The following is a 72,089-nucleotide window of genomic DNA, read 5'->3' on the forward strand; positions in this document are numbered from 1 at the left end:
CACAAATGTTAGTACCACCAAGTAAAAATGAAACTTCTGAAACCGAAGCAAGAGGAAGCAATACTTTTAGTCCGATAGCTGGCAGGACTAGAACCCAGCAAGGGTCTGTATTGTTAGCACCCCTTCGCCAGGCAGTGGGCCCAAGGGGGGAGCCAGTATTTGTGAAAGTACCATTTACAACTTCTGATTTAATGAATTGGAAAGAGTTAGCAGGATCATACAGAGAGAATCCAGAAAAGGTGTATAGATCCTTTCGAACAATTATTGAAAATCATAATCCAGATTGGAAAGATATTCAAATTCTTTTGAATAATTTGTTTACTCCTGAAGAAAAGAGGGTAGTATTAGAAAAAGCAAATATGGAAAATGAAAGAATAAATGCAAGAGAAGGTCCCGCTCATTTTATGCCAACTCAAGACCCAAATTGGAATCCTAATAGTAATGATGGGAAATTGATGATTAAACGGTATCAACAATTAATTTTGTATGGAGTAAAGAATGGAATATCCCGCCCAAAGAATTTGGCGAAATTGACTCAAATAATTCAGGGAAAAACAGAGGACCCATCCACCTTTTATGAACGATTATGTGAGGCAGCTAGGAAATGGACAGACTTAGATCATCCTGAGAGTGATGAGAACAGAGCAATATTTACTACTTTGTTTGTAGGGCAAGCTGCTCCAGATATTCGAAAGAAATTGCAGAAAGTGGATGGGATTACAGGAATGACTATATCACAGCTAATTGAAATTGCTTATAAGGTGTATAACAATAGGGAAGAGGAGGAAAAGAAAAATCAGGAAAAAGAAAAAAAAAAAGATAGGAAACAAAAAGCTGCTATTTTAGCAGCTGCTTTTGTAAATGCCCAAGGATCAGCTGGAGGAAGAGGCAGAAGATATTTGAGAGGTAGAGGTAGAGGGTATTTGAGAGGAAAAGGCAGAGGAGGTAGAGATATGTTTAAACAATATACCCCATTAGGATTTAATCAATGTGCTGTATGCAAGAAACAGGGACACTGGAAGAGTGAGTGTCCAGAGAACAAAGGAGCAGTCGTGACTCAGTCACAGCAGATACCACCTGAAGCTGATTTACTTATGATGGGAGGAGATTCTGAATGATGGGGACCGGGGGTAGAAAATGATATTTTCCCAGCTGAGCCCCTGGTTCCAGTAAAGCTGGGAGATGAAGTAGTCGATTTTTTAGTAGATACTGGAGCAAAATATTCTGTTATAAATACATGTAAAGGACCAATGAGTAAATTTAATGTATCTATTGTTGGGGTCACGGGAAAGAAGGAGATAAGGCCTTTTTTGAAACCTTTAAAATGTAAAATTGGAGGAAAAACACTGATGCATGAATTTTTATATATACCGGAATGCACCATGCCTCTCTTAGGACGGGATTTATTGAATAAATTGGGAGCACAAATCAACTTTAAAAAAGGAAGAATCCAAGTTCATTTTCCTGAAGCTAATGCCTGGCAAGCCCAAGTTTATTTATTACAGACAAACACAGATGAATCTGAAGAAATTCCAGAAGAGCTTAAAGATGCAGTTTACCCTTTTGTTTGGGCAACAGAGAAACCAGGAAGAGCGAAAAATGTGGAACCGGTAAAAGTTGAATTGAAAACAGGAGCTCGACCGGTAAGAAAGAAACAGTATCCTATTAGTATAGAAGCCAGAAAAGGTTTGGAACCAATAATAAATAATTTTCTTAAATACGGACTTTTAAGAGAATGTCAATCTGATTATAATACTCCTGTCCTTCCAGTGAAAAAGCCGCATAACCAAGGATATAGGCTGGTCCAAGATTTAAGAGCAATAAACCAGTTAGTGGTGGACATTCATCCAATAGTCCCTAATCCATATACGCTGTTAACAACTATCAATGAATCAAATGCATATTTCTCTGTTATAGATTTGAAAGACGCTTTCTTTTGTATACCTCTGGAAGAAAACAGCCAAAAGATTTTTGCTTTTGAATGGGAAGATCCGTCGACTGGGAGGAGGACTCAGCTCTGCTGGACCGTGCTGCCACAAGGGTTTAAAAATAGCCCAACCATCTTTGGAGCAGCTCTGAATAAGGAACTGGAACAGTGGTCCGGTAAGGAAGATCAAATCACCCTCCTTCAATATGTTGATGACATCCTATTGGGAGCAGATACTATTGAAATCTGCAAAGAAAAGACTGTCAGCCTCCTAAACTTTTTGGGAATGGCCGGGTATAGGGTGTCAGAGAAGAAAGCACAAATTGCAAAACAAACTGTAATTTATTTGGGGTTTGAGATTTCCCAAGGACAGCGAAGATTGGGAAATGGTGGAAAAGAAGCCATTTGCAGGATGGCACCCCCTCAATCTAAAAGAGAGCTGAGAGGATTTTTAGGAATGGCTGGATGGTGTCGCCTTTGGATTCCAAATTATGGTTTGATGGCAAAACCACTGTATGAGGCAACCAAAGGCCCTGAAGAATTGTTAGAATGGACTCCAGAGTGCCGAAAAAGTTTTGATGACATTAAACAGACTTTAATGAAAACTCCAGCTTTAGGACTTCCAAATCTGACCAAACCCTTTGAGCTATTTGTGCATGAGAAGAGACATGTAGCTATGGGGGTTTTGACTCAACTTTTGGGAGACTGGAAAAGACCAGTGGCTTACTTTCCCAAACAATTAGATAAAGTAAGCTCAGGATGGCCTAGCTGCTTGCGGGCAGTTGCGGCAACAGTTCTCATCATTCAAGAAGCTAGAAAATTGACATTGGGACAGAAAATAACGGTTCACGTCCCGCATGCGGTACTTGCAGTACTGGAACAAAAAGGACATCATTGGCTAACCCCTAGTCGTTTGTTACAATATCAGGCTTTGTTAGTGGAACAAGACGACATCATTTTGAAAGTGAGTACAATTTTAAATCCTGCCTCTTTAATGCCAAGTGAAAAAGAGAGTGATCTTAACCATGATTGTTTACAAGTTATCGAACAGGTGTATGCCAGCAGGCCAGATCTGAAAGATGTCCCTCTCCAAACTCCGGATGAAGAATTATTTACTGATGGAAGCAGCTTTGTTGTAAAAGGAGAAAGGAGGGCTGGTTATGCCGTGGTAACTTTAACTGAAGATCGAGAAGTAAAAGCATTACCTCCAAATACATCCGCCCAGAAAGCAGAAATTATAGCCCTCACAAAAGCCTTAAATTTGGCTAAAGGTAAAAGAGTTAACATCTATACAGATTCTAAATATGCTTTTGGAGTTGTGCATGCTCATGGAGCAATATGGAAGGAGCGAGGACTTTTATCTGCTAGCGGTACCCCTATAAAATACGGAACCGAGATTTTGAATTTGTTGGAAGCAGTACAGAAACCTAAAGAAGTTGCGGTGATTCATTGTAAAGCTCATCAAAAAGGGGACTCAAAAGTAATACAAGGAAATCGAAAAGCAGACGAGGCTGCTAAACGTGTAGCATTAAATACTATGATTTATGTTTTAATTCCATCAAAAGAAATTCAGGTGGAATCCCCAAATTATAATGAGAAAGAAAATAAATTAGCTATGTTATTACATTGTAAGAAGAATGATCGAGGATGGTGGATAACTTCACATGGACAATGTATAGTAACCCCTGAAATTATGAAGAAATTAATGGTCAAAACCCGTGCTGAAACACACATGGGAGCAGAGGCAATGGTGGAATCAGTAAGACGATAGGCGATAGGAACCAAAATGTTATTGATTGCTAAAAGTGTGAGTAATAAATGTGAGATTTGTCTTAGGAACAATCCGAAAATAGAAATCCGACCCCCTCCTGGAGAGGTAAAAAGAGGCATAACTTCCGGTGAGTATTGGCAAATAGATTTTTCAGAGTTACCACGATGTAACCAATACCGATATCTATTGATATTGGTAGATACCTTCTCTGGATGGCCGGAAGCTTTCCCGTGTCGAACCAACAAGGCAAAAGGGGTTGTAAAACATTTGTTGAAAGAAATAATTCCAAGGTTTGGAGTCCCTTTAGGAATATCCTCAGACAGAGGTCCACATTTTGTAGCAGAGGTTGTTAAAAACATGAGTAAGACATTAGGGATTAAGTGGGATCTCCATACCCCTTGGAGACCTCAATCTAGTGGGCAGGTGGAAAGGATGAATCAAACATTGAAAAGACAAATTTCTAAAATATGTCAGGAAGCTCAATTGAAGTGGATCGAAGCCTTACCACTTGCCTTGTTGAGAATTAGGGTGACCCCTAGAGCTAAAGAAAAAGTGAGTCCATTTGAAATTTTATATGGAAAACCTTATAGTGTTAATTTGACAGGAGGATCAGAACAAATGCATGTAATAGGAGAAAAAGTATTAACTGAATATCTTTTATCTTTGAGTAAGGTGTTGAATTCTTTGCATAAGTATGTCCTTTTGAAGACACCTTTACCTCTTGAATTTCCAGTACACTCATTTAATCCAGGGGATCAAGTTTATTTGCGAACGTGGAAGGACGACCCTCTTGGAGAAAAGTGGAAAGGACCTTTCCAGGTGCTGTTAACAACAAACACTGCTGTGAAACTGGAAGGAATAGATTCTTGGATTCATTATACGAGGATTAAGAAAATTCCACCTGGACTGTGGACATCTGTATTTAAGGAACCATTGAAGTTAACTTTGCGGCGTGTTCAATGAGATACTGGAGATGCTGCTAAATTAGTGTAACAGTTTGATTATTGAACAGAATTAAATCAGAGAGAGAGGGAAGATGTGGAATGTGTTGTTGTTAATAATAACGATCAGTCAGATTGATTCTCAATTTTTGTTACCAAAATGGGATAGAAATCGAAATATCTGGGAACTTTTAGCCCGAGAAGTAACCAACATGTCTTCCTTTTGTATTTCAGCCGAGAATTCTGTGGGAGGGATGTATAGTTCTTGTTTGGTAGGAGTACCAACCCCATTGGAATTGATGAAGAATTATACAATGTTTCAAAGTTTTGATATTAAATTAACTTATCGTAGCATTTATAGTTTAGGAAAAACAACTAGATTTAAGGAGAGAGGGATGCTAAGAGTCAAGGTGCGAGGAATGCTTCCAGCTGGGCATTGTGTTAAATTTATAAATTGCACTTCTAAATGTGAAAATTTAACGCGTTTACAACCTCCTTTGAGATGTAACTCCACTCAACTTCAGAGTTATGCATGGGCTCATACTAAATTACCCCTTGGATGGTTTTTGTTGTGTGGACGAATAGCATATTCCTATATTCCAGCGAATGTGACCGGAAGTCCGTGTTCAATAGGGAGGATAGCTCCGCTGCTGATAGACAAAAAGGACTTAGAACATGGTGCACGAACTAAAAGGAGCGTACATCAGATACCAGAGAATTGTGACTCGCGAGTCACTTTATACAGTTCAAGTGAGATGTCAGCTGCAGCTATCCTAGCACCCGGAGTTGGAGTAGCTATGAATTATCACACCATAAAACGGATTACTTGTGCTTTAGTAAAAGACATAAATTATACCTCCCAAGCACTTTCGGCTATTGGTACCGAAATGACACAAATAAGAGAAGCTACCCTTGAAAACAGGGCTGCAATTGACTATTTACTTTTAAGACACAATCATGGTTGTGAAGAATTTAAAGGAATGTGTTGTTTTAATTTGAGTGATAATTCACAGTTAGTAGAGAAGAAAATTCAACAATTAAAAGATTTGGCATATGGGTTTAAAGAACGGGAAGGATTAGATTTTTCTTGGTTGTTCTCGTGGCTTCCAAATTTAAATTGGCTTAGACAATTATTTTTGTTTGTGGTACGGATCGTTATTTTAATTATGATTACATGTTGTATGATTCAATTTGTATCTTTTTGTAGAAAATAAGTATTATGAGACTCATGATGCTTAACATCGTAAGTCTCAAAGGGGGGAATTGTTAATGTTAATCTTAATCAACATTAATTTTTAAAGTGGTATCATCCTGTGTATAGCCCTCACCCAGAACTGGGTTAAAAGACCAGTTAATAAGAAACCAGAATGATGAAGCTAGTGAGTGGGTGTTTGATTGGAGGAGATCAAGATGTATGTGTTTTAATTTAAGAACACTATGGTGATAGATAGTTTGTTGTGGATTCTATATTGCTCGCTTCTGTAATTTTAAACAATGCAGATTTGTTGCTTAGAAGTTAGATAACTAACAGGTGTGTGTTTGTAATTGCGTGGAGTAGTAATTAATTATAAGCTGTGTGTCTTAGAGGTAGTGAGCTATGGAAACTATAAACAAACGTGGTCCAAGCATGGCTTAGGGACAAATTGCGACCCTATAAGGTAAAAGAGGAAATAAGCTCATGAAGAGTTCACTACCCTGCCGACCACCAGAGACCACCCGAGACCCCCAAGAAGACCCTAAAGGCTTTAGTGCGCATGTGTTTAAGATGATGTAATATTATAATTAGTTCTCGGAAATGTAATGAATATGTAACAAGGAAATTTAAATTATGTATGAGAAGCATGGATATAAACAGAAAGGTGACTAGACCAGGTGTGCTTGATTTGTGGCAAGTCCACCGAGCACCCAGGCCTGAATAAAACAATATCTCTCCTGAGCGTGTGGAATTGGTTACTTGCACGCCGGGCACGAATCCGCTTTTCGGACAACAGTTTTTGGCGACCCAGGTGGGACTGCTGTGAAGCCTTGCCCGGATCGACTCGCCGGCTCTCGGTGGGGAGACTCTGCTCTCCGGACTCCAGCGCGCACCGACCTTTTGATCGGGGACTCCGTGAGTATTCTCCCCGACCAGAGCAGGTGAGCGACTCAACGGTGCAACGCTAAGGTAAATGAGATATTGTTCTGGAGTATAAAACTGTGCATGCATTTGGTAAGGAATTGTGGCCACAGGTAAAGAGGTATATTCATATGCGTTTGACAGTGACGACTGGAGTATATGAAGTTGTGGTTAAGAACGTTCTTTTTTGGTAAAGATATGGGAGCTCAACCATCAAAAGTAACACCTTGTTCCCCCTTAGGATGCATCGTTAAACACTGGGGAAAATTTGGGGGTGATCCTTTGAGAAAGGATAAATTAATTGACTAGATGGTGGCCAATGTACAAATTGGAAGATGAGGAAAAATGGCCAGAATTGGGAACCTTGCAATATAATACTATTTTACAGTTAATGTTATTTTGTAGAAGACAAGGAAAATGGGATGAGGTACCTTATGTAGATTTGTTTTTTTCTTTGAGAAATGATCATGAAATTCGGAAAAAATGTAAGCTTTTAGATTCGGATTCTAATGTGGTGATGATGATGATGATGGAAAATAAGGAACCAAAAGCGCATTGTTGTTCTGCATGTAGCATAGGAAAACGGTGTTTAAAACTAGGAGAAGAAGAGGAGGATACACAAATGTTAGTACCACCAAGTAAAAATGAAACTTCTGAAACCGAAGCAAGAGGAAGCAATACTTTTAGTCCGATAGCTGGCAGGACTAGAACCCAGCAAGGGTCTGTATTGTTAGCACCCCTTCGCCAGGCAGTGGGCCCAAGGGGGGAGCCAGTATTTGTGAAAGTACCATTTACAACTTCTGATTTAATGAATTGGAAAGAGTTAGCAGGATCATACAGAGAGAATCCAGAAAAGGTGTATAGATCCTTTCGAACAATTATTGAAAATCATAATCCAGATTGGAAAGATATTCAAATTCTTTTGAATAATTTGTTTACTCCTGAAGAAAAGAGGGTAGTATTAGAAAAAGCAAATATGGAAAATGAAAGAATAAATGCAAGAGAAGGTCCCGCTCATTTTATGCCAACTCAAGACCCAAATTGGAATCCTAATAGTAATGATGGGAAATTGATGATTAAACGGTATCAACAATTAATTTTGTATGGAGTAAAGAATGGAATATCCCGCCCAAAGAATTTGGCGAAATTGACTCAAATAATTCAGGGAAAAACAGAGGACCCATCCACCTTTTATGAACGATTATGTGAGGCAGCTAGGAAATGGACAGACTTAGATCATCCTGAGAGTGATGAGAACAGAGCAATATTTACTACTTTGTTTGTAGGGCAAGCTGCTCCAGATATTCGAAAGAAATTGCAGAAAGTGGATGGGATTACAGGAATGACTATATCACAGCTAATTGAAATTGCTTATAAGGTGTATAACAATAGGGAAGAGGAGGAAAAGAAAAATCAGGAAAAAGAAAAAATAAAAGATAGGAAACAAAAAGCTGCTATTTTAGCAGCTGCTTTTGTAAATGCCCAAGGATCAGCTGGAGGAAGAGGCAGAAGATATTTGAGAGGTAGAGGTAGAGGGTATTTGAGAGGAAAAGGCAGAGGAGGTAGAGATATGTTTAAACAATATACCCCATTAGGATTTAATCAATGTGCTGTATGCAAGAAACAGGGACACTGGAAGAGTGAGTGTCCAGAGAACAAAGGAGCAGTCGTGACTCAGTCACAGCAGATACCACCTGAAGCTGATTTACTTATGATGGGAGGAGATTCTGAATGATGGGGACCGGGGGTAGAAAATGATATTTTCCCAGCTGAGCCCCTGGTTCCAGTAAAGCTGGGAGATGAAGTAGTCGATTTTTTAGTAGATACTGGAGCAAAATATTCTGTTATAAATACATGTAAAGGACCAATGAGTAAATTTAATGTATCTATTGTTGGGGTCACGGGAAAGAAGGAGATAAGGCCTTTTTTGAAACCTTTAAAATGTAAAATTGGAGGAAAAACACTGATGCATGAATTTTTATATATACCGGAATGCACCATGCCTCTCTTAGGACGGGATTTATTGAATAAATTGGGAGCACAAATCAACTTTAAAAAAGGAAGAATCCAAGTTCATTTTCCTGAAGCTAATGCCTGGCAAGCCCAAGTTTATTTATTACAGACAAACACAGATGAATCTGAAGAAATTCCAGAAGAGCTTAAAGATGCAGTTTACCCTTTTGTTTGGGCAACAGAGAAACCAGGAAGAGCGAAAAATGTGGAACCGGTAAAAGTTGAATTGAAAACAGGAGCTCGACCGGTAAGAAAGAAACAGTATCCTATTAGTATAGAAGCCAGAAAAGGTTTGGAACCAATAATAAATAATTTTCTTAAATACGGACTTTTAAGAGAATGTCAATCTGATTATAATACTCCTGTCCTTCCAGTGAAAAAGCCGCATAACCAAGGATATAGGCTGGTCCAAGATTTAAGAGCAATAAACCAGTTAGTGGTGGACATTCATCCAATAGTCCCTAATCCATATACGCTGTTAACAACTATCAATGAATCAAATGCATATTTCTCTGTTATAGATTTGAAAGACGCTTTCTTTTGTATACCTCTGGAAGAAAACAGCCAAAAGATTTTTGCTTTTGAATGGGAAGATCCGTCGACTGGGAGGAGGACTCAGCTCTGCTGGACCGTGCTGCCACAAGGGTTTAAAAATAGCCCAACCATCTTTGGAGCAGCTCTGAATAAGGAACTGGAACAGTGGTCCGGTAAGGAAGATCAAATCACCCTCCTTCAATATGTTGATGACATCCTATTGGGAGCAGATACTATTGAAATCTGCAAAGAAAAGACTGTCAGCCTCCTAAACTTTTTGGGAATGGCCGGGTATAGGGTGTCAGAGAAGAAAGCACAAATTGCAAAACAAACTGTAATTTATTTGGGGTTTGAGATTTCCCAAGGACAGCGAAGATTGGGAAATGGTGGAAAAGAAGCCATTTGCAGGATGGCACCCCCTCAATCTAAAAGAGAGCTGAGAGGATTTTTAGGAATGGCTGGATGGTGTCGCCTTTGGATTCCAAATTATGGTTTGATGGCAAAACCACTGTATGAGGCAACCAAAGGCCCTGAAGAATTGTTAGAATGGACTCCAGAGTGCCGAAAAAGTTTTGATGACATTAAACAGACTTTAATGAAAACTCCAGCTTTAGGACTTCCAAATCTGACCAAACCCTTTGAGCTATTTGTGCATGAGAAGAGACATGTAGCTATGGGGGTTTTGACTCAACTTTTGGGAGACTGGAAAAGACCAGTGGCTTACTTTCCCAAACAATTAGATAAAGTAAGCTCAGGATGGCCTAGCTGCTTGCGGGCAGTTGCGGCAACAGTTCTCATCATTCAAGAAGCTAGAAAATTGACATTGGGACAGAAAATAACGGTTCACGTCCCGCATGCGGTACTTGCAGTACTGGAACAAAAAGGACATCATTGGCTAACCCCTAGTCGTTTGTTACAATATCAGGCTTTGTTAGTGGAACAAGACGACATCATTTTGAAAGTGAGTACAATTTTAAATCCTGCCTCTTTAATGCCAAGTGAAAAAGAGAGTGATCTTAACCATGATTGTTTACAAGTTATCGAACAGGTGTATGCCAGCAGGCCAGATCTGAAAGATGTCCCTCTCCAAACTCCGGATGAAGAATTATTTACTGATGGAAGCAGCTTTGTTGTAAAAGGAGAAAGGAGGGCTGGTTATGCCGTGGTAACTTTAACTGAAGATCGAGAAGTAAAAGCATTACCTCCAAATGCATCCGCCCAGAAAGCAGAAATTATAGCCCTCACAAAAGCCTTAAATTTGGCTAAAGGTAAAAGAGTTAACATCTATACAGATTCTAAATATGCTTTTGGAGTTGTGCATGCTCATGGAGCAATATGGAAGGAGCGAGGACTTTTATCTGCTAGCGGTACCCCTATAAAATACGGAACCGAGATTTTGAATTTGTTGGAAGCAGTACAGAAACCTAAAGAAGTTGCGGTGATTCATTGTAAAGCTCATCAAAAAGGGGACTCAAAAGTAATACAAGGAAATCGAAAAGCAGACGAGGCTGCTAAACGTGTAGCATTAAATACTATGATTTATGTTTTAATTCCATCAAAAGAAATTCAGGTGGAATCCCCAAATTATAATGAGAAAGAAAATAAATTAGCTATGTTATTACATTGTAAGAAGAATGATCGAGGATGGTGGATAACTTCACATGGACAATGTATAGTAACCCCTGAAATTATGAAGAAATTAATGGTCAAAACCCGTGCTGAAACACACATGGGAGCAGAGGCAATGGTGGAATCAGTAAGACGATAGGCGATAGGAACCAAAATGTTATTGATTGCTAAAAGTGTGAGTAATAAATGTGAGATTTGTCTTAGGAACAATCCGAAAATAGAAATCCGACCCCCTCCTGGAGAGGTAAAAAGAGGCATAACTTCCGGTGAGTATTGGCAAATAGATTTTTCAGAGTTACCGCGATGTAACCAATACCGATATCTATTGATATTGGTAGATACCTTCTCTGGATGGCCGGAAGCTTTCCCGTGTCGAACCAACAAGGCAAAAGGGGTTGTAAAACATTTGTTGAAAGAAATAATTCCAAGGTTTGGAGTCCCTTTAGGAATATCCTCAGACAGAGGTCCACATTTTGTAGCAGAGGTTGTTAAAAACATGAGTAAGACATTAGGGATTAAGTGGGATCTCCATACCCCTTGGAGACCTCAATCTAGTGGGCAGGTGGAAAGGATGAATCAAACATTGAAAAGACAAATTTCTAAAATATGTCAGGAAGCTCAATTGAAGTGGATCGAAGCCTTACCACTTGCCTTGTTGAGAATTAGGGTGACCCCTAGAGCTAAAGAAAAAGTGAGTCCATTTGAAATTTTATATGGAAAACCTTATAGTGTTAATTTGACAGGAGGATCAGAACAAATGCATGTAATAGGAGAAAAAGTATTAACTGAATATCTTTTATCTTTGAGTAAGGTGTTGAATTCTTTGCATAAGTATGTCCTTTTGAAGACACCTTTACCTCTTGAATTTCTAGTACACTCATTTAATCCAGGGGATCAAGTTTATTTGCGAACGTGGAAGGACGACCCTCTTGGAGAAAAGTGGAAAGGACCTTTCCAGGTGCTGTTAACAACAAACACTGCTGTGAAACTGGAAGGAATAGATTCTTGGATTCATTATACGAGGATTAAGAAAATTCCACCTGGACTGTGGACATCTGTATTTAAGGAACCATTGAAGTTAACTTTGCGGCGTGTTCAATGAGATACTGGAGATGCTGCTAAATTAGTGTAACAATTTGATTATTGAACAGAATTAAATCAGAGAGAGAGGGAAGATGTGGAATGTGTTGTTGTTAATAATAACGATCAGTCAGATTGATTCTCAATTTTTGTTACCAAAATGGGATAGAAATCGAAATATCTGGGAACTTTTAGCCCGAGAAGTAACCAACATGTCTTCCTTTTGTATTTCAGCCGAGAATTCTGTGGGAGGGATGTATAGTTCTTGTTTGGTAGGAGTACCAACCCCATTGGAATTGATGAAGAATTATACAATGTTTCAAAGTTTTGATATTAAATTAACTTATCGTAGCATTTATAGTTTAGGAAAAACAACTAGATTTAAGGAGAGAGGGATGTTAAGAGTCAAGGTGCGAGGAATGCTTCCAGCTGGGCATTGTGTTAAATTTATAAATTGCACTTCTAAATGTGAAAATTTAACGCGTTTACAACCTCCTTTGAGATGTAACTCCACTCAACTTCAGAGTTATGCATGGGCTCATACTAAATTACCCCTTGGATGGTTTTTGTTGTGTGGACGAATAGCATATTCCTATATTCCAGCGAATGTGACCGGAGGTCCGTGTTCAATAGGGAGGATAGCTCCGCTGCTGGTAGACAAAAAGGACTTAGAACATGGTGCACGAACTAAAAGGAGCGTACATCAGATACCAGAGAATTGTGACTCGCGAGTCACTTTATACAGTTCAAGTGAGATGTCAGCTGCAGCTATCCTAGCACCCGGAGTTGGAGTAGCTATGAATTATCACACCATAAAACGGATTACTTGTGCTTTAGTAAAAGACATAAATTATACCTCCCAAGCACTTTCGGCTATTGGTACCGAAATGACACAAATAAGAGAAGCTACCCTTGAAAACAGGGCTGCAATTGACTATTTACTTCTAAGACACAATCATGGTTGTGAAGAATTTAAAGGAATGTGTTGTTTTAATTTGAGTGATAATTCACAGTTAGTAGAGAAGAAAATTCAACAATTAAAAGATTTGGCATATGGGTTTAAAGAACGGGAAGGATTAGATTTTTCTTGGTTGTTCTCGTGGCTTCCAAATTTAAATTGGCTTAGACAATTATTTTTGTTTGTGGTACGGATCGTTATTTTAATTATGATTACATGTTGTATGATTCAATTTGTATCTTTTTGTAGAAAATAAGTATTATGAGACTCATGATGCTTAACATCGTAAGTCTCAAAGGGGGGAATTGTTAATGTTAATCTTAATCAACATTAATTTTTAAAGTGGTATCATCCTGTGTATAGCCCTCACCCAGAACTGGGTTAAAAGACCAGTTAATAAGAAACCAGAATGATGAAGCTAGTGAGTGGGTGTTTGATTGGAGGAGATCAAGATGTATGTGTTTTAATTTAAGAACACTATGGTGATAGATAGTTTGTTGTGGATTCTATATTGCTCGCTTCTGTAATTTTAAACAATGCAGATTTGTTGCTTAGAAGTTAGATAACTAACAGGTGTGTGTTTGTAATTGCGTGGAGTAGTAATTAATTATAAGCTGTGTGTCTTAGAGGTAGTGAGCTATGGAAACTATAAACAAACGTGGTCCAAGCATGGCTTAGGGACAAATTGCGACCCTATAAGGTAAAAGAGGAAATAAGCTCATGAAGAGTTCACTACCCTGCCGACCACCAGAGACCACCCGAGACCCCCAAGAAGACCCTAAAGGCTTTAGTGCGCATGTGTTTAAGATGATGTAATATTATAATTAGTTCTCGGAAATGTAATGAATATGTAACAAGGAAATTTAAATTATGTATGAGAAGCATGGATATAAACAGAAAGGTGACTAGACCAGGTGTGCTTGATTTGTGGCAAGTCCACCGAGCACCCAGGCCTGAATAAAACAATATCTCTCCTGAGCGTGTGGAATTGGTTACTTGCACGCCGGGCACGAATCCGCTTTTCGGACAACAGTTTTTGGCGACCCAGGTGGGACTGCTGTGAAGCCTTGCCCGGATCGACTCGCCGGCTCTCGGTGGGGAGACTCTGCTCTCCGGACTCCAGCGCGCACCGACCTTTTGATCGGGGACTCCGTGAGTATTCTCCCCGACCAGAGCAGGTGAGCGACTCAACGGTGCAACGCTAAGGTAAATGAGATATTGTTCTGGAGTATAAAACTGTGCATGCATTTGGTAAGGAATTGTGGCCACAGGTAAAGAGGTATATTCATATGCGTTTGACAGTGACGACTGGAGTATATGAAGTTGTGGTTAAGAACGTTCTTTTTTGGTAAAGATATGGGAGCTCAACCATCAAAAGTAACACCTTGTTCCCCCTTAGGATGCATCGTTAAACACTGGGGAAAATTTGGGGGTGATCCTTTGAGAAAGGATAAATTAATTGACTAGATGGTGGCCAATGTACAAATTGGAAGATGAGGAAAAATGGCCAGAATTGGGAACCTTGCAATATAATACTATTTTACAGTTAATGTTATTTTGTAGAAGACAAGGAAAATGGGATGAGGTACCTTATGTAGATTTGTTTTTTTCTTTGAGAAATGATCATGAAATTCGGAAAAAATGTAAGCTTTTAGATTCGGATTCTAATGTGGTGATGATGATGATGATGGAAAATAAGGAACCAAAAGCGCATTGTTGTTCTGCATGTAGCATAGGAAAACGGTGTTTAAAACTAGGAGAAGAAGAGGAGGATACACAAATGTTAGTACCACCAAGTAAAAATGAAACTTCTGAAACCGAAGCAAGAGGAAGCAATACTTTTAGTCCGATAGCTGGCAGGACTAGAACCCAGCAAGGGTCTGTATTGTTAGCACCCCTTCGCCAGGCAGTGGGCCCAAGGGGGGAGCCAGTATTTGTGAAAGTACCATTTACAACTTCTGATTTAATGAATTGGAAAGAGTTAGCAGGATCATACAGAGAGAATCCAGAAAAGGTGTATAGATCCTTTCGAACAATTATTGAAAATCATAATCCAGATTGGAAAGATATTCAAATTCTTTTGAATAATTTGTTTACTCCTGAAGAAAAGAGGGTAGTATTAGAAAAAGCAAATATGGAAAATGAAAGAATAAATGCAAGAGAAGGTCCTGCTCATTTTATGCCAACTCAAGACCCAAATTGGAATCCTAATAGTAATGATGGGAAATTGATGATTAAACGGTATCAACAATTAATTTTGTATGGAGTAAAGAATGGAATATCCCGCCCAAAGAATTTGGCGAAATTGACTCAAATAATTCAGGGAAAAACAGAGGACCCATCCACCTTTTATGAACGATTATGTGAGGCAGCTAGGAAATGGACAGACTTAGATCATCCTGAGAGTGATGAGAACAGAGCAATATTTACTACTTTGTTTGTAGGGCAAGCTGCTCCAGATATTCGAAAGAAATTGCAGAAAGTGGATGGGATTACAGGAATGACTATATCACAGCTAATTGAAATTGCTTATAAGGTGTATAACAATAGGGAAGAGGAGGAAAAGAAAAATCAGGAAAAAGAAAAAATAAAAGATAGGAAACAAAAAGCTGCTATTTTAGCAGCTGCTTTTGTAAATGCCCAAGGATCAGCTGGAGGAAGAGGCAGAAGATATTTGAGAGGTAGAGGTAGAGGGTATTTGAGAGGAAAAGGCAGAGGAGGTAGAGATATGTTTAAACAATATACCCCATTAGGATTTAATCAATGTGCTGTATGCAAGAAACAGGGACACTGGAAGAGTGAGTGTCCAGAGAACAAAGGAGCAGTCGTGACTCAGTCACAGCAGATACCACCTGAAGCTGATTTACTTATGATGGGAGGAGATTCTGAATGATGGGGACCGGGGGTAGAAAATGATATTTTCCCAGCTGAGCCCCTGGTTCCAGTAAAGCTGGGAGATGAAGTAGTCGATTTTTTAGTAGATACTGGAGCAAAATATTCTGTTATAAATACATGTAAAGGACCAATGAGTAAATTTAATGTATCTATTGTTGGGGTCACGGGAAAGAAGGAGATAAGGCCTTTTTTGAAACCTTTAAAATGTAAAATTGGAGGAAAAACACTGATGCATGAATTTTTATATATACCGGAATGCACCATGCCTCTCTTAGGACGGGATTTATTGAATAAATTGGGAGCACAAATCAACTTTAAAAAAGGAAGAATCCAAGTTCATTTTCCTGAAGCTAATGCCTGGCAAGCCCAAGTTTATTTATTACAGACAAACACAGATGAATCTGAAGAAATTCCAGAAGAGCTTAAAGATGCAGTTTACCCTTTTGTTTGGGCAACAGAGAAACCAGGAAGAGCGAAAAATGTGGAACCGGTAAAAGTTGAATTGAAAACAGGAGCTCGACCGGTAAGAAAGAAACAGTATCCTATTAGTATAGAAGCCAGAAAAGGTTTGGAACCAATAATAAATAATTTTCTTAAATATGGACTTTTAAGAGAATGTCAATCTGATTATAATACTCCTGTCCTTCCAGTGAAAAAGCCGCATAACCAAGGATATAGGCTGGTCCAAGATTTAAGAGCAATAAACCAGTTAGTGGTGGACATTCATCCAATAGTCCCTAATCCATATACGCTGTTAACAACTATCAATGAATCAAATGCATATTTCTCTGTTATAGATTTGAAAGACGCTTTCTTTTGTATACCTCTGGAAGAAAACAGCCAAAAGATTTTTGCTTTTGAATGGGAAGATCCGTCGACTGGGAGGAGGACTCAGCTCTGCTGGACCGTGCTGCCACAAGGGTTTAAAAATAGCCCAACCATCTTTGGAGCAGCTCTGAATAAGGAACTGGAACAGTGGTCCGGTAAGGAAGATCAAATCACCCTCCTTCAATATGTTGATGACATCCTATTGGGAGCAGATACTATTGAAATCTGCAAAGAAAAGACTGTCAGCCTCCTAAACTTTTTGGGAATGGCCGGGTATAGGGTGTCAGAGAAGAAAGCACAAATTGCAAAACAAACTGTAATTTATTTGGGGTTTGAGATTTCCCAAGGACAGCGAAGATTGGGAAATGGTGGAAAAGAAGCCATTTGCAGGATGGCACCCCCTCAATCTAAAAGAGAGCTGAGAGGATTTTTAGGAATGGCTGGATGGTGTCGCCTTTGGATTCCAAATTATGGTTTGATGGCAAAACCACTGTATGAGGCAACCAAAGGCCCTGAAGAATTGTTAGAATGGACTCCAGAGTGCCGAAAAAGTTTTGATGACATTAAACAGACTTTAATGAAAACTCCAGCTTTAGGACTTCCAAATCTGACCAAACCCTTTGAGCTATTTGTGCATGAGAAGAGACATGTAGCTATGGGGGTTTTGACTCAACTTTTGGGAGACTGGAAAAGACCAGTGGCTTACTTTCCCAAACAATTAGATAAAGTAAGCTCAGGATGGCCTAGCTGCTTGCGGGCAGTTGCGGCAACAGTTCTCATCATTCAAGAAGCTAGAAAATTGACATTGGGACAGAAAATAACGGTTCACGTCCCGCATGCGGTACTTGCAGTACTGGAACAAAAAGGACATCATTGGCTAACCCCTAGTCGTTTGTTACAATATCAGGCTTTGTTAGTGGAACAAGACGACATCATTTTGAAAGTGAGTACAATTTTAAATCCTGCCTCTTTAATGCCAAGTGAAAAAGAGAGTGATCTTAACCATGATTGTTTACAAGTTATCGAACAGGTGTATGCCAGCAGGCCAGATCTGAAAGATGTCCCTCTCCAAACTCCGGATGAAGAATTATTTACTGATGGAAGCAGCTTTGTTGTAAAAGGAGAAAGGAGGGCTGGTTATGCCGTGGTAACTTTAACTGAAGATCGAGAAGTAAAAGCATTACCTCCAAATACATCCGCCCAGAAAGCAGAAATTATAGCCCTCACAAAAGCCTTAAATTTGGCTAAAGGTAAAAGAGTTAACATCTATACAGATTCTAAATATGCTTTTGGAGTTGTGCATGCTCATGGAGCAATATGGAAGGAGCGAGGACTTTTATCTGCTAGCGGTACCCCTATAAAATACGGAACCGAGATTTTGAATTTGTTGGAAGCAGTACAGAAACCTAAAGAAGTTGCGGTGATTCATTGTAAAGCTCATCAAAAAGGGGACTCAAAAGTAATACAAGGAAATCGAAAAGCAGACGAGGCTGCTAAACGTGTAGCATTAAATACTATGATTTATGTTTTAATTCCATCAAAAGAAATTCAGGTGGAATCCCCAAATTATAATGAGAAAGAAAATAAATTAGCTATGTTATTACATTGTAAGAAGAATGATCGAGGATGGTGGATAACTTCACATGGACAATGTATAGTAACCCCTGAAATTATGAAGAAATTAATGGTCAAAACCCGTGCTGAAACACACATGGGAGCAGAGGCAATGGTGGAATCAGTAAGACGATAGGCGATAGGAACCAAAATGTTATTGATTGCTAAAAGTGTGAGTAATAAATGTGAGATTTGTCTTAGGAACAATCCGAAAATAGAAATCCGACCCCCTCCTGGAGAGGTAAAAAGAGGCATAACTTCCGGTGAGTATTGGCAAATAGATTTTTCAGAGTTACCGCGATGTAACCAATACCGATATCTATTGATATTGGTAGATACCTTCTCTGGATGGCCGGAAGCTTTCCCGTGTCGAACCAACAAGGCAAAAGGGGTTGTAAAACATTTGTTGAAAGAAATAATTCCAAGGTTTGGAGTCCCTTTAGGAATATCCTCAGACAGAGGTCCACATTTTGTAGCAGAGGTTGTTAAAAACATGAGTAAGACATTAGGGATTAAGTGGGATCTCCATACCCCTTGGAGACCTCAATCTAGTGGGCAGGTGGAAAGGATGAATCAAACATTGAAAAGACAAATTTCTAAAATATGTCAGGAAGCTCAATTGAAGTGGATCGAAGCCTTACCACTTGCCTTGTTGAGAATTAGGGTGACCCCTAGAGCTAAAGAAAAAGTGAGTCCATTTGAAATTTTATATGGAAAACCTTATAGTGTTAATTTGACAGGAGGATCAGAACAAATGCATGTAATAGGAGAAAAAGTATTAACTGAATATCTTTTATCTTTGAGTAAGGTGTTGAATTCTTTGCATAAGTATGTCCTTTTGAAGACACCTTTACCTCTTGAATTTCCAGTACACTCATTTAATCCAGGGGATCAAGTTTATTTGCGAACGTGGAAGGACGACCCTCTTGGAGAAAAGTGGAAAGGACCTTTCCAGGTGCTGTTAACAACAAACACTGCTGTGAAACTGGAAGGAATAGATTCTTGGATTCATTATACGAGGATTAAGAAAATTCCACCTGGACTGTGGACATCTGTATTTAAGGAACCATTGAAGTTAACTTTGCGGCGTGTTCAATGAGATACTGGAGATGCTGCTAAATTAGTGTAACAATTTGATTATTGAACAGAATTAAATCAGAGAGAGAGGGAAGATGTGGAATGTGTTGTTGTTAATAATAACGATCAGTCAGATTGATTCTCAATTTTTGTTACCAAAATGGGATAGAAATCAAAATATCTGGGAACTTTTAGCCCGAGAAGTAACCAACATGTCTTCCTTTTGTATTTCAGCCGAGAATTCTGTGGGAGGGATGTATAGTTCTTGTTTGGTAGGAGTACCAACCCCATTGGAATTGATGAAGAATTATACAATGTTTCAAAGTTTTGATATTAAATTAACTTATCGTAGCATTTATAGTTTAGGAAAAACAACTAGATTTAAGGAGAGAGGGATGTTAAGAGTCAAGGTGCGAGGAATGCTTCCAGCTGGGCATTGTGTTAAATTTATAAATTGCACTTCTAAATGTGAAAATTTAACGCGTTTACAACCTCCTTTGAGATGTAACTCCACTCAACTTCAGAGTTATGCATGGGCTCATACTAAATGACCCCTTGGATGGTTTTTGTTGTGTGGACGAATAGCATATTCCTATATTCCAGCGAATGTGACCGGAGGTCCGTGTTCAATAGGGAGGATAGCTCCGCTGCTGATAGACAAAAAGGACTTAGAACATGGTGCACGAACTAAAAGGAGCGTACATCAGATACCAGAGAATTGTGACTCGCGAGTCACTTTATACAGTTCAAGTGAGATGTCAGCTGCAGCTATCCTAGCACCCGGAGTTGGAGTAGCTATGAATTATCACACCATAAAACGGATTACTTGTGCTTTAGTAAAAGACATAAATTATACCTCCCAAGCACTTTCGGCTATTGGTACCGAAATGACACAAATAAGAGAAGCTACCCTTGAAAACAGGGCTGCAATTGACTATTTACTTTTAAGACACAATCATGGTTGTGAAGAATTTAAAGGAATGTGTTGTTTTAATTTGAGTGATAATTCACAGTTAGTAGAGAAGAAAATTCAACAATTAAAAGATTTGGCATATGGGTTTAAAGAACGGGAAGGATTAGATTTTTCTTGGTTGTTCTCGTGGCTTCCAAATTTAAATTGGCTTAGACAATTATTTTTGTTTGTGGTACGGATCGTTATTTTAATTATGATTACATGTTGTATGATTCAATTTGTATCTTTTTGTAGAAAATAAGTATTATGAGACTCATGATGCTTAACATCGTAAGTCTCAAAGGGGGGAATTGTTAATGTTAATCTTAATCAACATTAATTTTTAAAGTGGTATCATCCTGTGTATAGCCCTCACCCAGAACTGGGTTAAAAGACCAGTTAATAAGAAACCAGAATGATGAAGCTAGTGAGTGGGTGTTTGATTGGAGGAGATCAAGATGTATGTGTTTTAATTTAAGAACACTATGGTGATAGATAGTTTGTTGTGGATTCTATATTGCTCGCTTCTGTAATTTTAAACAATGCAGATTTGTTGCTTAGAAGTTAGATAACTAACAGGTGTGTGTTTGTAATTGTGTGGAGTAGTAATTAATTATAAGCTGTGTGTCTTAGAGGTAGTGAGCTATGGAAACTATAAACAAACGTGGTCCAAGCATGGCTTAGGGACAAATTGCGACCCTATAAGGTAAAAGAGGAAATAAGCTCATGAAGAGTTCACTACCCTGCCGACCACCAGAGACCACCCGAGACCCCCAAGAAGACCCTAAAGGCTTTAGTGCGCATGTGTTTAAGATGATGTAATATTATAATTAGTTCTCGGAAATGTAATGAATATGTAACAAGGAAATTTAAATTATGTATGAGAAGCATGGATATAAACAGAAAGGTGACTAGACCAGGTGTGCTTGATTTGTGGCAAGTCCACCGAGCACCCAGGCCTGAATAAAACAATATCTCTCCTGAGCGTGTGGAATTGGTTACTTGCACGCCGGGCACGAATCCGCTTTTCGGACAACAGTTTTTGGCGACCCAGGTGGGACTGCTGTGAAGCCTTGCCCGGATCGACTCGCCGGCTCTCGGTGGGGAGACTCTGCTCTCCGGACTCCAGCGCGCACCGACCTTTTGATCGGGGACTCCGTGAGTATTCTCCCCGACCAGAGCAGGTGAGCGACTCAACGGTGCAACGCTAAGGTAAATGAGATATTGTTCTGGAGTATAAAACTGTGCATGCATTTAGTAAGGAATTGTGGCCACAGGTAAAGAGGTATATTCATATGCGTTTGACAGTGACGACTGGAGTATATGAAGTTGTGGTTAAGAACGTTCTTTTTTGGTAAAGATATGGGAGCTCAACCATCAAAAGTAACACCTTGTTCCCCCTTAGGATGCATCGTTAAACACTGGGGAAAATTTGGGGGTGATCCTTTGAGAAAGGATAAATTAATTGACTAGATGGTGGCCAATGTACAAATTGGAAGATGAGGAAAAATGGCCAGAATTGGGAACCTTGCAATATAATACTATTTTACAGTTAATGTTATTTTGTAGAAGACAAGGAAAATGGGATGAGGTACCTTATGTAGATTTGTTTTTTTCTTTGAGAAATGATCATGAAATTCGGAAAAAATGTAAGCTTTTAGATTCGGATTCTAATGTGGTGATGATGATGATGATGGAAAATAAGGAACCAAAAGCGCATTGTTGTTCTGCATGTAGCATAGGAAAACGGTGTTTAAAACTAGGAGAAGAAGAGGAGGATACACAAATGTTAGTACCACCAAGTAAAAATGAAACTTCTGAAACCGAAGCAAGAGGAAGCAATACTTTTAGTCCGATAGCTGGCAGGACTAGAACCCAGCAAGGGTCTGTATTGTTAGCACCCCTTCGCCAGGCAGTGGGCCCAAGGGGGGAGCCAGTATTTGTGAAAGTACCATTTACAACTTCTGATTTAATGAATTGGAAAGAGTTAGCAGGATCATACAGAGAGAATCCAGAAAAGGTGTATAGATCCTTTCGAACAATTATTGAAAATCATAATCCAGATTGGAAAGATATTCAAATTCTTTTGAATAATTTGTTTACTCCTGAAGAAAAGAGGGTAGTATTAGAAAAAGCAAATATGGAAAATGAAAGAATAAATGCAAGAGAAGGTCCCGCTCATTTTATGCCAACTCAAGACCCAAATTGGAATCCTAATAGTAATGATGGGAAATTGATGATTAAACGGTATCAACAATTAATTTTGTATGGAGTAAAGAATGGAATATCCCGCCCAAAGAATTTGGCGAAATTGACTCAAATAATTCAGGGAAAAACAGAGGACCCATCCACCTTTTATGAACGATTATGTGAGGCAGCTAGGAAATGGACAGACTTAGATCATCCTGAGAGTGATGAGAACAGAGCAATATTTACTACTTTGTTTGTAGGGCAAGCTGCTCCAGATATTCGAAAGAAATTGCAGAAAGTGGATGGGATTACAGGAATGACTATATCACAGCTAATTGAAATTGCTTATAAGGTGTATAACAATAGGGAAGAGGAGGAAAAGAAAAATCAGGAAAAAGAAAAAATAAAAGATAGGAAACAAAAAGCTGCTATTTTAGCAGCTGCTTTTGTAAATGCCCAAGGATCAGCTGGAGGAAGAGGCAGAAGATATTTGAGAGGTAGAGGTAGAGGGTATTTGAGAGGAAAAGGCAGAGGAGGTAGAGATATGTTTAAACAATATACCCCATTAGGATTTAATCAATGTGCTGTATGCAAGAAACAGGGACACTGGAAGAGTGAGTGTCCAGAGAACAAAGGAGCAGTCGTGACTCAGTCACAGCAGATACCACCTGAAGCTGATTTACTTATGATGGGAGGAGATTCTGAATGATGGGGACCGGGGGTAGAAAATGATATTTTCCCAGCTGAGCCCCTGGTTCCAGTAAAGCTGGGAGATGAAGTAGTCGATTTTTTAGTAGATACTGGAGCAAAATATTCTGTTATAAATACATGTAAAGGACCAATGAGTAAATTTAATGTATCTATTGTTGGGGTCACGGGAAAGAAGGAGATAAGGCCTTTTTTGAAACCTTTAAAATGTAAAATTGGAGGAAAAACACTGATGCATGAATTTTTATATATACCGGAATGCACCATGCCTCTCTTAGGACGGGATTTATTGAATAAATTGGGAGCACAAATCAACTTTAAAAAAGGAAGAATCCAAGTTCATTTTCCTGAAGCTAATGCCTGGCAAGCCCAAGTTTATTTATTACAGACAAACACAGATGAATCTGAAGAAATTCCAGAAGAGCTTAAAGATGCAGTTTACCCTTTTGTTTGGGCAACAGAGAAACCAGGAAGAGCGAAAAATGTGGAACCGGTAAAAGTTGAATTGAAAACAGGAGCTCGACCGGTAAGAAAGAAACAGTATCCTATTAGTATAGAAGCCAGAAAAGGTTTGGAACCAATAATAAATAATTTTCTTAAATACGGACTTTTAAGAGAATGTCAATCTGATTATAATACTCCTGTCCTTCCAGTGAAAAAGCCGCATAACCAAGGATATAGGCTGGTCCAAGATTTAAGAGCAATAAACCAGTTAGTGGTGGACATTCATCCAATAGTCCCTAATCCATATACGCTGTTAACAACTATCAATGAATCAAATGCATATTTCTCTGTTATAGATTTGAAAGACGCTTTCTTTTGTATACCTCTGGAAGAAAACAGCCAAAAGATTTTTGCTTTTGAATGGGAAGATCCGTCGACTGGGAGGAGGACTCAGCTCTGCTGGACCGTGCTGCCACAAGGGTTTAAAAATAGCCCAACCATCTTTGGAGCAGCTCTGAATAAGGAACTGGAACAGTGGTCCGGTAAGGAAGATCAAATCACCCTCCTTCAATATGTTGATGACATCCTATTGGGAGCAGATACTATTGAAATCTGCAAAGAAAAGACTGTCAGCCTCCTAAACTTTTTGGGAATGGCCGGGTATAGGGTGTCAGAGAAGAAAGCACAAATTGCAAAACAAACTGTAATTTATTTGGGGTTTGAGATTTCCCAAGGACAGCGAAGATTGGGAAATGGTGGAAAAGAAGCCATTTGCAGGATGGCACCCCCTCAATCTAAAAGAGAGTTGAGAGGATTTTTAGGAATGGCTGGATGGTGTCGCCTTTGGATTCCAAATTATGGTTTGATGGCAAAACCACTGTATGAGGCAACCAAAGGCCCTGAAGAATTGTTAGAATGGACTCCAGAGTGCCGAAAAAGTTTTGATGACATTAAACAGACTTTAATGAAAACTCCAGCTTTAGGACTTCCAAATCTGACCAAACCCTTTGAGCTATTTGTGCATGAGAAGAGACATGTAGCTATGGGGGTTTTGACTCAACTTTTGGGAGACTGGAAAAGACCAGTGGCTTACTTTCCCAAACAATTAGATAAAGTAAGCTCAGGATGGCCTAGCTGCTTGCGGGCAGTTGCGGCAACAGTTCTCATCATTCAAGAAGCTAGAAAATTGACATTGGGACAGAAAATAACGGTTCACATCCCGCATGCGGTACTTGCAGTACTGGAACAAAAAGGACATCATTGGCTAACCCCTAGTCGTTTGTTACAATATCAGGCTTTGTTAGTGGAACAAGACGACATCATTTTGAAAGTGAGTACAATTTTAAATCCTGCCTCTTTAATGCCAAGTGAAAAAGAGAGTGATCTTAACCATGATTGTTTACAAGTTATCGAACAGGTGTATGCCAGCAGGCCAGATCTGAAAGATGTCCCTCTCCAAACTCCGGATGAAGAATTATTTACTGATGGAAGCAGCTTTGTTGTAAAAGGAGAAAGGAGGGCTGGTTATGCCGTGGTAACTTTAACTGAAGATCGAGAAGTAAAAGCATTACCTCCAAATACATCCGCCCAGAAAGCAGAAATTATAGCCCTCACAAAAGCCTTAAATTTGGCTAAAGGTAAAAGAGTTAACATCTATACAGATTCTAAATATGCTTTTGGAGTTGTGCATGCTCATGGAGCAATATGGAAGGAGCGAGGACTTTTATCTGCTAGCGGTACCCCTATAAAATACGGAACCGAGATTTTGAATTTGTTGGAAGCAGTACAGAAACCTAAAGAAGTTGCGGTGATTCATTGTAAAGCTCATCAAAAAGGGGACTCAAAAGTAATACAAGGAAATCGAAAAGCAGACGAGGCTGCTAAACGTGTAGCATTAAATACTATGATTTATGTTTTAATTCCATCAAAAGAAATTCAGGTGGAATCCCCAAATTATAATGAGAAAGAAAATAAATTAGCTATGTTATTACATTGTAAGAAGAATGATCGAGGATGGTGGATAACTTCACATGGACAATGTATAGTAACCCCTGAAATTATGAAGAAATTAATGGTCAAAACCCGTGCTGAAACACACATGGGAGCAGAGGCAATGGTGGAATCAGTAAGACGATAGGCGATAGGAACCAAAATGTTATTGATTGCTAAAAGTGTGAGTAATAAATGTGAGATTTGTCTTAGGAACAATCCGAAAATAGAAATCCGACCCCCTCCTGGAGAGGTAAAAAGAGGCATAACTTCCGGTGAGTATTGGCAAATAGATTTTTCAGAGTTACCGCGATGTAACCAATACCGATATCTATTGATATTGGTAGATACCTTCTCTGGATGGCCGGAAGCTTTCCCGTGTCGAACCAACAAGGCAAAAGGGGTTGTAAAACATTGGTTGAAAGAAATAATTCCAAGGTTTGGAGTCCCTTTAGGAATATCCTCAGACAGAGGTCCACATTTTGTAGCAGAGGTTGTTAAAAACATGAGTAAGACATTAGGGATTAAGTGGGATCTCCATACCCCTTGGAGACCTCAATCTAGTGGGCAGGTGGAAAGGATGAATCAAACATTGAAAAGACAAATTTCTAAAATATGTCAGGAAGCTCAATTGAAGTGGATCGAAGCCTTACCACTTGCCTTGTTGAGAATTAGGGTGACCCCTAGAGCTAAAGAAAAAGTGAGTCCATTTGAAATTTTATATGGAAAACCTTATAGTGTTAATTTGACAGGAGGATCAGAACAAATGCATGTAATAGGAGAAAAAGTATTAACTGAATATCTTTTATCTTTGAGTAAGGTGTTGAATTCTTTGCATAAGTATGTCCTTTTGAAGACACCTTTACCTCTTGAATTTCCAGTACACTCATTTAATCCAGGGGATCAAGTTTATTTGCGAACGTGGAAGGACGACCCTCTTGGAGAAAAGTGGAAAGGACCTTTCCAGGTGCTGTTAACAACAAACACTGCTGTGAAACTGGAAGGAATAGATTCTTGGATTCATTATACGAGGATTAAGAAAATTCCACCTGGACTGTGGACATCTGTATTTAAGGAACCATTGAAGTTAACTTTGCGGCGTGTTCAATGAGATACTGGAGATGCTGCTAAATTAGTGTAACAATTTGATTATTGAACAGAATTAAATCAGAGAGAGAGGGAAGATGTGGAATGTGTTGTTGTTAATAATAACGATCAGTCAGATTGATTCTCAATTTTTGTTACCAAAATGGGATAGAAATCGAAATATCTGGGAACTTTTAGCCCGAGAAGTAACCAACATGTCTTCCTTTTGTATTTCAGCCGAGAATTCTGTGGGAGGGATGTATAGTTCTTGTTTGGTAGGAGTACCAACCCCATTGGAATTGATGAAGAATTATACAATGTTTCAAAGTTTTGATATTAAATTAACTTATCGTAGCATTTATAGTTTAGGAAAAACAACTAGATTTAAGGAGAGAGGGATGTTAAGAGTCAAGGTGCGAGGAATGCTTCCAGCTGGGCATTGTGTTAAATTTATAAATTGCACTTCTAAATGTGAAAATTTAACGCGTTTACAACCTCCTTTGAGATGTAACTCCACTCAACTTCAGAGTTATGCATGGGCTCATACTAAATGACCCCTTGGATGGTTTTTGTTGTGTGGACGAATAGCATATTCCTATATTCCAGCGAATGTGACCGGAGGTCCGTGTTCAATAGGGAGGATAGCTCCGCTGCTGATAGACAAAAAGGACTTAGAACATGGTGCACGAACTAAAAGGAGCGTACATCAGATACCAGAGAATTGTGACTCGCGAGTCACTTTATACAGTTCAAGTGAGATGTCAGCTGCAGCTATCCTAGCACCCGGAGTTGGAGTAGCTATGAATTATCACACCATAAAACGGATTACTTGTGCTTTAGTAAAAGACATAAATTATACCTCCCAAGCACTTTCGGCTATTGGTACCGAAATGACACAAATAAGAGAAGCTACCCTTGAAAACAGGGCTGCAATTGACTATTTACTTTTAAGACACAATCATGGTTGTGAAGAATTTAAAGGAATGTGTTGTTTTAATTTGAGTGATAATTCACAGTTAGTAGAGAAGAAAATTCAACAATTAAAAGATTTGGCATATGGGTTTAAAGAACGGGAAGGATTAGATTTTTCTTGGTTGTTCTCGTGGCTTCCAAATTTAAATTGGCTTAGACAATTATTTTTGTTTGTGGTACGGATCGTTATTTTAATTATGATTACATGTTGTATGATTCAATTTGTATCTTTTTGTAGAAAATAAGTATTATGAGACTCATGATGCTTAACATCGTAAGTCTCAAAGGGGGGAATTGTTAATGTTAATCTTAATCAACATTAATTTTTAAAGTGGTATCATCCTGTGTATAGCCCTCACCCAGAACTGGGTTAAAAGACCAGTTAATAAGAAACCAGAATGATGAAGCTAGTGAGTGGGTGTTTGATTGGAGGAGATCAAGATGTATGTGTTTTAATTTAAGAACACTATGGTGATAGATAGTTTGTTGTGGATTCTATATTGCTCGCTTCTGTAATTTTAAACAATGCAGATTTGTTGCTTAGAAGTTAGATAACTAACAGGTGTGTGTTTGTAATTGCGTGGAGTAGTAATTAATTATAAGCTGTGTGTCTTAGAGGTAGTGAGCTATGGAAACTATAAACAAACGTGGTCCAAGCATGGCTTAGGGACAAATTGCGACCCTATAAGGTAAAAGAGGAAATAAGCTCATGAAGAGTTCACTACCCTGCCGACCACCAGAGACCACCCGAGACCCCCAAGAAGACCCTAAAGGCTTTAGTGCGCATGTGTTTAAGATGATGTAATATTATAATTAGTTCTCGGAAATGTAATGAATATGTAACAAGGAAATTTAAATTATGTATGAGAAGCATGGATATAAACAGAAAGGTGACTAGACCAGGTGTGCTTGATTTGTGGCAAGTCCACCGAGCACCCAGGCCTGAATAAAACAATATCTCTCCTGAGCGTGTGGAATTGGTTACTTGCACGCCGGGCACGAATCCGCTTTTCGGACAACAGTTTTTGGCGACCCAGGTGGGACTGCTGTGAAGCCTTGCCCGGATCGACTCGCCGGCTCTCGGTGGGGAGACTCTGCTCTCCGGACTCCAGCGCGCACCGACCTTTTGATCGGGGACTCCGTGAGTATTCTCCCCGACCAGAGCAGGTGAGCGACTCAACGGTGCAACGCTAAGGTAAATGAGATATTGTTCTGGAGTATAAAACTGTGCATGCATTTAGTAAGGAATTGTGGCCACAGGTAAAGAGGTATATTCATATGCGTTTGACAGTGACGACTGGAGTATATGAAGTTGTGGTTAAGAACGTTCTTTTTTGGTAAAGATATGGGAGCTCAACCATCAAAAGTAACACCTTGTTCCCCCTTAGGATGCATCGTTAAACACTGGGGAAAATTTGGGGGTGATCCTTTGAGAAAGGATAAATTAATTGACTAGATGGTGGCCAATGTACAAATTGGAAGATGAGGAAAAATGGCCAGAATTGGGAACCTTGCAATATAATACTATTTTACAGTTAATGTTATTTTGTAGAAGACAAGGAAAATGGGATGAGGTACCTTATGTAGATTTGTTTTTTTCTTTGAGAAATGATCATGAAATTCGGAAAAAATGTAAGCTTTTAGATTCGGATTCTAATGTGGTGATGATGATGATGATGGAAAATAAGGAACCAAAAGCGCATTGTTGTTCTGCATGTAGCATAGGAAAACGGTGTTTAAAACTAGGAGAAGAAGAGGAGGATACACAAATGTTAGTACCACCAAGTAAAAATGAAACTTCTGAAACCGAAGCAAGAGGAAGCAATACTTTTAGTCCGATAGCTGGCAGGACTAGAACCCAGCAAGGGTCTGTATTGTTAGCACCCCTTCGCCAGGCAGTGGGCCCAAGGGGGGAGCCAGTATTTGTGAAAGTACCATTTACAACTTCTGATTTAATGAATTGGAAAGAGTTAGCAGGATCATACAGAGAGAATCCAGAAAAGGTGTATAGATCCTTTCGAACAATTATTGAAAATCATAATCCAGATTGGAAAGATATTCAAATTCTTTTGAATAATTTGTTTACTCCTGAAGAAAAGAGGGTAGTATTAGAAAAAGCAAATATGGAAAATGAAAGAATAAATGCAAGAGAAGGTCCCGCTCATTTTATGCCAACTCAAGACCCAAATTGGAATCCTAATAGTAATGATGGGAAATTGATGATTAAACGGTATCAACAATTAATTTTGTATGGAGTAAAGAATGGAATATCCCGCCCAAAGAATTTGGCGAAATTGACTCAAATAATTCAGGGAAAAACAGAGGACCCATCCACCTTTTATGAACGATTATGTGAGGCAGCTAGGAAATGGACAGACTTAGATCATCCTGAGAGTGATGAGAACAGAGCAATATTTACTACTTTGTTTGTAGGGCAAGCTGCTCCAGATATTCGAAAGAAATTGCAGAAAGTGGATGGGATTACAGGAATGACTATATCACAGCTAATTGAAATTGCTTATAAGGTGTATAACAATAGGGAAGAGGAGGAAAAGAAAAATCAGGAAAAAGAAAAAATAAAAGATAGGAAACAAAAAGCTGCTATTTTAGCAGCTGCTTTTGTAAATGCCCAAGGATCAGCTGGAGGAAGAGGCAGAAGATATTTGAGAGGTAGAGGTAGAGGGTATTTGAGAGGAAAAGGCAGAGGAGGTAGAGATATGTTTAAACAATATACCCCATTAGGATTTAATCAATGTGCTGTATGCAAGAAACAGGGACACTGGAAGAGTGAGTGTCCAGAGAACAAAGGAGCAGTCGTGACTCAGTCACAGCAGATACCACCTGAAGCTGATTTACTTATGATGGGAGGAGATTCTGAATGATGGGGACCGGGGGTAGAAAATGATATTTTCCCAGCTGAGCCCCTGGTTCCAGTAAAGCTGGGAGATGAAGTAGTCGATTTTTTAGTAGATACTGGAGCAAAATATTCTGTTATAAATACATGTAAAGGACCAATGAGTAAATTTAATGTATCTATTGTTGGGGTCACGGGAAAGAAGGAGATAAGGCCTTTTTTGAAACCTTTAAAATGTAAAATTGGAGGAAAAACACTGATGCATGAATTTTTATATATACCGGAATGCACCATGCCTCTCTTAGGACGGGATTTATTGAATAAATTGGGAGCACAAATCAACTTTAAAAAAGGAAGAATCCAAGTTCATTTTCCTGAAGCTAATGCCTGGCAAGCCCAAGTTTATTTATTACAGACAAACACAGATGAATCTGAAGAAATTCCAGAAGAGCTTAAAGATGCAGTTTACCCTTTTGTTTGGGCAACAGAGAAACCAGGAAGAGCGAAAAATGTGGAACCGGTAAAAGTTGAATTGAAAACAGGAGCTCGACCGGTAAGAAAGAAACAGTATCCTATTAGTATAGAAGCCAGAAAAGGTTTGGAACCAATAATAAATAATTTTCTTAAATACGGACTTTTAAGAGAATGTCAATCTGATTATAATACTCCTGTCCTTCCAGTGAAAAAGCCGCATAACCAAGGATATAGGCTGGTCCAAGATTTAAGAGCAATAAACCAGTTAGTGGTGGACATTCATCCAATAGTCCCTAATCCATATACGCTGTTAACAACTATCAATGAATCAAATGCATATTTCTCTGTTATAGATTTGAAAGACGCTTTCTTTTGTATACCTCTGGAAGAAAACAGCCAAAAGATTTTTGCTTTTGAATGGGAAGATCCGTCGACTGGGAGGAGGACTCAGCTCTGCTGGACCGTGCTGCCACAAGGGTTTAAAAATAGCCCAACCATCTTTGGAGCAGCTCTGAATAAGGAACTGGAACAGTGGTCCGGTAAGGAAGATCAAATCACCCTCCTTCAATATGTTGATGACATCCTATTGGGAGCAGATACTATTGAAATCTGCAAAGAAAAGACTGTCAGCCTCCTAAACTTTTTGGGAATGGCCGGGTATAGGGTGTCAGAGAAGAAAGCACAAATTGCAAAACAAACTGTAATTTATTTGGGGTTTGAGATTTCCCAAGGACAGCGAAGATTGGGAAATGGTGGAAAAGAAGCCATTTGCAGGATGGCACCCCCTCAATCTAAAAGAGAGCTGAGAGGATTTTTAGGAATGGCTGGATGGTGTCGCCTTTGGATTCCAAATTATGGTTTGATGGCAAAACCACTGTATGAGGCAACCAAAGGCCCTGAAGAATTGTTAGAATGGACTCCAGAGTGCCGAAAAAGTTTTGATGACATTAAACAGACTTTAATGAAAACTCCAGCTTTAGGACTTCCAAATCTGACCAAACCCTTTGAGCTATTTGTGCATGAGAAGAGACATGTAGCTATGGGGGTTTTGACTCAACTTTTGGGAGACTGGAAAAGACCAGTGGCTTACTTTCCCAAACAATTAGATAAAGTAAGCTCAGGATGGCCTAGCTGCTTGCGGGCAGTTGCGGCAACAGTTCTCATCATTCAAGAAGCTAGAAAATTGACATTGGGACAGAAAATAACGGTTCACGTCCCGCATGCGGTACTTGCAGTACTGGAACAAAAAGGACATCATTGGCTAACCCCTAGTCGTTTGTTACAATATCAGGCTTTGTTAGTGGAACAAGACGACATCATTTTGAAAGTGAGTACAATTTTAAATCCTGCCTCTTTAATGCCAAGTGAAAAAGAGAGTGATCTTAACCATGATTGTTTACAAGTTATCGAACAGGTGTATGCCAGCAGGCCAGATCTGAAAGATGTCCCTCTCCAAACTCCGGATGAAGAATTATTTACTGATGGAAGCAGCTTTGTTGTAAAAGGAGAAAGGAGGGCTGGTTATGCCGTGGTAACTTTAACTGAAGATCGAGAAGTAAAAGCATTACCTCCAAATGCATCCGCCCAGAAAGCAGAAATTATAGCCCTCACAAAAGCCTTAAATTTGGCTAAAGGTAAAAGAGTTAACATCTATACAGATTCTAAATATGCTTTTGGAGTTGTGCATGCTCATGGAGCAATATGGAAGGAGCGAGGACTTTTATCTGCTAGCGGTACCCCTATAAAATACGGAACCGAGATTTTGAATTTGTTGGAAGCAGTACAGAAACCTAAAGAAGTTGCGGTGATTCATTGTAAAGCTCATCAAAAAGGGGACTCAAAAGTAATACAAGGAAATCGAAAAGCAGACGAGGCTGCTAAACGTGTAGCATTAAATACTATGATTTATGTTTTAATTCCATCAAAAGAAATTCAGGTGGAATCCCCAAATTATAATGAGAAAGAAAATAAATTAGCTATGTTATTACATTGTAAGAAGAATGATCGAGGATGGTGGATAACTTCACATGGACAATGTATAGTAACCCCTGAAATTATGAAGAAATTAATGGTCAAAACCCGTGCTGAAACACACATGGGAGCAGAGGCAATGGTGGAATCAGTAAGACGATAGGCGATAGGAACCAAAATGTTATTGATTGCTAAAAGTGTGAGTAATAAATGTGAGATTTGTCTTAGGAACAATCCGAAAATAGAAATCCGACCCCCTCCTGGAGAGGTAAAAAGAGGCATAACTTCCGGTGAGTATTGGCAAATAGATTTTTCAGAGTTACCGCGATGTAACCAATACCGATATCTATTGATATTGGTAGATACCTTCTCTGGATGGCCGGAAGCTTTCCCGTGTCGAACCAACAAGGCAAAAGGGGTTGTAAAACATTTGTTGAAAGAAATAATTCCAAGGTTTGGAGTCCCTTTAGGAATATCCTCAGACAGAGGTCCACATTTTGTAGCAGAGGTTGTTAAAAACATGAGTAAGACATTAGGGATTAAGTGGGATCTCCATACCCCTTGGAGACCTCAATCTAGTGGGCAGGTGGAAAGGATGAATCAAACATTGAAAAGACAAATTTCTAAAATATGTCAGGAAGCTCAATTGAAGTGGATCGAAGCCTTACCACTTGCCTTGTTGAGAATTAGGGTGACCCCTAGAGCTAAAGAAAAAGTGAGTCCATTTGAAATTTTATATGGAAAACCTTATAGTGTTAATTTGACAGGAGGATCAGAACAAATGCATGTAATAGGAGAAAAAGTATTAACTGAATATCTTTTATCTTTGAGTAAGGTGTTGAATTCTTTGCATAAGTATGTCCTTTTGAAGACACCTTTACCTCTTGAATTTCCAGTACACTCATTTAATCCAGGGGATCAAGTTTATTTGCGAACGTGGAAGGACGACCCTCTTGGAGAAAAGTGGAAAGGACCTTTCCAGGTGCTGTTAACAACAAACACTGCTGTGAAACTGGAAGGAATAGATTCTTGGATTCATTATACGAGGATTAAGAAAATTCCACCTGGACTGTGGACATCTGTATTTAAGGAACCATTGAAGTTAACTTTGCGGCGTGTTCAATGAGATACTGGAGATGCTGCTAAATTAGTGTAACAATTTGATTATTGAACAGAATTAAATCAGAGAGAGAGGGAAGATGTGGAATGTGTTGTTGTTAATAATAACGATCAGTCAGATTGATTCTCAATTTTTGTTACCAAAATGGGATAGAAATCAAAATATCTGGGAACTTTTAGCCCGAGAAGTAACCAACATGTCTTCCTTTTGTATTTCAGCCGAGAATTCTGTGGGAGGGATGTATAGTTCTTGTTTGGTAGGAGTACCAACCCCATTGGAATTGATGAAGAATTATACAATGTTTCAAAGTTTTGATATTAAATTAACTTATCGTAGCATTTATAGTTTAGGAAAAACAACTAGATTTAAGGAGAGAGGGATGTTAAGAGTCAAGGTGCGAGGAATGCTTCCAGCTGGGCATTGTGTTAAATTTATAAATTGCACTTCTAAATGTGAAAATTTAACGCGTTTACAACCTCCTTTGAGATGTAACTCCACTCAACTTCAGAGTTATGCATGGGCTCATACTAAATGACCCCTTGGATGGTTTTTGTTGTGTGGACGAATAGCATATTCCTATATTCCAGCGAATGTGACCGGAGGTCCGTGTTCAATAGGGAGGATAGCTCCGCTGCTGATAGACAAAAAGGACTTAGAACATGGTGCACGAACTAAAAGGAGCGTACATCAGATACCAGAGAATTGTGACTCGCGAGTCACTTTATACAGTTCAAGTGAGATGTCAGCTGCAGCTATCCTAGCACCCGGAGTTGGAGTAGCTATGAATTATCACACCATAAAACGGATTACTTGTGCTTTAGTAAAAGACATAAATTATACCTCCCAAGCACTTTCGGCTATTGGTACCGAAATGACACAAATAAGAGAAGCTACCCTTGAAAACAGGGCTGCAATTGACTATTTACTTTTAAGACACAATCATGGTTGTGAAGAATTTAAAGGAATGTGTTGTTTTAATTTGAGTGATAATTCACAGTTAGTAGAGAAGAAAATTCAACAATTAAAAGATTTGGCATATGGGTTTAAAGAACGGGAAGGATTAGATTTTTCTTGGTTGTTCTCGTGGCTTCCAAATTTAAATTGGCTTAGACAATTATTTTTGTTTGTGGTACGGATCGTTATTTTAATTATGATTACATGTTGTATGATTCAATTTGTATCTTTTTGTAGAAAATAAGTATTATGAGACTCATGATGCTTAACATCGTAAGTCTCAAAGGGGGGAATTGTTAATGTTAATCTTAATCAACATTAATTTTTAAAGTGGTATCATCCTGTGTATAGCCCTCACCCAGAACTGGGTTAAAAGACCAGTTAATAAGAAACCAGAATGATGAAGCTAGTGAGTGGGTGTTTGATTGGAGGAGATCAAGATGTATGTGTTTTAATTTAAGAACACTATGGTGATAGATAGTTTGTTGTGGATTCTATATTGCTCGCTTCTGTAATTTTAAACAATGCAGATTTGTTGCTTAGAAGTTAGATAACTAACAGGTGTGTGTTTGTAATTGCGTGGAGTAGTAATTAATTATAAGCTGTGTGTCTTAGAGGTAGTGAGCTATGGAAACTATAAACAAACGTGGTCCAAGCATGGCTTAGGGACAAATTGCGACCCTATAAGGTAAAAGAGGAAATAAGCTCATGAAGAGTTCACTACCCTGCCGACCACCAGAGACCACCCGAGACCCCCAAGAAGACCCTAAAGGCTTTAGTGCGCATGTGTTTAAGATGATGTAATATTATAATTAGTTCTCGGAAATGTAATGAATATGTAACAAGGAAATTTAAATTATGTATGAGAAGCATGGATATAAACAGAAAGGTGACTAGACCAGGTGTGCTTGATTTGTGGCAAGTCCACCGAGCACCCAGGCCTGAATAAAACAATATCTCTCCTGAGCGTGTGGAATTGGTTACTTGCACGCCGGGCACGAATCCGCTTTTCGGACAACAGTTTTTGGCGACCCAGGTGGGACTGCTGTGAAGCCTTGCCCGGATCGACTCGCCGGCTCTCGGTGGGGAGACTCTGCTCTCCGGACTCCAGCGCGCACCGACCTTTTGATCGGGGACTCCGTGAGTATTCTCCCCGACCAGAGCAGGTGAGCGACTCAACGGTGCAACGCTAAGGTAAATGAGATATTGTTCTGGAGTATAAAACTGTGCATGCATTTAGTAAGGAATTGTGGCCACAGGTAAAGAGGTATATTCATATGCGTTTGACAGTGACGACTGGAGTATATGAAGTTGTGGTTAAGAACGTTCTTTTTTGGTAAAGATATGGGAGCTCAACCATCAAAAGTAACACCTTGTTCCCCCTTAGGATGCATCGTTAAACACTGGGGAAAATTTGGGGGTGATCCTTTGAGAAAGGATAAATTAATTGACTAGATGGTGGCCAATGTACAAATTGGAAGATGAGGAAAAATGGCCAGAATTGGGAACCTTGCAATATAATACTATTTTACAGTTAATGTTATTTTGTAGAAGACAAGGAAAATGGGATGAGGTACCTTATGTAGATTTGTTTTTTTCTTTGAGAAATGATCATGAAATTCGGAAAAAATGTAAGCTTTTAGATTCGGATTCTAATGTGGTGATGATGATGATGATGGAAAATAAGGAACCAAAAGCGCATTGTTGTTCTGCATGTAGCATAGGAAAACGGTGTTTAAAACTAGGAGAAGAAGAGGAGGATACACAAATGTTAGTACCACCAAGTAAAAATGAAACTTCTGAAACCGAAGCAAGAGGAAGCAATACTTTTAGTCCGATAGCTGGCAGGACTAGAACCCAGCAAGGGTCTGTATTGTTAGCACCCCTTCGCCAGGCAGTGGGCCCAAGGGGGGAGCCAGTATTTGTGAAAGTACCATTTACAACTTCTGATTTAATGAATTGGAAAGAGTTAGCAGGATCATACAGAGAGAATCCAGAAAAGGTGTATAGATCCTTTCGAACAATTATTGAAAATCATAATCCAGATTGGAAAGATATTCAAATTCTTTTGAATAATTTGTTTACTCCTGAAGAAAAGAGGGTAGTATTAGAAAAAGCAAATATGGAAAATGAAAGAATAAATGCAAGAGAAGGTCCCGCTCATTTTATGCCAACTCAAGACCCAAATTGGAATCCTAATAGTAATGATGGGAAATTGATGATTAAACGGTATCAACAATTAATTTTGTATGGAGTAAAGAATGGAATATCCCGCCCAAAGAATTTGGCGAAATTGACTCAAATAATTCAGGGAAAAACAGAGGACCCATCCACCTTTTATGAACGATTATGTGAGGCAGCTAGGAAATGGACAGACTTAGATCATCCTGAGAGTGATGAGAACAGAGCAATATTTACTACTTTGTTTGTAGGGCAAGCTGCTCCAGATATTCGAAAGAAATTGCAGAAAGTGGATGGGATTACAGGAATGACTATATCACAGCTAATTGAAATTGCTTATAAGGTGTATAACAATAGGGAAGAGGAGGAAAAGAAAAATCAGGAAAAAGAAAAAATAAAAGATAGGAAACAAAAAGCTGCTATTTTAGCAGCTGCTTTTGTAAATGCCCAAGGATCAGCTGGAGGAAGAGGCAGAAGATATTTGAGAGGTAGAGGTAGAGGGTATTTGAGAGGAAAAGGCAGAGGAGGTAGAGATATGTTTAAACAATATACCCCATTAGGATTTAATCAATGTGCTGTATGCAAGAAACAGGGACACTGGAAGAGTGAGTGTCCAGAGAACAAAGGAGCAGTCGTGACTCAGTCACAGCAGATACCACCTGAAGCTGATTTACTTATGATGGGAGGAGATTCTGAATGATGGGGACCGGGGGTAGAAAATGATATTTTCCCAGCTGAGCCCCTGGTTCCAGTAAAGCTGGGAGATGAAGTAGTCGATTTTTTAGTAGATACTGGAGCAAAATATTCTGTTATAAATACATGTAAAGGACCAATGAGTAAATTTAATGTATCTATTGTTGGGGTCACGGGAAAGAAGGAGATAAGGCCTTTTTTGAAACCTTTAAAATGTAAAATTGGAGGAAAAACACTGATGCATGAATTTTTATATATACCGGAATGCACCATGCCTCTCTTAGGACGGGATTTATTGAATAAATTGGGAGCACAAATCAACTTTAAAAAAGGAAGAATCCAAGTTCATTTTCCTGAAGCTAATGCCTGGCAAGCCCAAGTTTATTTATTACAGACAAACACAGATGAATCTGAAGAAATTCCAGAAGAGCTTAAAGATGCAGTTTACCCTTTTGTTTGGGCAACAGAGAAACCAGGAAGAGCGAAAAATGTGGAACCGGTAAAAGTTGAATTGAAAACAGGAGCTCGACCGGTAAGAAAGAAACAGTATCCTATTAGTATAGAAGCCAGAAAAGGTTTGGAACCAATAATAAATAATTTTCTTAAATACGGACTTTTAAGAGAATGTCAATCTGATTATAATACTCCTGTCCTTCCAGTGAAAAAGCCGCATAACCAAGGATATAGGCTGGTCCAAGATTTAAGAGCAATAAACCAGTTAGTGGTGGACATTCATCCAATAGTCCCTAATCCATATACGCTGTTAACAACTATCAATGAATCAAATGCATATTTCTCTGTTATAGATTTGAAAGACGCTTTCTTTTGTATACCTCTGGAAGAAAACAGCCAAAAGATTTTTGCTTTTGAATGGGAAGATCCGTCGACTGGGAGGAGGACTCAGCTCTGCTGGACCGTGCTGCCACAAGGGTTTAAAAATAGCCCAACCATCTTTGGAGCAGCTCTGAATAAGGAACTGGAACAGTGGTCCGGTAAGGAAGATCAAATCACCCTCCTTCAATATGTTGATGACATCCTATTGGGAGCAGATACTATTGAAATCTGCAAAGAAAAGACTGTCAGCCTCCTAAACTTTTTGGGAATGGCCGGGTATAGGGTGTCAGAGAAGAAAGCACAAATTGCAAAACAAACTGTAATTTATTTGGGGTTTGAGATTTCCCAAGGACAGCGAAGATTGGGAAATGGTGGAAAAGAAGCCATTTGCAGGATGGCACCCCCTCAATCTAAAAGAGAGCTGAGAGGATTTTTAGGAATGGCTGGATGGTGTCGCCTTTGGATTCCAAATTATGGTTTGATGGCAAAACCACTGTATGAGGCAACCAAAGGCCCTGAAGAATTGTTAGAATGGACTCCAGAGTGCCGAAAAAGTTTTGATGACATTAAACAGACTTTAATGAAAACTCCAGCTTTAGGACTTCCAAATCTGACCAAACCCTTTGAGCTATTTGTGCATGAGAAGAGACATGTAGCTATGGGGGTTTTGACTCAACTTTTGGGAGACTGGAAAAGACCAGTGGCTTACTTTCCCAAACAATTAGATAAAGTAAGCTCAGGATGGCCTAGCTGCTTGCGGGCAGTTGCGGCAACAGTTCTCATCATTCAAGAAGCTAGAAAATTGACATTGGGACAGAAAATAACGGTTCACGTCCCGCATGCGGTACTTGCAGTACTGGAACAAAAAGGACATCATTGGCTAACCCCTAGTCGTTTGTTACAATATCAGGCTTTGTTAGTGGAACAAGACGACATCATTTTGAAAGTGAGTACAATTTTAAATCCTGCCTCTTTAATGCCAAGTGAAAAAGAGAGTGATCTTAACCATGATTGTTTACAAGTTATCGAACAGGTGTATGCCAGCAGGCCAGATCTGAAAGATGTCCCTCTCCAAACTCCGGATGAAGAATTATTTACTGATGGAAGCAGCTTTGTTGTAAAAGGAGAAAGGAGGGCTGGTTATGCCGTGGTAACTTTAACTGAAGATCGAGAAGTAAAAGCATTACCTCCAAATGCATCCGCCCAGAAAGCAGAAATTATAGCCCTCACAAAAGCCTTAAATTTGGCTAAAGGTAAAAGAGTTAACATCTATACAGATTCTAAATATGCTTTTGGAGTTGTGCATGCTCATGGAGCAATATGGAAGGAGCGAGGACTTTTATCTGCTAGCGGTACCCCTATAAAATACGGAACCGAGATTTTGAATTTGTTGGAAGCAGTACAGAAACCTAAAGAAGTTGCGGTGATTCATTGTAAAGCTCATCAAAAAGGGGACTCAAAAGTAATACAAGGAAATCGAAAAGCAGACGAGGCTGCTAAACGTGTAGCATTAAATACTATGATTTATGTTTTAATTCCATCAAAAGAAATTCAGGTGGAATCCCCAAATTATAATGAGAAAGAAAATAAATTAGCTATGTTATTACATTGTAAGAAGAATGATCGAGGATGGTGGATAACTTCACATGGACAATGTATAGTAACCCCTGAAATTATGAAGAAATTAATGGTCAAAACCCGTGCTGAAACACACATGGGAGCAGAGGCAATGGTGGAATCAGTAAGACGATAGGCGATAGGAACCAAAATGTTATTGATTGCTAAAAGTGTGAGTAATAAATGTGAGATTTGTCTTAGGAACAATCCGAAAATAGAAATCCGACCCCCTCCTGGAGAGGTAAAAAGAGGCATAACTTCCGGTGAGTATTGGCAAATAGATTTTTCAGAGTTACCGCGATGTAACCAATACCGATATCTATTGATATTGGTAGATACCTTCTCTGGATGGCCGGAAGCTTTCCCGTGTCGAACCAACAAGGCAAAAGGGGTTGTAAAACATTTGTTGAAAGAAATAATTCCAAGGTTTGGAGTCCCTTTAGGAATATCCTCAGACAGAGGTCCACATTTTGTAGCAGAGGTTGTTAAAAACATGAGTAAGACATTAGGGATTAAGTGGGATCTCCATACCCCTTGGAGACCTCAATCTAGTGGGCAGGTGGAAAGGATGAATCAAACATTGAAAAGACAAATTTCTAAAATATGTCAGGAAGCTCAATTGAAGTGGATCGAAGCCTTACCACTTGCCTTGTTGAGAATTAGGGTGACCCCTAGAGCTAAAGAAAAAGTGAGTCCATTTGAAATTTTATATGGAAAACCTTATAGTGTTAATTTGACAGGAGGATCAGAACAAATGCATGTAATAGGAGAAAAAGTATTAACTGAATATCTTTTATCTTTGAGTAAGGTGTTGAATTCTTTGCATAAGTATGTCCTTTTGAAGACACCTTTACCTCTTGAATTTCCAGTACACTCATTTAATCCAGGGGATCAAGTTTATTTGCGAACGTGGAAGGACGACCCTCTTGGAGAAAAGTGGAAAGGACCTTTCCAGGTGCTGTTAACAACAAACACTGCTGTGAAACTGGAAGGAATAGATTCTTGGATTCATTATACGAGGATTAAGAAAATTCCACCTGGACTGTGGACATCTGTATTTAAGGAACCATTGAAGTTAACTTTGCGGCGTGTTCAATGAGATACTGGAGATGCTGCTAAATTAGTGTAACAATTTGATTATTGAACAGAATTAAATCAGAGAGAGAGGGAAGATGTGGAATGTGTTGTTGTTAATAATAACGATCAGTCAGATTGATTCTCAATTTTTGTTACCAAAATGGGATAGAAATCAAAATATCTGGGAACTTTTAGCCCGAGAAGTAACCAACATGTCTTCCTTTTGTATTTCAGCCGAGAATTCTGTGGGAGGGATGTATAGTTCTTGTTTGGTAGGAGTACCAACCCCATTGGAATTGATGAAGAATTATACAATGTTTCAAAGTTTTGATATTAAATTAACTTATCGTAGCATTTATAGTTTAGGAAAAACAACTAGATTTAAGGAGAGAGGGATGTTAAGAGTCAAGGTGCGAGGAATGCTTCCAGCTGGGCATTGTGTTAAATTTATAAATTGCACTTCTAAATGTGAAAATTTAACGCGTTTACAACCTCCTTTGAGATGTAACTCCACTCAACTTCAGAGTTATGCATGGGCTCATACTAAATGACCCCTTGGATGGTTTTTGTTGTGTGGACGAATAGCATATTCCTATATTCCAGCGAATGTGACCGGAGGTCCGTGTTCAATAGGGAGGATAGCTCCGCTGCTGATAGACAAAAAGGACTTAGAACATGGTGCACGAACTAAAAGGAGCGTACATCAGATACCAGAGAATTGTGACTCGCGAGTCACTTTATACAGTTCAAGTGAGATGTCAGCTGCAGCTATCCTAGCACCCGGAGTTGGAGTAGCTATGAATTATCACACCATAAAACGGATTACTTGTGCTTTAGTAAAAGACATAAATTATACCTCCCAAGCACTTTCGGCTATTGGTACCGAAATGACACAAATAAGAGAAGCTACCCTTGAAAACAGGGCTGCAATTGACTATTTACTTTTAAGACACAATCATGGTTGTGAAGAATTTAAAGGAATGTGTTGTTTTAATTTGAGTGATAATTCACAGTTAGTAGAGAAGAAAATTCAACAATTAAAAGATTTGGCATATGGGTTTAAAGAACGGGAAGGATTAGATTTTTCTTGGTTGTTCTCGTGGCTTCCAAATTTAAATTGGCTTAGACAATTATTTTTGTTTGTGGTACTGATCGTTATTTTAATTATGATTACATGTTGTATGATTCAATTTGTATCTTTTTGTAGAAAATAAGTATTATGAGACTCATGATGCTTAACATCGTAAGTCTCAAAGGGGGGAATTGTTAATGTTAATCTTAATCAACATTAATTTTTAAAGTGGTATCATCCTGTGTATAGCCCTCACCCAGAACTGGGTTAAAAGACCAGTTAATAAGAAACCAGAATGATGAAGCTAGTGAGTGGGTGTTTGATTGGAGGAGATCAAGATGTATGTGTTTTAATTTAAGAACACTATGGTGATAGATAGTTTGTTGTGGATTCTATATTGCTCGCTTCTGTAATTTTAAACAATGCAGATTTGTTGCTTAGAAGTTAGATAACTAACAGGTGTGTGTTTGTAATTGCGTGGAGTAGTAATTAATTATAAGCTGTGTGTCTTAGAGGTAGTGAGCTATGGAAACTATAAACAAACGTGGTCCAAGCATGGCTTAGGGACAAATTGCGACCCTATAAGGTAAAAGAGGAAATAAGCTCATGAAGAGTTCACTACCCTGCCGACCACCAGAGACCACCCGAGACCCCCAAGAAGACCCTAAAGGCTTTAGTGCGCATGTGTTTAAGATGATGTAATATTATAATTAGTTCTCGGAAATGTAATGAATATGTAACAAGGAAATTTAAATTATGTATGAGAAGCATGGATATAAACAGAAAGGTGACTAGACCAGGTGTGCTTGATTTGTGGCAAGTCCACCGAGCACCCAGGCCTGAATAAAACAATATCTCTCCTGAGCGTGTGGAATTGGTTACTTGCACGCCGGGCACGAATCCGCTTTTCGGACAACAGTTTTTGGCGACCCAGGTGGGACTGCTGTGAAGCCTTGCCCGGATCGACTCGCCGGCTCTCGGTGGGGAGACTCTGCTCTCCGGACTCCAGCGCGCACCGACCTTTTGATCGGGGACTCCGTGAGTATTCTCCCCGACCAGAGCAGGTGAGCGACTCAACGGTGCAACGCTAAGGTAAATGAGATATTGTTCTGGAGTATAAAACTGTGCATGCATTTGGTAAGGAATTGTGGCCACAGGTAAAGAGGTATATTCATATGCGTTTGACAGTGACGACTGGAGTATATGAAGTTGTGGTTAAGAACGTTCTTTTTTGGTAAAGATATGGGAGCTCAACCATCAAAAGTAACACCTTGTTCCCCCTTAGGATGCATCATTAAACACTGGGGAAAATTTGGGGGTGATCCTTTGAGAAAGGATAAATTAATTGACTAGATGGTGGCCAATGTACAAATTGGAAGATGAGGAAAAATGGCCAGAATTGGGAACTTTGCAATATAATACTATTTTACAGTTAATGTTATTTTGTAGAAGACAAGGAAAATGGGATGAGGTACCTTATGTAGATTTGTTTTTTTCTTTGAGAAATGATCATGAAATTCGGAAAAAATGTAAGCTTTTAGATTCGGATTCTAATGTGGTGATGATGATGATGATGGAAAATAAGGAACCAAAAGCGCATTGTTGTTCTGCATGTAGCATAGGAAAACGGTGTTTAAAACTAGGAGAAGAAGAGGAGGATACACAAATATTAGTACCACCAAGTAAAAATGAAACTTCTGAAACCGAAGCAAGAGGAAGCAATACTTTTAGTCCGATAGCTGGCAGGACTAGAACCCAGCAAGGGTCTGTATTGTTAGCACCCCTTCGCCAGGCAGTGGGCCCAAGGGGGGAGCCAGTATTTGTGAAAGTACCATTTACAACTTCTGATTTAATGAATTGGAAAGAGTTAGCAGGATCATACAGAGAGAATCCAGAAAAGGTGTATAGATCCTTTCGAACAATTATTGAAAATCATAATCCAGATTGGAAAGATATTCAAATTCTTTTGAATAATTTGTTTACTCCTGAAGAAAAGAGGGTAGTATTAGAAAAAGCAAATATGGAAAATGAAAGAATAAATGCAAGAGAAGGTCCCGCTCATTTTATGCCAACTCAAGACCCAAATTGGAATCCTAATAGTAATGATGGGAAATTGATGATTAAACGGTATCAACAATTAATTTTGTATGGAGTAAAGAATGGAATATCCCGCCCAAAGAATTTGGCGAAATTGACTCAAATAATTCAGGGAAAAACAGAGGACCCATCCACCTTTTATGAACGATTATGTGAGGCAGCTAGGAAATGGACAGACTTAGATCATCCTGAGAGTGATGAGAACAGAGCAATATTTACTACTTTGTTTGTAGGGCAAGCTGCTCCAGATATTCGAAAGAAATTGCAGAAAGTGGATGGGATTACAGGAATGACTATATCACAGCTAATTGAAATTGCTTATAAGGTGTATAACAATAGGGAAGAGGAGGAAAAGAAAAATCAGGAAAAAGAAAAAATAAAAGATAGGAAACAAAAAGCTGCTATTTTAGCAGCTGCTTTTGTAAATGCCCAAGGATCAGCTGGAGGAAGAGGCAGAAGATATTTGAGAGGTAGAGGTAGAGGGTATTTGAGAGGAAAAGGCAGAGGAGGTAGAGATATGTTTAAACAATATACCCCATTAGGATTTAATCAATGTGCTGTATGCAAGAAACAGGGACACTGGAAGAGTGAGTGTCCAGAGAACAAAGGAGCAGTCGTGACTCAGTCACAGCAGATACCACCTGAAGCTGATTTACTTATGATGGGAGGAGATTCTGAATGATGGGGACCGGGGGTAGAAAATGATATTTTCCCAGCTGAGCCCCTGGTTCCAGTAAAGCTGGGAGATGAAGTAGTCGATTTTTTAGTAGATACTGGAGCAAAATATTCTGTTATAAATACATGTAAAGGACCAATGAGTAAATTTAATGTATCTATTGTTGGGGTCACGGGAAAGAAGGAGATAAGGCCTTTTTTGAAACCTTTAAAATGTAAAATTGGAGGAAAAACACTGATGCATGAATTTTTATATATACCGGAATGCACCATGCCTCTCTTAGGACGGGATTTATTGAATAAATTGGGAGCACAAATCAACTTTAAAAAAGGAAGAATCCAAGTTCATTTTCCTGAAGCTAATGCCTGGCAAGCCCAAGTTTATTTATTACAGACAAACACAGATGAATCTGAAGAAATTCCAGAAGAGCTTAAAGATGCAGTTTACCCTTTTGTTTGGGCAACAGAGAAACCAGGAAGAGCGAAAAATGTGGAACCGGTAAAAGTTGAATTGAAAACAGGAGCTCGACCGGTAAGAAAGAAACAGTATCCTATTAGTATAGAAGCCAGAAAAGGTTTGGAACCAATAATAAATAATTTTCTTAAATACGGACTTTTAAGAGAATGTCAATCTGATTATAATACTCCTGTCCTTCCAGTGAAAAAGCCGCATAACCAAGGATATAGGCTGGTCCAAGATTTAAGAGCAATAAACCAGTTAGTGGTGGACATTCATCCAATAGTCCCTAATCCATATACGCTGTTAACAACTATCAATGAATCAAATGCATATTTCTCTGTTATAGATTTGAAAGACGCTTTCTTTTGTATACCTCTGGAAGAAAACAGCCAAAAGATTTTTGCTTTTGAATGGGAAGATCCGTCGACTGGGAGGAGGACTCAGCTCTGCTGGACCGTGCTGCCACAAGGGTTTAAAAATAGCCCAACCATCTTTGGAGCAGCTCTGAATAAGGAACTGGAACAGTGGTCCGGTAAGGAAGATCAAATCACCCTCCTTCAATATGTTGATGACATCCTATTGGGAGCAGATACTATTGAAATCTGCAAAGAAAAGACTGTCAGCCTCCTAAACTTTTTGGGAATGGCCGGGTATAGGGTGTCAGAGAAGAAAGCACAAATTGCAAAACAAACTGTAATTTATTTGGGGTTTGAGATTTCCCAAGGACAGCGAAGATTGGGAAATGGTGGAAAAGAAGCCATTTGCAGGATGGCACCCCCTCAATCTAAAAGAGAGTTGAGAGGATTTTTAGGAATGGCTGGATGGTGTCGCCTTTGGATTCCAAATTATGGTTTGATGGCAAAACCACTGTATGAGGCAACCAAAGGCCCTGAAGAATTGTTAGAATGGACTCCAGAGTGCCGAAAAAGTTTTGATGACATTAAACAGACTTTAATGAAAACTCCAGCTTTAGGACTTCCAAATCTGACCAAACCCTTTGAGCTATTTGTGCATGAGAAGAGACATGTAGCTATGGGGGTTTTGACTCAACTTTTGGGAGACTGGAAAAGACCAGTGGCTTACTTTCCCAAACAATTAGATAAAGTAAGCTCAGGATGGCCTAGCTGCTTGCGGGCAGTTGCGGCAACAGTTCTCATCATTCAAGAAGCTAGAAAATTGACATTGGGACAGAAAATAACGGTTCACGTCCCGCATGCGGTACTTGCAGTACTGGAACAAAAAGGACATCATTGGCTAACCCCTAGTCGTTTGTTACAATATCAGGCTTTGTTAGTGGAACAAGACGACATCATTTTGAAAGTGAGTACAATTTTAAATCCTGCCTCTTTAATGCCAAGTGAAAAAGAGAGTGATCTTAACCATGATTGTTTACAAGTTATCGAACAGGTGTATGCCAGCAGGCCAGATCTGAAAGATGTCCCTCTCCAAACTCCGGATGAAGAATTATTTACTGATGGAAGCAGCTTTGTTGTAAAAGGAGAAAGGAGGGCTGGTTATGCCGTGGTAACTTTAACTGAAGATCGAGAAGTAAAAGCATTACCTCCAAATACATCCGCCCAGAAAGCAGAAATTATAGCCCTCACAAAAGCCTTAAATTTGGCTAAAGGTAAAAGAGTTAACATCTATACAGATTCTAAATATGCTTTTGGAGTTGTGCATGCTCATGGAGCAATATGGAAGGAGCGAGGACTTTTATCTGCTAGCGGTACCCCTATAAAATACGGAACCGAGATTTTGAATTTGTTGGAAGCAGTACAGAAACCTAAAGAAGTTGCGGTGATTCATTGTAAAGCTCATCAAAAAGGGGACTCAAAAGTAATACAAGGAAATCGAAAAGCAGACGAGGCTGCTAAACGTGTAGCATTAAATACTATGATTTATGTTTTAATTCCATCAAAAGAAATTCAGGTGGAATCCCCAAATTATAATGAGAAAGAAAATAAATTAGCTATGTTATTACATTGTAAGAAGAATGATCGAGGATGGTGGATAACTTCACATGGACAATGTATAGTAACCCCTGAAATTATGAAGAAATTAATGGTCAAAACCCATGCTGAAACACACATGGGAGCAGAGGCAATGGTGGAATCAGTAAGACGATAGGCGATAGGAACCAAAATGTTATTGATTGCTAAAAGTGTGAGTAATAAATGTGAGATTTGTCTTAGGAACAATCCGAAAATAGAAATCCGACCCCCTCCTGGAGAGGTAAAAAGAGGCATAACTTCCGGTGAGTATTGGCAAATAGATTTTTCAGAGTTACCGCGATGTAACCAATACCGATATCTATTGATATTGGTAGATACCTTCTCTGGATGGCCGGAAGCTTTCCCGTGTCGAACCAACAAGGCAAAAGAGGTTGTAAAACATTGGTTGAAAGAAATAATTCCAAGGTTTGGAGTCCCTTTAGGAATATCCTCAGACAGAGGTCCACATTTTGTAGCAGAGGTTGTTAAAAACATGAGTAAGACATTAGGGATTAAGTGGGATCTCCATACCCCTTGGAGACCTCAATCTAGTGGGCAGGTGGAAAGGATGAATCAAACATTGAAAAGACAAATTTCTAAAATATGTCAGGAAGCTCAATTGAAGTGGATCGAAGCCTTACCACTTGCCTTGTTGAGAATTAGGGTGACCCCTAGAGCTAAAGAAAAAGTGAGTCCATTTGAAATTTTATATGGAAAACCTTATAGTGTTAATTTGACAGGAGGATCAGAACAAATGCATGTAATAGGAGAAAAAGTATTAACTGAATATCTTTTATCTTTGAGTAAGGTGTTGAATTCTTTGCATAAGTATGTCCTTTTGAAGACACCTTTACCTCTTGAATTTCCAGTACACTCATTTAATCCAGGGGATCAAGTTTATTTGCGAACGTGGAAGGACGACCCTCTTGGAGAAAAGTGGAAAGGACCTTTCCAGGTGCTGTTAACAACAAACACTGCTGTGAAACTGGAAGGAATAGATTCTTGGATTCATTATACGAGGATTAAGAAAATTCCACCTGGACTGTGGACATCTGTATTTAAGGAACCATTGAAGTTAACTTTGCGGCGTGTTCAATGAGATACTGGAGATGCTGCTAAATTAGTGTAACAATTTGATTATTGAACAGAATTAAATCAGAGAGAGAGGGAAGATGTGGAATGTGTTGTTGTTAATAATAACGATCAGTCAGATTGATTCTCAATTTTTGTTACCAAAATGGGATAGAAATCGAAATATCTGGGAACTTTTAGCCCGAGAAGTAACCAACATGTCTTCCTTTTGTATTTCAGCCGAGAATTCTGTGGGAGGGATGTATAGTTCTTGTTTGGTAGGAGTACCAACCCCATTGGAATTGATGAAGAATTATACAATGTTTCAAAGTTTTGATATTAAATTAACTTATCGTAGCATTTATAGTTTAGGAAAAACAACTAGATTTAAGGAGAGAGGGATGCTAAGAGTCAAGGTGCGAGGAATGCTTCCAGCTGGGCATTGTGTTAAATTTATAAATTGCACTTCTAAATGTGAAAATTTAACGCGTTTACAACCTCCTTTGAGATGTAACTCCACTCAACTTCAGAGTTATGCATGGGCTCATACTAAATTACCCCTTGGATGGTTTTTGTTGTGTGGACGAATAGCATATTCCTATATTCCAGCGAATGTGACCGGAGGTCCGTGTTCAATAGGGAGGATAGCTCCGCTGCTGGTAGACAAAAAGGACTTAGAACATGGTGCACGAACTAAAAGGAGCGTACATCAGATACCAGAGAATTGTGACTCGCGAGTCACTTTATACAGTTCAAGTGAGATGTCAGCTGCAGCTATCCTAGCACCCGGAGTTGGAGTAGCTATGAATTATCACACCATAAAACGGATTACTTGTGCTTTAGTAAAAGACATAAATTATACCTCCCAAGCACTTTCGGCTATTGGTACCGAAATGACACAAATAAGAGAAGCTACCCTTGAAAACAGGGCTGCAATTGACTATTTACTTTTAAGACACAATCATGGTTGTGAAGAATTTAAAGGAATGTGTTGTTTTAATTTGAGTGATAATTCACAGTTAGTAGAGAAGAAAATTCAACAATTAAAAGATTTGGCATATGGGTTTAAAGAACGGGAAGGATTAGATTTTTCTTGGTTGTTCTCGTGGCTTCCAAATTTAAATTGGCTTAGACAATTATTTTTGTTTGTGGTACGGATCGTTATTTTAATTATGATTACATGTTGTATGATTCAATTTGTATCTTTTTGTAGAAAATAAGTATTATGAGACTCATGATGCTTAACATCGTAAGTCTCAAAGGGGGGAATTGTTAATGTTAATCTTAATCAACATTAATTTTTAAAGTGGTATCATCCTGTGTATAGCCCTCACCCAGAACTGGGTTAAAAGACCAGTTAATAAGAAACCAGAATGATGAAGCTAGTGAGTGGGTGTTTGATTGGAGGAGATCAAGATGTATGTGTTTTAATTTAAGAACACTATGGTGATAGATAGTTTGTTGTGGATTCTATATTGCTCGCTTCTGTAATTTTAAACAATGCAGATTTGTTGCTTAGAAGTTAGATAACTAACAGGTGTGTGTTTGTAATTGCGTGGAGTAGTAATTAATTATAAGCTGTGTGTCTTAGAGGTAGTGAGCTATGGAAACTATAAACAAACGTGGTCCAAGCATGGCTTAGGGACAAATTGCGACCCTATAAGGTAAAAGAGGAAATAAGCTCATGAAGAGTTCACTACCCTGCCGACCACCAGAGACCACCCGAGACCCCCAAGAAGACCCTAAAGGCTTTAGTGCGCATGTGTTTAAGATGATGTAATATTATAATTAGTTCTCGGAAATGTAATGAATATGTAACAAGGAAATTTAAATTATGTACGAGAAGCATGGATATAAACAGAAAAGTGACTAGACCAGGTGTGCTTGATTTGTGGCAAGTCCACCGAGCACCCAGGCCTGAATAAAACAATATCTCTCCTGAGCGTGTGGAATTGGTTACTTGCACGCCGGGCACGAATCCGCTTTTCGGACAACAAAACCATTTACACCATTACAGTGGTGGAAGTGAGAGTATCCAGGTATTACCTGAAATAAAAAAATCTCAAAGGAATTCACTTTAATGTATATCTGTGGCTGAGTTCTTACAACTTTTGAACTTATAGGACATTTTAATGTTTCAGTAGGTTTAATTTCCCTAAATCTACAGGTGAGCAGCAGCTCTGTTTTAATCTGAAATTTAACATCTTGACAGCCAGTAGATCTATTAAGTTACTTGATTGGATATTCCTTTTACTGTAATCAGGCTGTAGTCTAACTAAGCAAATTTTGGTTAATCTAAGATTGTAATTTTTTAATTAACTTTGCTCCTACTTTTCAGAGATTAGGACTATAACAGATGCCTCCTGAAGTGAATTGGAACTATGGATGCTATCTGAAGAACTGAGCCACTTAATATTTCTACTAGCAATAAATACTAATGTAAATCATAATGGAAAGGTGATAAAGTAGAGATTTCAAGCATATTGAGTAGTAGCGACAGTGGTGATTTTTTATTTTATTTTTTTTCTGGTTGAATGGCCAAGTGGAAAATGAAAACAAGAGACTTCTCCAGAATATTCTAAATGGTAACGTATTGTACCTGAATGCTCTTCTTTCTCCTTGCTCCTCCCAATTTTTTTCCTTTTTAGTATCAAAATGCTGGCTACAGAAGAGCTCTCATCCATTTTCAAGTGGTGGGATAAATATTGCTGCTCACTGGCTTACATATATTCTCCTGTGTCTGGTTGTTACACTGGTAAGCTTTCTCAACAGCTTGGGTTTGAGTAAGAAAGCAAGCTTAGTCTTTCTCCTGGCAAAGAGACATCTGTCTTCTGTTTTCTCCTTTGGCAAGTTTTGGCTTTTGGCAACAGATGGAGTTTGCTTACGGGAAGCTCAGCAGGACCTGAGAGGGGTGCTTTGTGGGTTATCTCTAGTGGCACCTTTTGTAGCTGTTGTATGGGAGGAAAGAGCTCCCAAGTGAGCGGTGTTGGCTTTCCCTTCCTATTCGGCATCTAGTTGATGCTAAGTGGCTTGAAAAACCAAGTGATGTTTGGCTAATGCAGTATCTTTAAATGTTACAAAGAAAAGCTCAAAATGGTGTTAGCCACATTGTCGTTAGCGGCGCTTAAACCATTTTGAATTAGAAAAAAGAAGCCAACGACCAGGAAATCGGAACAAGCTCTTACAAAACTTATCTAAAACATTCCCTTTTTTGTTAGCTGTGGTACTTGATTTTCAATTTAGAAGAAAGATAGCACAAGCAAAGCTTGACTGATTGCACAGCAAGATTCCCCCCCCTCACCCCACTTAGTCTGGACATGATGCAAATAAAATCCTCTTTTCTCAAATTTTGAGTGTTTTTTTTCCCCTTCTAACATATGTACTAGACACTGAAAATGTTTCTTTGCAGAAGTCCAAGAGTCCAAGAATTTCTGGAAATAATCAGTCTGTAAGATTGAGATATATGTTAATGTGTATATGAACAATAATGCAATGAAGTACATGGTTGTAGTCTCCTTTATACTATTTTGATTTTTAGTGTTGGAAAGATGGAGGCCCTATTTTGTAAACTTTAACATTTTAAATATGAGAAAGAACTTAATAAGTTTGTTATTAAGTATTTGTTAATAACAAATATTAAAAATACAAATAACAAATGCGTTATGAGAGAGAAAGAGAATGAAAATACTGTCATGTTCATAATATGCCTTGATGTGTTAGTTCAGATGCAGTTTTCTAAAACTTGTTCATTAACTAGTTCCTTATTCTATTAAAATAAAGGTAGGTAGTTACTGCGTGGTTCCTCCTGCCAGCTTTTTTTTAATAGCATGTGTATGCGATAGAAGATCAAGTGTATTATAAGGTATAAGCATGCTTATCACAAAAAGTCAGTTTGCACGGCTGAACGCACGCCGTAGGGAACCGGGAAGGTAGGAAATGGAAGGGAGATAATGGGGGGATCGCAGGGTTTTGTACCAGTTGTGTTCGGGAGCCTGATGGAAGCCAAGATCCAAGAAACTGGTATAGCAACTGATCTCTGCGGGGCCAACACCCTTCCCCGTATCTCTGGCTGCTGCCCTGGCAGTGGGGAGCGTGTGCCGTCCCATCGGGCAGGCTGGGACAGCCCGAGCCCTGCGGGGAGCAGTCCCGCGGAGGTAGGGGGGGGCCCTGACCCCCTCGGGCTGCAGCTGGGCTCGGCCCCGGTTGTGCAACGTGTGCCGAGGCGGCTCTGCCTCCGCGCTTGCCGAAATCCCGCGTAGTATCGTGTGGGGCTTACCTCGGCCCGGGGAGGCAAGGAGTGATCCTAACGAGGGTGGTTTAAATGTAAATGGATTATTACAGTTGATTTGGAATTTATAGTTGCAGTAGTAATTATATAGTAACTATATTATAAAATGTACAGGATTGTAATCTATAATCGTGATCTTTACATTCAGGAAAGATAGGAAGGCTGGAGAAAATGAGGTGAGCGTGAGGCAGTTCTCTTGCCCTGCCTTGTCTTGGTGGTCAATGGTAGGTCAAGGCTGCCCTTCAGCAAGAAGTCCCCGGCACGGAGAGGAGCAAGGCTGTGCTCGCTTATCCTGAAGGAAGGTGAAACTGCAGTGGTGGCCTACTTGCGATCGTAAATTTCCTTACAACATTAGAAAGGACTTATTTAGCACAGCCACAATACAGATTTAACAGTGAGCATAAGGCTCTTTGCCCCGAGAGAGTCTAGCCTTAACACATACGAGTCAAGCTAGAAGATGGCAATTTAGTTAAATGTGGTTTAAAAAGGTCTGTGTTGAAGAACCCAAAGTTTCACAATAGTTATGGGCCTTCTTGAGGTCTAGAGATAGAGCAGGTAATTAGAAATCCACAGAGTGTTTGCCTGAGGCGAAGAATACCACAAAAACATAGAGCTCTTGGTGTTTTTTAGTTTGTCGTGTTGCAAAAGCCTCTGTTTGTTCCGTATCTGTTACAGAGACAGTGTGTCTGCTTGATGGTAACGAAGAACAAAACCCTCTGCAGTACTCATTATCTTGCGTGCTCCCACTCATGGCTGAGTTTGGCTTGAAATCCGTAATTTGTGATGTCCCCTCTGAAGAGCGTGGTATGCAACAGGGGAGGGAGTGCTCTTCGAGGCGCGTTGTTTTGACCCTGTTGCTCTAACAGAGCGTGTTTTCCTCTCCCACCCCTTTTCCCAACACACGAAATAGAGTAGCTGGGGTGTTCCTGAGGGTCTCTGGGTGCCCATAGGATGTTCAGGGGGTCTTGGGGTGCTCCTGGGTGTCTCTGGGTGCCCACAGGGTGCTCCTGGTGTTCTTGCTGGTTCTAGGCCCTGGTGGTGCTGCTGGGGCGCTCCTCGTGGTCTTGCTGTGCTTCTGGGGGTTCTTCTTTTGCTCCTGGGGTTTCTCAGTGCCCATGGGTTGTTCCTTGGGCTCTTGGGGTCTTCTAGGTGTCTCCGAGTCCCCTTGGAGTGCTCCTGGGGTGTTCCTGAGGGTCTCTGGGTGCCTCTAGGATGTTCTGGGGGTCTTGGGGTGCTCCTGGGTGTCTCTGGGTGCCCACAGGGTGCTCCTGGTGTTCTGGCGTTGCTCTTCGGGTGCGCTTGGGGGGCTCCTGGGGGTCTCTGGGTGCCCACGGGGTGTCCCCGGGGATCTTGGGGTGCTGCTGGATGTTCTTGTTGTGCTCCTGGGGGTCTCTGGGTGCCCTTGGGGTGTTCCCGGGGGTCTTGCGGCGCTCCTGGGTTTGTCTAGGTGCTCAGAGGATACTCGTGGGCATCTTGGGGTGCTGCTGGATGTTCTTGTTGTGCTCCTGGGAGCCTTGGGGTGTTCTAGGTGCCTCTGGGTAGCCTTGGGGTTCCCCTGGGGTGCTCCTGGAGGATTGTGGGCAGTCCTTGTGTCTCCTGAGTGCCTGTGGGGTGCTCCTGGGGATCTCTGGGGGCCTGTGGGGTGCTCCTGGGAGTCTCTAGGTCCCCATGGGGTGTTCCTGGGGGTCTTGGGGTGCTCCTGGGTGTCTCTGAATCCTTGGTGATTTACAGCAAATAATTTGCTCTGCATCCAGAGATATTTCTGAGAAGGGATTCTTCCAGGATCTAATTCTGCTTTGTTGTTCAGTCCTACCCAGAACAGAGTTGTGTCAGAAGTGAGGTAGCATGCGTGGTGTTCCTAGCAATGAAGTCTGACCCCATAGCATTTTGGGTTTTTGAGAGGAAACCAAAGCACATCGTTTTGAATCATGCTATTTTCGTTGCGTTGAATGATCTACTGTTCCTGCGTCGCTTGTGATGACATCTATCTTTGTCTATCTACGCCCTAGAAAAAGTAAGTTGAAGTCCCTGCCTGGTCCCATTGCTGATGCAATAGCTGCAACTGTAGGAAAAACTTCTTTACTGAAAGAGTGGTCAGGCCTTGGAACAGGCTGCCCAGGGAAGTGGTTGGGTCACCAACCCTGGAAGTATTTAAAAGACGTGTAGAGGAGGTGCTTAGGGACGTGGTTTAGTGGGCGTGGTGGTGTTGGGTTGACGGTTGGACTCGATGGTCTTAGAGGTCTTTTCCAACCTTAAGGAGTCTAGGATTGATTCCAAAAGAGCAGGTATGGTGGTTTGCTGTGAGGGTGGCTTTCTCTGTTTGGTGCTTGGCATGCTGTAAACTGAAGGCAGGTGAGAAAACTGCCTGCTGCTCCTCTGGCTGCCTTGATGGCTCTGGTGGTTGGCCCCGCCCGTTCCCAGGGGATTGTGGGAAGGGCGGTGGGCGGGGCCTGGGGGAGATGAGCTACAGCCTCTCCTCAGGGAGCTCATGCTGCTGCTGGGCTTCTCTGGAGGCGGTGGTCTGCTGTTGCTTCAGTTGATTGCAGCTTTTGAGCTGTCTAAGCTATTTGGGTAGTCTTGTTTTGAGATTTAGGGAAGCAGAGGGGTCTGTTTAAGCTAAGGGCTTCAGGACCAGGCAAGGTTCAGCTGCATCTAGAGCAGAAAGGAGACTCGTATGCAGCTTTTCTTTTTTTCTTTTTTTTCCAGGTGGGTCAATTTGTATTGGGTGTTCAGAGGTGGCAAGATGTATGGTTTTGTTCATAATCTGGTTTTGGTTTTTATTTTATTCCAGGTGCATTGTATTGTTTTGGAATTCCTGACTTTATTGAAGATGGAACCTTGTTTTTTTCCACCAGTTTTGCTGTCTATTGCAGAAGCTGTTGACATCATCTCTGGATAGGAACGACTGTGAGACTAATTTAGCGGGGCTTGAGGTGAGCATCTTGTATGCATCTGTCTATGGAGTTGTAGCGTTGTTCAAGAAAGCAGCAGGGACATAAGGCATCGTGTCTTTCAGCGTATGGAACGGCTCGTGGCCTTCGCCCACAGAGTATCATGTTGTCCCTAGAAGCGATGCGGCTGGCGGCCGGCCCCTCGTGGATGAGAAGCGTCAGGACTTGACTTCTTTTGTGGGGCTGTAGCAGAGGTCAGAGTCTGTGGGAAGGTGGGAGGTGCTCGCAGAAGCCTGGGCATAGCTGGGCAGAGCAGCTCCCGAGGAGCGGCCGACACAGGGGCTTGAGGGGTGCAAATCCAGGGCAGGAGCTGTCAGGAAGGAGCGGGGTTCCTTCGCTGGCAGTTCAGGAGAAGAGAAGGGGTTTCTAAACTTTTGGGACCACGGGATGGTTGGGAAAGGGAGGTGTGTTCCCGAGCCTTACTGAGGTGGGTTTTGCAGTTGGATTTGGGTGTCGCTGAGGTCTGTTCTGTTGGAGTGTCTGTGCAGCTGACGAGAGATACAGCAAAGTCGTGGGAGATGCAGAGTAAACCGTCCGGGCCTCCACATCACAAGGTAGAGGGCTGAACGTCAGGCAAGTCTCATCTCGGAAAGCATTAGGTATGTTAAGGTCCATCAAAAAATAGCCTCGAGGACTGGGAGGTCTCTACGGGCTGCGTTTGGGGTGCTCCTGGGGCTGCTGCCGGGGGTCTCTGGGTGCCCAGAGGATGCTCCTGAGGGTCTTGGGGTGCTTGTGGGCGTTCTTGCGGTGCTCCTGGGGGTCTCTGTGTGCTCCCAGTATGCTCCTGGGGGTCTTGGGGTGCTCCTGGGGCCCTCTGGGTGCCCGCAGGCTGCTCTTGGGAGTCTTGGGGTGGTCTTGGCGGTCTAGGGGTGCTGCGGGGCATCTATAGGTGCCCATGGGTTGTTGCTGGGTGCCTTGGGACGCTTCTGGGGTTCTAGGTGCCGGTTCTAGGTGCCGGTTCTAGGTGCCGGTTCTAGGTGCCGGTTCTAGGTGCCGGTGGTGCTGCTGGGGCGCTCCTCGTGGTCTTGCTGTGCTTCTGGGGGTTCTTCTTTTGCTCCTGGGGTCTCTCAGTGCCCGTGGGTTGTTCCTTGGGTCTTGGGGTCTTCTAGGTGTCTCCGAGTCCCCTTGGAGTGCTCCTGGGCTGTTCCTGAGGGTCTCTGGGTGCCTCTAGGATGTTCTGGGGGTCTTGGGGTGCTCCTGGGTGTCTCTGGGTGCCCACAGGGTGCTCCTGGTGTTCTGGCGTTGCTCTTCGGGTGCGCTTGGGGGGCTCCTGGGGGTCTCTGGGTGCCCACGGGGTGTCCCCGGGGATCTTGGGGTGCTGCTGGATGTTCTTGTTGTGCTCCTGGGGGTCTCTGGGTGCCCACGGGGTGTTCCCGGGGGTCTTGCGGCGCTCCTGGGTTTGTCTAGGTGCTCAGAGGATACTCGTGGGCATCTTGGGGTGCTGCTGGATGTTCTTGTTGTGCTCCTGGGAGCCTTGGGGTGTTCTAGGTGCCTCTGGGTAGCCTTGGGGTTCCCCTGGGGTGCTCCTGGAGGATTGTGGGCAGTCCTTGTGTCTCCTGAGTGCCTGTGGGGTGCTCCTGGGGATCTCTGGGGGCCCGTGGGGTGCTCCTGGGAGTCTCTAGGTCCCCATGGGGTGTTCCTGGGGGTCTTGGGGTGCTCCTGGGTGTCTCTGAATCCTTGGTGATTTACAGCAAATAATTTGCTCTGCATCCAGAGATATTTCTGAGAAGGGATTCTTCCAGGTTCTGATTCTGCTTTGTTGTTCAGTCCTACCCAGAACAGAGTTGTGTCAGAAGTGAGGTAGCATGCGTGGTGTTCCTAGCAATGAAGTCTGACCCCATAGCATTTTGGGTTTTTGAGAGGAAACCAAAGCACATCATTTTGAATCATGATACTTTCGTTGCGTTGAATGATCTACTGTTCCTGTGTCGCTTGTGATGACATCTATCTTTGTCTATCTATGCCCTAGAAAAAGTAAGTTGAAGTCCCTGCCTGGTCCCATTGCTGATGCAATAGCTGCAACTGTAGGAAAAACTTCTTTACTGAAAGAGTGGTCAGGCCTTGGAACAGGCTGCCCAGGGAAGTGGTTGGGTCACCAACCCTGGAAGTATTTAAAAGACGTGTAGAGGAGGTGCTTAGGGACGTGGTTTAGTGGGCGTGGTGGTGTTGGGTTGACGGTTGGACTCGATGGTCTTAGAGGTCTTTTCCAACCTTAAGGAGTCTAGGATTGATTCCAAAAGAGCAGGTATGGTGGTTTGCTGTGAGGGTGGCTTTCTCTGTTTGGTTCTTGGCATGCTGTAAACTGAAGGCAGGTGAGAAAACTGCCTGCTGCTCCTCTGGCTGCCTTGATGCCTCTGGTGGTTGGCCCCGCCCGTTCCCAGGGGATTGTGGGAAGGGCGGTGGGCGGGGCCTGGGGGAGATGAGCTACAGCCTCTCCTCAGGGAGCTCATGCTGCTGCTGGGCTTCTCTGGAGGCGGTGGTCTGCTGTTGCTTCAGTTGATTGCAGCTTTTGAGCTGTCTAAGCTATTTGGGTAGTCTTGTTTTGAGATTTAGGGAAGCAGAGGGGTCTGTTTAAGCTAAGGGCTTCAGGACCAGGCAAGGTTCAGCTGCATCTAGAGCAGAAAGGAGACTCGTATGCAGCTTTTCTTTTTTTTTTTTTTTCCAGGTGGGTCAATTTGTATTGGGTGTTCAGAGGTGGCAAGATGTATGGTTTTGGTTCATAATCTGGTTTGGGTTTTTATTTTATTCCAGGTGCATTGTATTGTTTTGGCATTCCTGACTTTATTGAAGATGGAACCTTGTTTTTTTCCACCAGTTTTGCTGTCTATTGCAGAAGCTGTTGACATCATCTCTGCCTAGGAGCGACTGTGAGACTATTTAGCAGGGCTTGAGGAGAGCATCTTGTATGCATCTGTCTATGGAGTTGTAGCGTTGTTCAAGAAAGCAGCAGGGACATAAGGCATCGTGTCTTTCAGCGTATGGAACGGCTCGTGGCCTTCGCCCACAGAGTATCATGTTGTCCCTAGAAGCGATGCGGCTGGCGGCCGGCCCCTCGTGGATGATAAGCGTCAGGACTTGACTTCTTTTGTGGGGCTGTAGCAGAGGTCAGAGTCTGTGGGAAGGTGGGAGGTGCTCGCAGAAGCCTGGGCATAGCTGGGCAGAGCAGCTCCCGAGGAGCGGCCGACACAGGGGCTTGAGGGGTGCAAATCCAGGGCAGGAGCTGTCAGGAAGGAGCGGGGTTCCTTCGCTGGCAGTTCAGGAGAAGAGAAGGGGTTTCTAAACTTTTGGGACCAGGGGATGGTTGGGAAAGGGAGGTGTGTTCCCGAGCCTTACTGAGATGGGTTTTGCAGTTGGATTTGGGTGTCGCTGAGGTCTGTTCTGTTGGAGTGTCTGTGCAGCTGACGAGAGATACAGCAAAGTCGTGGGAGATGCAGAGGAAACCGTCCGGGCCTCCACATCACAAGGTCGAGGGCTGAACGTCAGGCAAGTCTCATCTCGGAAAGCATTAGGTATGTTAAGGTCCATCAAAAAATAGCCTCGAGGACTGGGAGGTCTCTACGGGCTGCGTTTGGGGTGCTCCTGGGGCTGCTCGCGGGGGTCTCTGGGTGCCCAGAGGATGCTCCTGAGGGTCTTGGGGTGCTTGTGGGCGTTCTTGCGGTGCTCCTGGGGGTCTCTGTGTGCTGCCAGTATGCTCCTGGGGGTCTTGGGGTGCTCCTGGGGCCCTCTGGGTGCCCGCAGGATGCTCTTGGGAGTCTTGGGGTGGTCTTGGCGGTCTAGGGGTGCTGCGGGGCATCTATAGGTGCCCCTGGGTTGTTGCTGGGTGCCTTGGGACGCTTCTGGGGTTCTAGGTGCCGGTTCTAGGTGCCGGTTCTAGGTGCCGGTTCTAGGTGCCGGTTCTAGGTGCCGGTTCTAGGTGCCGGTTCTAGGTGCCGGTTCTAGGTGCCGGTTCTAGGTGCCGGTGGTGCTGCTGGGGCGCTCCTCGTGGTCTTGCTGTGCTTCTGGGGGTTCTTCTTTTGCTCCTGGGGTCTCTCAGTGCCCGTGGGTTGTTCCTTGGGCTCTTGGGGTCTTCTAGGTGTCTCCGAGTCCCCTTGGAGTGCTCCTGGGGTGTTCCTGAGGGTCTCTGGGTGCCTCTAGGATGTTCTGGGGGTCTTGGGGTGCTCCTGGGTGTCTCTGGGTGCCCACAGGGTGCTCCTGGTGTTCTGGCGTTGCTCTTCGGGTGCTCTTGGGGGGCTCCTGGGGGTCTCTGGGTGCCCACGGGGTGTCCCCGGGGATCTTGGGGTGCTGCTGGATGTTCTTGTTGTGCTCCTGGGGGTCTCTGGGTGCCCTTGGGGTGTTCGCGGGGGTCTTGCGGCGCTCCTGGGTTTCTCTAGGTGCTCAGAGGATACGCGTGGGCATCTTGGGGTGCTGCTGGATGTTCTTGTTGTGCTCCTGGGAGCCTTGGGGTGTTCTAGGTGCCTCTGGGTAGCCTTGGGGTTCCCCTGGGGTGCTCCTGGAGGATTGTGGGCAGTCCTTGAGTCTCCTGAGTGCCTGTGGGGTGCTCCTGGGGATCTCTGGGGGCCCGTGGGGTGCTCCTGGGAGTCTCTAGGTCCCCATGGGGTGTTCCTGGGGGTCTTGGGGTGCTCCGGGGTGTCTCTGAATCCTTGGTGATTTACAGCAAATAATTTGCTCTGCATCCAGAGATATTTCTGAGAAGGGATTCTTCCAGGATCTGATTCTGCTTTGTTGTTCAGTCCTACCCAGAACAGAGTTGTGTCAGAAGTGAGGTAGCATGCGTGGTGTTCCTAGCAATGAAGTCTGACCCCATAGCATTTTGGGTTTTTGAGAGGAAACCAAAGCACATCATTTTGAATCATGATATTTTCGTTGCGTTGAATGATCTACGGTTCCTGCGTCGCTTGTGATGACATCTATCTTTGTCTATCTACGCCCTAGAAAAAGTAAGTTGAAGTCCCTGCCTGGTCCCATTGCTGATGCAATAGCTGCAACTGTAGGAAAAACTTCTTTACTGAAAGAGTGGTCAGGCCTTGGAACAGGCTGCCCAGGGAAGTGGTTGGGTCACCAACCCTGGAAGTATTTAAAAGACGTGTAGAGGAGGTGCTTAGGGACGTGGTTTAGTGGGCGTGGTGGTGTTGGGTTGACGGTTGGACTCGATGGTCTTAGAGGTCTTTTCCAACCTTAAGGAGTCTAGGATTGATTCCAAAAGAGCAGGTATGGTGGTTTGCTGTGAGGGTGGCTTTCTCTGTTTGGTGCTTGGCATGCTGTAAACTGAAGGCAGGTGAGAAAACTGCCTGCTGCTCCTCTGGCTGCCTTGCTGGCTCTGGTGGTTGGCCCCGCCCGTTCCCAGGGGATTGTGGGAAGGGCGGTGGGCGGGGCCTGGGGGAGATGAGCTACAGCCTCTCCTCAGGGAGCTCATTCTGCTGCTGGGCTTCTCTGGAGGCGGTGGTCTGCTGTTGCTTCAGTTGATTGCAGCTTTTGAGCTGTCTAAGCTATTTGGGTAGTCTTGTTTTGAGATTTAGGGAAGCAGAGGGGTCTGTTTAAGCTAAGGGCTTCAGGACCAGGCAAGGTTCAGCTGCATCTAGAGCAGAAAGGAGACTCGTATGCAGCTTTTCTTTTTTTTTTTTTTTCCAGGTGGGTCAATTTGTATTGGGTGTTCAGAGGTGGCAAGATGTATGGTTTTGGTTCATAATCTGGTTTGGGTTTTTATTTTATTCCAGGTGCATTGTATTGTTTTGGCATTCCTGACTTTATTGAAGATGGAACCTTGTTTTTTTCCACCAGTTTTGCTGTCTATTGCAGAAGCTGTTGACATCATCTCTGCCTAGGAGCGACTGTGAGACTATTTAGCAGGGCTTGAGGAGAGCATCTTGTATGCATCTGTCTATGGAGTTGTAGCGTTGTTCAAGAAAGCAGCAGGGACATAAGGCATCGTGTCTTTCAGCGTATGGAACGGCTCGTGGCCTTCGCCCACAGAGTATCATGTTGTCCCTAGAAGCGATGCGGCTGGCGGCCGGCCCCTCGTGGATGATAAGCGTCAGGACTTGACTTCTTTTGTGGGGCTGTAGCAGAGGTCAGAGTCTGTGGGAAGGTGGGAGGTGCTCGCAGAAGCCTGGGCATAGCTGGGCAGAGCAGCTCCCGAGGAGCGGCCGACACAGGGGCTTGAGGGGTGCAAATCCAGGGCAGGAGCTGTCAGGAAGGAGCGGGGTTCCTTCGCTGGCAGTTCAGGAGAAGAGAAGGGGTTTCTAAACTTTTGGGACCAGGGGATGGTTGGGAAAGGGAGGTGTGTTCCCGAGCCTTACTGAGATGGGTTTTGCAGTTGGATTTGGGTGTCGCTGAGGTCTGTTCTGTTGGAGTGTCTGTGCAGCTGACGAGAGATACAGCAAAGTCGTGGGAGATGCAGAGGAAACCGTCCGGGCCTCCACATCACAAGGTCGAGGGCTGAACGTCAGGCAAGTCTCATCTCGGAAAGCATTAGGTATGTTAAGGTCCATCAAAAAATAGCCTCGAGGACTGGGAGGTCTCTACGGGCTGCGTTTGGGGTGCTCCTGGGGCTGCTCGCGGGGGTCTCTGGGTGCCCAGAGGATGCTCCTGAGGGTCTTGGGGTGCTTGTGGGCGTTCTTGCGGTGCTCCTGGGGGTCTCTGTGTGCTGCCAGTATGCTCCTGGGGGTCTTGGGGTGCTCCTGGGGCCCTCTGGGTGCCCGCAGGATGCTCTTGGGAGTCTTGGGGTGGTCTTGGCGGTCTAGGGGTGCTGCGGGGCATCTATAGGTGCCCCTGGGTTGTTGCTGGGTGCCTTGGGACGCTTCTGGGGTTCTAGGTGCCGGTTCTAGGTGCCGGTTCTAGGTGCCGGTTCTAGGTGCCGGTTCTAGGTGCCGGTTCTAGGTGCCGGTGGTGCTGCTGGGGCGCTCCTCGTGGTCTTGCTGTGCTTCTGGGGGTTCTTCTTTTGCTCCTGGGGTCTCTCAGTGCCCGTGGGTTGTTCCTTGGGCTCTTGGGGTCTTCTAGGTGTCTCCGAGTCCCCTTGGAGTGCTCCTGGGGTGTTCCTGAGGGTCTCTGGGTGCCTCTAGGATGTTCTGGGGGTCTTGGGGTGCTCCTGGGTGTCTCTGGGTGCCCACAGGGTGCTCCTGGTGTTCTGGCGTTGCTCTTCGGGTGCTCTTGGGGGGCTCCTGGGGGTCTCTGGGTGCCCACGGGGTGTCCCCGGGGATCTTGGGGTGCTGCTGGATGTTCTTGTTGTGCTCCTGGGGGTCTCTGGGTGCCCTTGGGGTGTTCGCGGGGGTCTTGCGGCGCTCCTGGGTTTCTCTAGGTGCTCAGAGGATACGCGTGGGCATCTTGGGGTGCTGCTGGATGTTCTTGTTGTGCTCCTGGGAGCCTTGGGGTGTTCTAGGTGCCTCTGGGTAGCCTTGGGGTTCCCCTGGGGTGCTCCTGGAGGATTGTGGGCAGTCCTTGAGTCTCCTGAGTGCCTGTGGGGTGCTCCTGGGGATCTCTGGGGGCCCGTGGGGTGCTCCTGGGAGTCTCTAGGTCCCCATGGGGTGTTCCTGGGGGTCTTGGGGTGCTCCGGGGTGTCTCTGAATCCTTGGTGATTTACAGCAAATAATTTGCTCTGCATCCAGAGATATTTCTGAGAAGGGATTCTTCCAGGATCTGATTCTGCTTTGTTGTTCAGTCCTACCCAGAACAGAGTTGTGTCAGAAGTGAGGTAGCATGCGTGGTGTTCCTAGCAATGAAGTCTGACCCCATAGCATTTTGGGTTTTTGAGAGGAAACCAAAGCACATCATTTTGAATCATGATATTTTCGTTGCGTTGAATGATCTACGGTTCCTGCGTCGCTTGTGATGACATCTATCTTTGTCTATCTACGCCCTAGAAAAAGTAAGTTGAAGTCCCTGCCTGGTCCCATTGCTGATGCAATAGCTGCAACTGTAGGAAAAACTTCTTTACTGAAAGAGTGGTCAGGCCTTGGAACAGGCTGCCCAGGGAAGTGGTTGGGTCACCAACCCTGGAAGTATTTAAAAGACGTGTAGAGGAGGTGCTTAGGGACGTGGTTTAGTGGGCGTGGTGGTGTTGGGTTGACGGTTGGACTCGATGGTCTTAGAGGTCTTTTCCAACCTTAAGGAGTCTAGGATTGATTCCAAAAGAGCAGGTATGGTGGTTTGCTGTGAGGGTGGCTTTCTCTGTTTGGTGCTTGGCATGCTGTAAACTGAAGGCAGGTGAGAAAACTGCCTGCTGCTCCTCTGGCTGCCTTGCTGGCTCTGGTGGTTGGCCCCGCCCGTTCCCAGGGGATTGTGGGAAGGGCGGTGGGCGGGGCCTGGGGGAGATGAGCTACAGCCTCTCCTCAGGGAGCTCATTCTGCTGCTGGGCTTCTCTGGAGGCGGTGGTCTGCTGTTGCTTCAGTTGATTGCAGCTTTTGAGCTGTCTAAGCTATTTGGGTAGTCTTGTTTTGAGATTTAGGGAAGCAGAGGGGTCTGTTTAAGCTAAGGGCTTCAGGACCAGGCAAGGTTCAGCTGCATCTAGAGCAGAAAGGAGACTCGTATGCAGCTTTTCTTTTTTTTCTTTTTTTCCCAGGTGGGTCAATTTGTATTGGGTGTTCAGAGGTGGCAAGATGTATGGTTTTGGTTCATAATCTGGTTTTGGTTTTTATTTTATTCTAGGTGCATTGTTTTGTTTTGGAATTCCTGACTTTATTGAAGATGGAACCTTGTTTTTTCCACCAGTTTTGCTGTCTATTGCAGAAGCTGTTGACGTCATCTCTGGATAGGAACGACTGTGAGACTAATTTAGCAGGGGTTGAGGTGAGCATCTTGTATGCATCTGTCTATGGAGTTGTAGCGTTGTTCAAGAAAGCAGCAGGGACATAAGGCATCGTGTCTTTCAGCGTATGGAACGGCTCGTGGCCTTCGCCCACAGAGTATCATGTTGTCCCTAGAAGCGATGCGGCTGGCGGCCGGCCCCTCGTGGATGATAAGCGTCAGGACTTGACTTCTTTTGTGGGGCTGTAGCAGAGGTCAGAGTCTGTGGGAAGGTGGGAGGTGCTCGCAGAAGCCTGGGCATAGCTGGGCAGAGCAGCTCCCGAGGAGCGGCCGACACAGGGGCTTGAGGGCTGCAACTCCGGGGCAGGAGCTGTCAGGAAGGAGCGGGGTTCCTTCGCTGGCAGTTCAGGAGAAGAGAAGGGGTTTCTAAACTTTTGGGACCAGGGGATGGTTGGGAAAGGGAGGTGTGTTCCCGAGCCTTACTGAGGTGGGTTTTGCAGTTGGATTCGGGTGTCGCTGAGGTCTGTTCTGTTGGAGTGTCTGTGCAGCTGACGAGAGATACAGCAAAGTCGTGGGAGATGCAGAGTAAACCGTCCGGGCCTCCACATCACAAGGTAGAGGGCTGAACGTCAGGCAAGTCTCATCTCGGAAAGCATTAGGTATGTTAAGGTCCATCAAAAAATAGCCTCGAGGACTGGGAGGTCTCTACGGGCTGCGTTTGGGGTGCTCCTGGGGCTGCTCCCGGGGGTCTCTGGGTGCCCAGAGGATGCTCCTGAGGGTCTTGGGGTGCTTGTGGGCGTTCTTGCGGTGCTCCTGGGGGTCTCTGTGTGCTGCCAGTATGCTCCTGGGGGTCTTGGGGTGCTCCTGGGGCCCTCTGGGTGCCCGCAGGATGCTCTTGGGAGTCTTGGGGTGGTCTTGGCGGTCTAGGGGTGCTGCGGGGCATCTATAGGTGCCCCTGGGTTGTTGCTGGGTGCCTTGGGACGCTTCTGGGGTTCTAGGTGCCGGTTCTAGGTGCCGGTTCTAGGTGCCGGTTCTAGGTGCCGGTTCTAGGTGCCGGTTCTAGGTGCCGGTTCTAGGTGCCGGTTCTAGGTGCCGGTGGTGCTGCTGGGGCGCTCCTCGTGGTCTTGCTGTGCTTCTGGGGGTTCTTCTTTTGCTCCTGGGGTCTCTCAGTGCCCGTGGGTTGTTCCTTGGGCTCTTGGGGTCTTCTAGGTGTCTCCGAGTCCCCTTGGAGTGCTCCTGGGGTGTTCCTGAGGGTCTCTGGGTGCCTCTAGGATGTTCTGGGGGTCTTGGGGTGCTCCTGGCTGTCTCTGGGTGCCCACAGGGTGCTCCTGGTGTTCTGGCGTTGCTCTTCGGGTGCTCTTGGGGGGCTCCTGGGGGTCTCTGGGTGCCCACGGGGTGTCCCCGGGGATCTTGGGGTGCTGCTGGATGTTCTTGTTGTGCTCCTGGGGGTCTCTGGGTGCCCTTGGGGTGTTCCCGGGGGTCTTGCGGCGCTCCTGGGTTTCTCTAGGTGCTCAGAGGATACGCGTGGGCATCTTGGGGTGCTGCTGGATGTTCTTGTTGTGCTCCTGGGAGCCTTGGGGTGTTCTAGGTGCCTCTGGGTAGCCTTGGGGTTCCCCTGGGGTGCTCCTGGAGGATTGTGGGCAGTCCTTGAGTCTCCTGAGTGCCTGTGGGGTGCTCCTGGGGATCTCTGGGGGCCCGTGGGGTGCTCCTGGGAGTCTCTAGGTCCCCATGGGGTGTTCCTGGGGGTCTTGGGGTGCTCCGGGGTGTCTCTGAATCCTTGGTGATTTACAGCAAATAATTTGCTCTGCATCCAGAGATATTTCTGAGAAGGGATTCTTCCAGGATCTGATTCTGCTTTGTTGTTCAGTCCTACCCAGAACAGAGTTGTGTCAGAAGTGAGGTAGCATGCGTGGTGTTCCTAGCAATGAAGTCTGACCCCATAGCATTTTGGGTTTTTGAGAGGAAACCAAAGCACATCATTTTGAATCATGATATTTTCGTTGCGTTGAATGATCTACGGTTCCTGCGTCGCTTGTGATGACATCTATCTTTGTCTATCTACGCCCTAGAAAAAGTAAGTTGAAGTCCCTGCCTGGTCCCATTGCTGATGCAATAGCTGCAACTGTAGGAAAAACTTCTTTACTGAAAGAGTGGTCAGGCCTTGGAACAGGCTGCCCAGGGAAGTGGTTGGGTCACCAACCCTGGAAGTATTTAAAAGACGTGTAGAGGAGGTGCTTAGGGACGTGGTTTAGTGGGCGTGGTGGTGTTGGGTTGACGGTTGGACTCGATGGTCTTAGAGGTCTTTTCCAACCTTAAGGAGTCTAGGATTGATTCCAAAAGAGCAGGTATGGTGGTTTGCTGTGAGGGTGGCTTTCTCTGTTTGGTGCTTGGCATGCTGTAAACTGAAGGCAGGTGAGAAAACTGCCTGCTGCTCCTCTGGCTGCCTTGCTGGCTCTGGTGGTTGGCCCCGCCCGTTCCCAGGGGATTGTGGGAAGGGCGGTGGGCGGGGCCTGGGGGAGATGAGCTACAGCCTCTCCTCAGGGAGCTCATGCTGCTGCTGGGCTTCTCTGGAGGCGGTGGTCTGCTGTTGCTTCAGTTGATTGCAGCTTTTGAGCTGTCTAAGCTATTTGGGTAGTCTTGTTTTGAGATTTAGGGAAGCAGAGGGGTCTGTTTAAGCTAAGGGCTTCAGGACCAGGCAAGGTTCAGCTGCATCTAGAGCAGAAAGGAGACTCGTATGCAGCTTTTCTTTTTTTTCTTTTTTTCCCAGGTGGGTCAATTTGTATTGGGTGTTCAGAGGTGGCAAGATGTATGGTTTTGGTTCATAATCTGGTTTTGGTTTTTATTTTATTCTAGGTGCATTGTTTTGTTTTGGAATTCCTGACTTTATTGAAGATGGAACCTTGTTTTTTCCACCAGTTTTGCTGTCTATTGCAGAAGCTGTTGACGTCATCTCTGGATAGGAACGACTGTGAGACTAATTTAGCAGGGGTTGAGGTGAGCATCTTGTATGCATCTGTCTATGGAGTTGTAGCGTTGTTCAAGAAAGCAGCAGGGACATAAGGCATCGTGTCTTTCAGCGTATGGAACGGCTCGTGGCCTTCGCCCACAGAGTATCATGTTGTCCCTAGAAGCGATGCGGCTGGCGGCCGGCCCCTCGTGGATGATAAGCGTCAGGACTTGACTTCTTTTGTGGGGCTGTAGCAGAGGTCAGAGTCTGTGGGAAGGTGGGAGGTGCTCGCAGAAGCCTGGGCATAGCTGGGCAGAGCAGCTCCCGAGGAGCGGCCGACACAGGGGCTTGAGGGCTGCAACTCCGGGGCAGGAGCTGTCAGGAAGGAGCGGGGTTCCTTCGCTGGCAGTTCAGGAGAAGAGAAGGGGTTTCTAAACTTTTGGGACCAGGGGATGGTTGGGAAAGGGAGGTGTGTTCCCGAGCCTTACTGAGGTGGGTTTTGCAGTTGGATTCGGGTGTCGCTGAGGTCTGTTCTGTTGGAGTGTCTGTGCAGCTGACGAGAGATACAGCAAAGTCGTGGGAGATGCAGAGTAAACCGTCCGGGCCTCCACATCACAAGGTAGAGGGCTGAACGTCAGGCAAGTCTCATCTCGGAAAGCATTAGGTATGTTAAGGTCCATCAAAAAATAGCCTCGAGGACTGGGAGGTCTCTACGGGCTGCGTTTGGGGTGCTCCTGGGGCTGCTCCCGGGGGTCTCTGGGTGCCCAGAGGATGCTCCTGCGGGTCTTGGGGTGCTTGTGGGCGTTCTTGCGGTGCTCCTGGGGGTCTCTGTGTGCTCCCAGTATGCTCCTGGGGGTCTTGGGGTGGTCCTGGGGCCCTCTGGGTGCCCGCAGGATGCTCTTGGGAGTCTTGGGGTGGTCTTGGCGGTCTAGGGGTGCTGCGGGGCATCTATAGGTGCCCATGGGTTGTTGCTGGGTGCCTTGGGACGCTTCTGGGGTTCTAGGTGCCGGTTCTAGGTGCCGGTTCTAGGTGCCGGTTCTAGGTGCCGGTTCTAGGTGCCGGTGGTGCTGCTGGGGCGCTCCTCGTGGTCTTGCTGTGCTTCTGGGGGTTCTTCTTTTGCTCCTGGGGTCTCTCAGTGCCCGTGGGTTGTTCCTTGGGCTCTTGGGGTCTTCTAGGTGTCTCCGAGTCCCCTTGGAGTGCTCCTGGGGTGTTCCTGAGGGTCTCTGGGTGCCTCTAGGATGTTCTGGGGGTCTTGGGGTGCTCCTGGGTGTCTCTGGGTGCCCACAGGGTGCTCCTGGTGTTCTGGCGTTGCTCTTTGGGTGCTCTTGGGGGGCTCCTGGGGGTCTCTGGGTGCCCACGGGGTGTCCCCGGGGATCTTGGGGTGCTGCTGGATGTTCTTGTTGTGCTCCTGGGGGTCTCTGGGTGCCCTTGGGGTGTTCGCGGGGGTCTTGCGGCGCTCCTGGGTTTCTCTAGGTGCTCACAGGATACTCGTGGGCATCTTGGGGTGCTGCTGGATGTTCTTGTTGTGCTCCTGGGAGCCTTGGGGTGTTCTAGGTGCCTCTGGGTAGCCTTGGGGTTCCCCTGGGGTGCTCCTGGAGGATTGTGGGCAGTCCTTGTGTCTCCTGAGTGCCTGTGGGGTGCTCCTGGGGATCTCTGGGGGCCCGTGGGGTGCTCCTGGCAGTCTCTAGGTCCCCATGGGGTGTTCCTGGGGGTCTTGGGGTGCTCCTGGGTGTCTCTGAATCGTTGGTGATTTACAGCAAATAATTTGCTCTGCATCCAGAGATATTTCTGAGAAGGGATTCTTCCAGGATCTAATTCTGCTTTGTTGTTCAGTCCTACCCAGAACAGAGTTGTGTCAGAAGTGAGGTAGCATGCGTGGTGTTCCTAGCAATGAAGTCTGACCCCATAGCATTTTGGGTTTTTGAGAGGAAACCAAAGCACATCATTTTGAATCATGATATTTTCGTTGCGTTGAATGATCTACGGTTCCTGCGTCGCTTGTGATGACATCTATCTTTGTCTATCTACGCCCTAGAAAAAGTAAGTTGAAGTCCCTGCCTGGTCCCATTGCTGATGCAATAGCTGCAACTGTAGGAAAAACTTCTTTACTGAAAGAGTGGTCAGGCCTTGGAACAGGCTGCCCAGGGAAGTGGTTGGGTCACCAACCCTGGAAGTATTTAAAAGACGTGTAGAGGAGGTGCTTAGGGACGTGGTTTAGTGGGCGTGGTGGTGTTGGTTTGACGGTTGGACTCGATGGTCTTAGAGGTCTTTTCCAACCTTAAGGAGTCTAGGATTGATTCCAAAAGAGCAGGTATGGTGGTTTGCTGTGAGGGTGGCTTTCTCTGTTTGGTGCTTGGCATGCTGTAAACTGAAGGCAGGTGAGAAAACTGCCTGCTGCTCCTCTGGCTGCCTTGATGGCTCTGGTGGTTGGCCCCGCCCGTTCCCAGGGGATTGTGGGAAGGGCGGTGGGCGGGGCCTGGGGGAGATGAGCTACAGCCTCTCCTCAGGGAGCTCATGCTGCTGCTGGGCTTCTCTGGAGGCGGTGGTCTGCTGTTGCTTCAGTTGATTGCAGCTTTTGAGCTGTCTAAGCTATTTGGGTAGTCTTGTTTTGAGATTTAGGGAAGCAGAGGGGTCTGTTTAAGCTAAGGGCTTCAGGACCAGGCAAGGTTCAGCTGCATCTAGAGCAGAAAGGAGACTCGTATGCAGCTTTTCTTTTTTTTCTTTTTTTTCCAGGTGGGTCAATTTGTATTGGGTGTTCAGAAGTGGCAAGATGTATGGTTTTGGTTCATAATCTGGTTTTGGTTTTTATTTTATTCCAGGTGCATTGTTTTGTTTTGGAATTCCTGACTTTATTGAAGATGGAACCTTGTTTTTTCCACCAGTTTTGCTGTCTATTGCAGAAGCTGTTGACGTCATCTCTGGATAGGAACGACTGTGAGACTAATTTAGCAGGGCTTGAGGTGAGCATCTTGTACGCATCTGTCTATGGAGTTGTAGCGTTGTTCAAGAAAGCAGCAGGGACATAAGGCATCGTGTCTTTCAGCGTATGGAACGGCTCGTGGCCTTCGCCCACAGAGTATCATGTTGTCCCTAGAAGCGATGCGGCTGGCGGCCGGCCCCTCGTGGATGATAAGCGTCAGGACTTGACTTCTTTTGTGGGGCTGTAGCAGAGGTCAGAGTCTGTGGGAAGGTGGGAGGTGCTCGCAGAAGCCTGGGCATAGCTGGGCAGAGCAGCTCCCGAGGAGCGGCCGACACAGGGGCTTGAGGGCTGCAACTCCGGGGCAGGAGCTGTCAGGAAGGAGCGGGGTTCCTTCGCTGGCAGTTCAGGAGAAGAGAAGGGGTTTCTAAACTTTTGGGACCAGGGGATGGTTGGGAAAGGGAGGTGTGTTCCCGAGCCTTACTGAGGTGGGTTTTGCAGTTGGATTTGGGTGTCGCTGAGGTCTGTTCTGTTGGAGTGTCTGTGCAGCTGACGAGAGATACAGCAAAGTCGTGGGAGATGCAGAGTAAACCGTCCGGGCCTCCACATCACAAGGTAGAGGGCTGAACGTCAGGCAAGTCTCATCTCGGAAAGCATTAGGTATGTTAAGGTCCATCAAAAAATAGCCTCCAGGACTGGGAGGTCTCTACGGGCTGCGTTTGGGGTGCTCCTGGGGCTGCTCCCGGGGGTCTCTGGGTGCCCAGAGGATGCTCCTGCGGGTCTTGGGGTGCTTGTGGGCGTTCTTGCGGTGCTCCTGGGGGTCTCTGTGTGCTCCCAGTATGCTCCTGGGGGTCTTGGGGTGGTCCTGGGGCCCTCTGGGTGCCCGCAGGATGCTCTTGGGAGTCTTGGGGTGGTCTTGGCGGTCTAGGGGTGCTGCGGGGCATCTATAGGTGCCCATGGGTTGTTGCTGGGTGCCTTGGGACGCTTCTGGGGTTCTAGGTGCCGGTTCTAGGTGCCGGTTCTAGGTGCCGGTTCTAGGTGCCGGTTCTAGGTGCCGGTTCTAGGTGCCGGTGGTGCTGCTGGGGCGCTCCTCGTGGTCTTGCTGTGCTTCTGGGGGTTCTTCTTTTGCTCCTGGGGTCTCTCAGTGCCCGTGGGTTGTTCCTTGGGCTCTTGGGGTCTTCTAGGTGTCTCCGAGTCCCCTTGGAGTGCTCCTGGGGTGTTCCTGAGGGTCTCTGGGTGCCTCTAGGATGTTCTGGGGGTCTTGGGGTGCTCCTGGGTGTCTCTGGGTGCCCACAGGGTGCTCCTGGTGTTCTGGCGTTGCTCTTTGGGTGCTCTTGGGGGGCTCCTGGGGGTCTCTGGGTGCCCACGGGGTGTCCCCGGGG

This window comes from Calonectris borealis, unplaced genomic scaffold (genome assembly GCF_964195595.1).
Source record: "Calonectris borealis unplaced genomic scaffold, bCalBor7.hap1.2 HAP1_SCAFFOLD_43, whole genome shotgun sequence".
Lineage (NCBI taxonomy): Eukaryota > Metazoa > Chordata > Aves > Procellariiformes > Procellariidae > Calonectris > Calonectris borealis.